General features: G+C 44.8%; 1 long non-coding RNA gene across 2 annotated transcripts; it reads right to left on the minus strand.

Moving 5' to 3' along the window:
- Window positions 1–32,883: 32,883 nt before the first annotated feature.
- Window positions 32,884–39,581, minus strand: LOC147959364 (uncharacterized). Of its 2 annotated transcripts, none has more exons than XR_015611315.1 (2): window positions 39,260–39,581; window positions 32,884–33,301 (listed from the first exon to the last, which is right to left on the minus strand). It is a non-coding gene; the product is annotated as an uncharacterized LOC147959364 (long non-coding RNA). The 2 variants fall into 2 exon arrangements; XR_015611316.1 differs by having other exon boundaries at window positions 32,884–33,308.
- Window positions 39,582–60,948: the final 21,367 nt, after the last annotated feature.

A 60,948-nucleotide genomic window follows, 5' to 3' on the forward strand; every position in this document is an offset into this window, starting at 1 on the left:
CAGCCCTGCCGTGCAAGCCACGTGTCAGGGCGTGGTTATACATGCCCTGGGGGCTCTCCGCAGTAGGGAGTCCCCTCCCACAAGCTGGCAACGGACGGGCGATCACCGCGGCGATTTGTTCCCCTCCTCGCGCTATCCTGCAGGAACTTCTTGAGGATTACAGCGGGCGGTACCGTGGACTCTCTCTTCTCCCATCTGATTTGCTTGTGCATTAAAAGGGGGGCTCCTGAGCATCGCGACTCAGGAGCTCTTACTAGCTCTCCAGCCCTCACCCTGGCCTTGACCACGGCATCGTGACCTGGCATACCAACAGCGGCTGAGCTCGCTCGAGGGCCGGGACCTGAGGATGCAGAGTACCCAAGAGAGCATGAGAAGAGGGGGAGGCTTGCACGGGCCTAACCTAGCTACCCAGCAGCGGCCGATGCCCAAGTCTGGCGCACCACGAGGAACCAGCTCCGGAATGCCAAGATAAGTCTTGTACCCGGACCGACCCAGCGCTACGACATAGAATCCTCGCCTCTTCATTGCCCTGCTGCGGCAACGTCGCCTCCCTTTCCCATCCTCAGGTAGCTGCTTGCACACTAATGGGGACCTCTTGAGCATCGCGCCTCAGGAGCTCTTACTGCACCTCGGGCCGCTCACCTCCTGGCCTTGACCACGACATCGTGACCTGTCATACCAGCGATGGCTGTAGCCTGCCTGGGGACTGGCACCTGTCGGCGTAGAGCACCAAGCTGTCACGGGGTTGGAAAGGGGAGACCTAGCCTCAGGAGGACGCGCGTTCGCAAATTTTCATAATAAGGATGATATGAACAAAAGGCATTACAAACGCTTTGCACACCCCACGGAGTTCGTTTCGATTCCTCGCAGGGAACAAAAGGACAGGAATTCCTAGGAGTTCTAGCTACACGCGCCGAACATTACCGACGCCATCATCAACAGTGGGTCACGTGAGGCCGGCGCCAATCCCATCTAGATCAACGACGATGGCGGCTGGACGCCGGGGCCCTACTCTAGGCACGGCGGGAGCTCGAGGGCACGTAGCTGTCGTCGCTCATCTCCGGAGTCTCTGTGAGCTCGGGAGAATCGCTGGACCACCAGGAATCGCTGCTGTCGCTAGAGGAGCTGCAGGCGAGGCCTGCGGCAGGCCCGGCGCCCGCCGCTGTGCTGTCTTGGCGACCTCCTTCAGGGCAGCACTCCAACCGGCGACCTTCCTCGTCGAAGACCTTGAAGAAGTGCATGGAGGCGCCATCATACTCGAAGTGGATGGCGAGGGCGCCGTTCGCACGGCAGGCTCAGGAGATCTCGCCCCAGCCACGAGTCATGAAGATCCTCCCGGAGGTGACAACCTCAACTTCCGCTCCAGTCACCGGGGCGTCGCAGTCCGTGTGCTGCATCCAAAGCTCGAGAGGGCCTCTCGACGGAGAAGAACCGCAGAAGGCAAATCCAAGTGCTTGGGGACATCACCGCCCACAGCACGAACTCGCGCGAGGAGTCTGCAGCGTGGACCCCTGGGCGACGGCGTGCGCCACCGCGGCACGACGGCCACGGTGCTCATTGCTCCTCCCTCCGGAATCATCAACGTGAGCATACAAGGGCAACGGGTACCCAGGAGGCGGCCTTTCGTACCATGGCCGCGACACCACTGGCCTTACGACCATCTCGGGACGATGGGGCCTCCTCTTCTTCGGTGGGAGCAACTCGGGCTCGTAGAGGGGAGCCTTGCCCTTCTCCACGACCGAGAATCTCCGAATCGGCGCCATGACTACACCAGCTTGGAGTGGAGCAAGAAGGAGAAGAAGGAGGAGAGGCAGAGGAGAGACAGATGATGGGGGCTCCGCCCCCACCTCCCACTTATAGCCAAGGGGAGGCCAACCGCCGGCCTCCATGATCTAAGGTAATAACGATCTTTTTCCTGCATGCAGCAAGAACCCGTCAAGTCGGGCAGTTGCCGAGGCTGCGTGGGAAAGCGGAGACGCCCACGACTAATCAACCGCCACACGTCGACCAAGGCCGCAGGCTATTGGGGCCCGCGGCGCTCTGCACTTGCCCTTTGGCTTCACCTCAAAGCCAAGCCCAAGCGTGCCTTGGGCCCGGGGGCTACTATCGGCTTTCTGGGAATGGGGGTCCCCAGACATGCCTACCTGCGGCCCACGGCGTGGATCTGCGAGCGGGCCCGTATGGCCCATCTTCACCAACAAGCATTCAAGACCGTCACAAGGGGCCAAGCCTTGCGAGGAAGACAACACAAGACCTCCTCAGGAGCGGCCTCACCAGGCTGGCTCGCGAGGGGCAGAGAGATCAAGGCGAGGCAAACCTCGCAAGGTTCCAATGACGTGAGCCATGATGATCGAGATCAGGCAGGTGCCAGCGCGCATAGTGTCCTTATTTCCACTTTGGTGCTAAGGAGGCAAGCGTAGACGAAGAGTACCGAGACCAGCAGGACGGAGGTCATTGTGGAGCCCAAGACAACATCATCACCAGAGCCTTTGGCTGGCGAAGACTACTTTTGTCAGGATAAGCTGTACTAGCTGTCCCCTTTCAAATTGGACGTTGTTGGCTCCCTTCCCGCTCAATATTTGGGGAGAGGACCAGGGCCTCTATAAATAGGACTAGCCAACATAGTAGGAAGGGCAACTAATCAGAGAGAGAGATCCATCATCACAACCACAAGTTCACCAAGCACAAGAATACCTCTCCTCAGGAGGCTGTTCTTCCCCTTATACTGTTCATCCTCAGCCCAAGAGGCAATCCACCACCACCACACTGGAGTAGGGTATTACACCACAGCGGTGGCCCGAACTAGTATAAATCTTGTGTCTCGTGTGTTGTGAGTTCGTGTGCCTAGCCTAGAAATCGCGAAGTATGTGAGGGCATGATCGGTGAGGGAGAGATCTTCGCGCGCACCCCAGTGTTCAAACTTTAAGGGTTTTGCCGGAACCCGAAATCCGACAAGTTCTACCTTTTTTAAAAGAAATACCCAACGGAGGTATACTTGTTTTCTCAGCCCTGTCGGGCTGCAAATCTTTTAAGGTGAGAGCGATGTATTCGCCTGCCTAGAAAATGAAGTAGTAAGAAATGGGATGTAAATTTAAAAAACATAGCAAACCGGCAATTAGTTTCAAATATCTTTTTTAAGATTTCGAGATTTCGAATTTAATTGTTTTTTGCGGGGAGAATTATGTTGGATTTTACATTGATATAAATTTATTATTTTTAAATTAGTTTGAACGTGATTCAAAATTTCGGGATTAACAATAGTTCAGACCGCACCGAAATATGAAAAATTGGTTGAATTTTTAACCGTGGCAAGAATATGGTCTGTAATGATACAAAAAGAATATGGGCTTCAAAAAAATTCTTAGGAATTAGCCAATGGGTTGTACATTTTTTACCAATAATGACAGATGGGTTGTATGCTATTTTCCACATATTTGAGGCTAACTTGTGGGTTCCTAAAAAAGGTTGACGCGCACGCAAGGCCATGTCAACTTAGTTAACACACGAGAACAGTGACATTTGGATGTCCATCCAACAGTCATGGTGCTTCTTCAATCTCTGCTCTTCCTGCTCCAGCCACTCAAACTAGCGCCAGCGAGAGTGCCTGCTCCCTCCTGTCATGGCCGGCTCTACTGCCTCGCAGGCCTCACCGCCCACCATACTCCCATCGCTGGCGTGGCCAAATGGCCATCCCTCTACTCACCCACACCTATTGTTATTCTTCAACAATGATAGACAAACCAGTAAACCCTCGTACCCCCTCCGCGTGTGATACGCCTCCAACGTATCTATAATTTATGAAGTATTCATGCCAATATATTATCATTCTTGGATGTTTTACAATCATTTTATAGCAACATTATATCATTTTTTGGGACTAACCTATTGACCCAGTGCCTAGTGCTAGTTGTTGTTTTGCTTGTTTTTTACATCGCAGGAAATCTATATCAAACGGAGTCCAAACACCGCGAAACTTTTTGTGGATTTTTTATGGACCAGAAGTCATCCAATGGGCCAGAGCAGCACCTGGGGGGTTCCCCGAGGGGGGCACAAGGCACCAGGGCGCGCCTGGGGGCCCAGGCGAGCCCAGGTGGGTTGTGCCCACCTCGGTGGCCTCCCGTACCCCCTCTTCGCCCTATAAATCATCAAACATTCCCAAAACCTTCGGGGTAACCCTAGATCAGAAGTTCCGTCGCTGCAAGCCTCTGTATCCAGGAGGAACCAATTTAGACCCCGTTCCGGCACCCTGCCGGAGGGGGAAATCATCACTGGTGGCCATCCTCATCATCCCGGCGGCCACCACGATGAGGAGGGAGTAGTCCACCCTCGGGGCTGAGGGTTTGTACCAGTAGTTATGTGTTTAATCTCTCTCTCTCTCTCTCGTGTTCTTGAGATGTCACGATCTTGATGTATCGCGGGCTTTGTTAATATAGTTGGATCATATGGTGTTTCCCCTTGATAACCCACAAGTATAGGGGATCGCAACAGTTTTCGAGGGTAAAGTATTAAACCCAAATTTATTGATTCAACACAAGGGGAGCCAAAGAATATTCTCAAGTATTAGCAGCTGAGTTGTCAATTCAACCACACCTAGAAACTTAGTATCTGCAGCAAAGTACTTAGTAGCAAAGTAATATGATAGTAGTGGTAACGGTAGCAAAAGGTAATAGTAGTAAAAGTAATGTTTTTGGTATTTTGTAGTGATGATAGCAATAGCAACGGAAAAGTAAATAAGCGAAGAACAATATATGGAAAGCTCGTAGGCAATGGATCAGTGATGGAGAATTATGTCGGATGCGGTTCATCATGTAACAGTCATAACCTAGGGTGACACAAAACTAGCTCCAATTCATCAATGTAATGTAGGCATGTAATCTGAATATAGTCATACATGCTTATGGAAAAGAACTTGCATGACATATTTTGTCCTACCCTCCCGTGGCAGCGGGGTCCTTACGGAAACTAAGGGATATTAAGGCCTCCTTTTAATAGAGTACCGGAACAAAGCATCAACACATAGTGAATACATGAACTCCTCAAACTACGGTCATCACCGGTAAGTATCCCGATTATTGTCACTTCGGGGTTAACGGATCATAACACATAATAGGTGACTATAGACTTGCAAGATAGGATCAAGAACTCTCATATATTGATGAAAACATAATAGGTTCAGATCTGAAATCATGGCACTCGGGCCCTAGTGACAAGCATTAAGCATAGCAAAGTCATAGCAACATCAATCTCAGAACATAGTGGATACTAGGGATCAAGCCCAAACAAAACTAACTCGATTACATGATAGATCCCGTCGAACCCATAACCGTCCAGCAAGCTTATGATGGCATTACTCACGCTCGTTGGTGAGCATCATGAAATTGGTGATGGAGGATGGTTGATGATGATGATGGCGACAGATTCCCCTCTCCGGAGCCCCGAACGGACTCTAGATCAGCCCTCCCGAGAGGTTTTAGGGCTTGGAGGCGGCTCCGTATCATAAAACGCGATGAATCCTTCTCTCTGATTTTTTTTCTCCCCGAAACCAAATATATAGAGTTGGAGTCGGAGGAGCTCCAGGGGGCCCACGAGGTAGGGGGGCATGCCCTAGGGGGGCAGGCGCGCCCCCACCCTCATGGACAGGTGGTGGGCCCCCTGGCCTTCATCTTTTGCAAGGATTTTTATATTTTCTGAAAAATTGTTCCGTTAAGTTTCAGGTCATTCCGAGAACTTTTGTTTCTGCACATAAATAACACCATGGTAATTCTACTAAAAACAGCATTAGTCCGGGTTAGTTCCATTCAAATCATGCAAGTTAGAGTCCAAAACAAGGGCGAAAGTGTTTGGCAAAGTAGATACGACGGAGACGTATCAACTCCCCCATGCTTAAACCCTTGATTGTCCTCAAGCAATTCAGTTGACAAACTGGAAGTGATAACGAAAAACTTTTACAAACTCTGTTTGCTCTTGTTGTTGTAAATATGTAAAGCTAGCATTCAAGTTTTCAGCAAAGATTATAACTAACCACATTCACAATAACGCTTAGGTCTCAAGTTTACTCATATCAATGGCATAATCAACTAGCGAGCAATAATAATAAATCTCGGATGACAACACTTTCTCAAAACAATCATAATATGATATAACAAGATGGTATCTCGCTAGCCCTTTCTGAGACTGCAAAACATAAATGCAGAGCACCTTTAAAGATCAAGGACTGACTAGACATTGTAAGTCATGGTAAAAGAGATCCAGTCAAGTCATACCCAATGTAAACTAACAATAATGAATGCAAATGACAACAATGCTCTCCAACTGGTGCTTTTTAATAAGAAGATGATGACTCAACATGAAAGTAAATAGATAGGCCCTTCGCAGAGGAAGCAGGTATTTGTAGAGGTGCCAGAGCTCGGTTTTGAAATAGAGGTGAATAATATTTTGAGCGGTATACTTTCATTGTCAACATAACAACCAAGAGATGGCAATATCTTCCATGCTACACACATTATAGGCTGTCCCAAACAGAATGGTAAAGTTTATACTCCCCCTTCCACCAACAAGCATCAATCCATGGCTTGCTCGAAACAACAAGTGCCTGCAACTAACAAGAGTCCTAGGGGGAGTTTTGTTTGCAATTATTTTGATTTATTTTGCATAAAGCATGGGACTGGGCATCCCGGTGACCAGCCATTTTCTCGTGAGTGAGGAGCGGAGTCCACTCCTCTTGAGAATAACCCGCCTAACATGGATGGTACATACAACCCTAGTTGATACATGAGCAATTCGAGCATACAAAACATGATATTTATTTGAAGGTTTAGAGTTTGGCACATACAAATTTACTTGGAACGACAAGTAGATACCGTATATGGGTAGGTATGGTGGACTCATATGGAATAACTTTGGGGTTTAAGGGATTGGGTGCACAAGAAGTATTCCCGCTTAGTACAGGTGAAGGCTAGCAAAAGACTGGGAAGCGACCAGCTAGAGAGCGACAACAGTCATGAACATGCATTAAAATTAATCAACACCGAATGCAAGCATGAGTAGGATATAATCCACCATGAACATAAATATCGTGAAGGCTATGTTGATTTTGTTTCAACTACATGCGTGAACATGTGCCAAGTCAAGTCACTTAAATCATTCAGAGGAGGATACCACCCTATCATACCACATCACAACCATTTTAATAGCATGTCGACACGCAAGGTAAACCATTATAAGCTCCTAGCTAATCAAGCATGACACAAGACCTATGATCTCTAGTTGTCATTGCAAGCATGTTTATTCATATTACGCTGAATCAGGAATGATGAACTAATCATATTACAAAAACAAAAGAGGTCGAGTTCATACCAGCCTTTCCCATCTCAGTCAGTCCATCATATATCGTCATAATTGCCTTTCACTTGCACGACCGAACGATGTGAATACTAATAATAGTGCGCGTGCATTGGACTAAGTTGGAATCTGCAAGCATTCAATAAACAGGAGAAGACAAGGCAATATGGGCTCTTTTGTCAGATCATCAATAATGCATATAAGAGCCACTTCAACAATTTAATTATGGTCTTCTCCTATCAACCCCCAAAGAAAAGAAAAGAAATAAAACTATTTACACGGGAAAGCTCCCAACAAGTAAAAGAAGAACAGGAAATATTTTTGGGTTTTCTTTTTAATTACTACTACAAGCATGTAAAGTAAACTAATTAAAAGCTACAACTAATTTTTTTGGTTTTTTCTTAAGGTTTATTAAACACACAAGAAGAAAGCATAAAAATGAAATAACCTAGCATGGATGATACAATGAAAAAGTATGAGCGCCGACATCTAGCAATTTGTGTGTGAACATAAATGTAATGTCGTTGGGAAATACGTACTCCCCCAAGCTTAGGCTTTTGGCCTAAGTTGGTCTATGGCCACGGCTGGCCTGGCGGATATCCATAATAGTAGTTGGGGTCGTACTGAGATGCAGCGGCTATCGCCTGCTGAGCTGCAACATGGTGACAAGCGGCCTCCACTCTCCTCTCGTACTCATCTGCCTCCTCTCTGATAATAACATATCTTCCTTTTGCTGATGATCAAAGAAGGCAGGAGCAGGGAGAGTAATACAGACAACATGTCGTCTGTCAAAGATTAGTCGATACTGGAGAGGTGATTCATTCCTCTTGACAAACTGGTGGTGAACCATAGCATTAAAATTTAAATAAGCAAGGGGCAACTCAATATCATCCTCGCGTATGGTTATACCAAGAAAATTAGCAATGCGGGTTGCATAAATTCCACCAAAAAAATCTCCATTAAATCTATTATGATGCAACCTATGTGCAACAATGGCTCCAAAATTATAAGATTTGTCTCCTAACACAGAGTCCTAAGAATACTGAGGTCAGGAACACACATATGACATGCTTCATCTTTACCATTAATGCATCTACCTATGAAGATAGCAAAATAATGTATAGCAGGAAAATGAATGCTCCCTATGGTAGCTTGTGTTATATCTCTAGATTCCCCCACAGTTATACTAGAAAGAAAATCTCTAAATTTAGATTTGTGAGGATCCCTGATACTACCCCATTATGGAAGTTTGCAAGCAGTGGTAAAATCCTCTAAGTCCATAGTGTAAGAATTTTCATAAAGATCAAACAGGATAGTGGGAGAATTACGTGAAGATGAAAGTTGAAACCTCCTCACAAAGGAACTAGTGAGCTGGTGATACTGGATGCACTTCTCTTCCTCAAAGCTCACAAGATCGGCGTTATGCAAATATGCGTTAAACTCTTCCTTAATTCCCACTCGATCCATAAAATTTTCCAAAGGCCATTCACAAGGACGCACTAGAGCGTCTCTTGTTGGCTCTTCATCAGCATCACGGATTGCAAGCCTGGGTCCTTGCTTCCTTGAAGAACCACCTTGGAACATTTTCCTAAGCATATTTCTTCCTCTGAAAAATTCTGAAATTGTTTAGTAACTTCAAAATAGAAGTAAACCAAACTCGATAATATTGATAGCAACTACTCCTACAAGTGCCTAGAGCCTATATCATGCATCAAAACTACTTGGAACTATATAAATTTGGCATGCAAGCTCAAGAACATGGTCACCTAGGCAGCACAAATTTGCAATGAATAAAGCACTAGAACAAAAACTAATTGGACCAATGGAGGAGTCACATACCAAGGAACAATCTCCCCAAGCAGTTTTGTGAGAGGTGCTTTGAGCAAGGAGATCGAAAATGGCAGCAAAACGAGCTTGGACTCGGGTTTGAGCTGGTTATTTGTGTTTGGGGGAGGAAGAAGGAGTGTGTGGGTGAAAGGATAAGTGGAGGAGGGCCACCGTGGGCCCACGAGGCAGGGGGCGCGCCCAGGAGGGTAGGGCGCGCCCTCCACCCTCGTGGGCAGGTGGGTGACCCCCCTGTTGTGTTTTCAGTGCCAAATATTCTAAAATATTCTAGAAAAAAATCATATTTAAATTTCAGGGCATTTGGAGAACTTTTATTTTCGGGGTATTTTATATTGCACGGATAATCAGATAACAGACAGAAAAATACTATTTTTATTTTATTTAATATAAATAACAGAAAGTAAAAGGAGGGTACAATAGGTTGTGCCTACTAGTTTCATCCATCTCATGCTCATCAAAAGGAATCCACTAACAAGGTTGATCAAGTCTTATTAACGAACTCATTCCGAATAACATGGAACCGAAGAATTTCGAATAACACTATGTTACCTCAACGGGGATATGCACATCCCCAATAATAAGAATATCATATTTCTTCTTGACAGCAGGAAGAGGAAATTCAAAACTTCCAAATATAATCGATGGAATTTTTCCAATAGAGTTTGTACTATGAACTTGAGCTTGTTTCATCGGAAAGTGTACCCTATGCTCATTACCATTAACATGAAAAGTGACATTGCCTTTGGTGCAATCAATAACAGCCCCTGCAGTATTCAAAAAGGGTCTTCCAAGAAGAATAGACATACTATCATCCTCGGGAATATCGAGAATGACAAAGTTCGTTAAAATAGTAATGTTTGCAACTACAACAGGCACATCCTCACAGATACTGACATGTATAGCAGTTAATTTATCAGCCATTTCCAAAGATATTCCAGTAGGTGTCAACTTATTCAAATCAAGTCTACGATATAAAGAGAGAGGCATAACACTAACACCGACTCCAAGATCACATAAAGCAGTTTTAACATAGTTTCTTTTAATGGAGCATGGTATAGTGGGTACTCTTGGATCTCCAAGTTTCTTTGGTATTCCACCCTCAGAAGTATAATTAGCAAGCATGGTCGAAATTTCAGCTTCCGGTATCTTCCTTTTATTTGTAACAATATCTTTCATATACTTAGCATAAGGATTCATTTCGAGCATATCAGTTAATCACATACGCAAAAAGACAGGTCTAATCATTTCAGCAAACTGCTCAAAATCCTCATCATCCTTTTTCTTGGATGGTTTGGGAGGAAAAGGCATGGGTTTCTGAACCCATGGTTCTCTTTCTTTACCGTGTTTCCTAGCAACAAAGTCTTTCTTATCATAACGTTGATTCTTTGATTGTGGGTTATCAAGATCAACAGCAGGTTCAATTTCTATATCATTATCATTACTAGGTTGAGCATCATCATGAACATTATCGTTAACATTATCACTAGTTTCAGGTTCATTACCAGATTGTGTTTCAACATCAGAAATAGAAATATCATTTGGATTCTCAAGTGTTTCATTAATAGGTTCACTAGAAGCATGCAAAGTCCTATCATTTTTCTTTTTCTTCCTTTTAGAAGGACTAGGTGCATCTATATTATTTCTCTGAGAATCTTGCTCAATTCTCTTAGGGTGGCCTTCAGGATACAAAGGTTCCTGAGTCATTTTACCACCTCTAGTCATAACTCTAACCGCATCATCATTATTCTTACTATTCAATTCATTGAGCAAATCATTCTGAGCTTTAAGTACTTGTTCTACTTGAGTGGTAACCATAGAAGCATGTTTACTAATAAGTTTAAGTTCACCTTTAACATTAGCCATATAATCACCCAAGTGTTAAAGCATATTTGAATTGTATTTCAATTGTCTACCAAAATAAGCATTAAAATCTTCTTGCTTAGCCATAAATTTATCAAACTCATCTAAGCATGGGCTAGCAAACTTAGTAAATGGGATTTCAGCTTTATCATATCTATAGAGAGAATTTACCTTTACTACCTGTGTCGGGTTATCAAGACCACAAGTTTCTTCAATAAGTGATGGATCAATATAATATGTTTCTACAATAGGAGGTAAATTCTTAACATCTTCAGCTTTAATACCTTTTTCTTTCATAGATTTCTTTGCCTCTTGCATATCTTCAGGACTGAGAAATAGAATACCCCTCTTCTTCGGAGATGGTTTAGGAATAGGCTCAAGAATTGGCTCCAGAGGTGTCCAATTATTTTCATTTGTCAACATATTATTCAATAGAATTTCAGCTTCATCCGGTGTTCTTTCCCTGAAAACAGAACCAGCACAACTATCCAGGTAATCTCTGGAAGCATCGGCTAGTCCATTATAAAAGATATCAAGTATTTCATTTTTCTTAAGAGGATGATCAGGCAAAGCATTAAGTAACTTGAGAAGCCTCCCCCAAGCTTGTGGGAGACTCTCTTCTTCAATTTGCACAAAATTATATATATCCCTTAAAGCAGCTTGTTTCTTATGAGCAGGGAAATATTTAGCAAAGAAGTAATAAATCATATCCTGGGGATTACGCACACAACCAGGGTCAAGATAATTAAACCATATCTTAGCATCACCCTTTAATGAGAACGGAAATATTCTAAGGATATAAAAGTAACGAGTACTCTCATCAGTAGTGAACAGGGTGGCTATATCATTTAATTTAGTAAGATGTGCCACAACAGTTTTAGATTCATAGCCATGAAAAGGATCAGATTCAACCAAAGTAATTATATCAGGATCAACAGAGAATTCATAATCCTTATCAGTAACACAGATAGGTGAAGTAGCAAAAGCAGGGTCAGGTTTCATCCTAGCATTTAGAGATTGCTTATTCCATTTAGCTAATAACCTCTTGAGTTCGTGTCTATCTTTGCAAGCTAAAATAGCTAAAGAAGCTTCTTTATCAAAAACATAACCCTCAGGAATAATAGGCAAGTCTTCATCATCAATTTCATCAGTATTATCAGATTCAATATTTTCATTCTCTATAGCCCTAGCAAGTTGTTCATCAAGAAATTCACCAAGTGGCACAGTAGTATCAAGCATAGAAGTAGTTTCATCCTAAGTATCATGCATAGCAGAAGTAGCATCATCAATAACATGCGAAATATTAGAACAAATAGTAGAAGAAGGTTTAGGTGTCGCAAGCTTACTCATAACAGAAGGTGAATCAAGTGCAGAGTTAGATGGCAGTTCCTTACCTCCCATCGTAGTTGTGGGATAAATCTTGGTTTTTGGATCTCTCAAGTTCTTCATAATGATAAGCAGATATAAATCCCAAGTGACTCAAAGAATAGAGCTATGCTCCCCGGCAACGGCGCCAGAAAATAGTCTTGATAACCCACAAGTATAGCGGATCGCAACAGTTTTTGAGGGTCGAGTATTAAACCCAAATTTATTGATTCAACACAAGGGGAGCCAAAGAATATTCTCAAGTATTAGCAGCTGAGTTGTTAATTCAACCACACTTGGAAACTTAGTATATGCAACAAAGTACTTAGTAGCAAAGTAATATGATAGTAGTGGTAACGGTAGCAAAAGGTAACATTAGTAAAAGTAATGTTTTTGGTATTTTGTAGTGATGATAGCAATAGCAACGGAAAAGTAAATAAGCGAAGAACAATATATGGAAAGCTCGTAGGCAATGGATCAGTGCTGGAGAATTATGCAAGATGCGGTTCATCATGTAACAGTCATAACCTAGGGTGACACAGAACTAGCTCCAATTCATCAATGTAATGTAGGCATGTATTCCGTATATAGTCATACATGCTTATGGAAAAGAACTTGCATGACATCTTTTGTCCTACCCTCCCGTGGTAGCAGGGTCCTTACGGAAACTAAGGGATATTAAGGCCTCCTTTTAATAGAGTACCGGAACAAAGTATTAACACATAGTGAATACATGAACTCCTCAAACTACGGTCATCACCGGTAAATATCTCGATTATTGTCACTTTGGGGCTAACGGATCATAACACATAATAGGTGACTATAGACTTGCAATATAGGATCAAGAACTCTCATATATTGATGAAAACATAATAGGTTCAGATCTGAAATCATGGCACTCGAGCCCTAGTGACAAGCATTAAGCATAGCAAAGTCATAGAAACATTAATCTTAGAACATAGTGGATACTAGGGATCAAACCCTAACAAAACTAACTCGATTACATGATAGATCCCATCCAACCCATCACCGTCCAGCAAGCCTACGATGGAATTACTCACGCACGGCGGTGAGCATCATGAAATTGGTGATGGAGGATGGTTGATGATGACGATGGCGACGGATTCCCCTCTCCGGAGCCCCGAACGGACTCCAGATCAGCCCTCCCGAGAGGTTTTAGGGCTTGGCGGCGGCTCCGTATCGTAAAACGCGATGAATCCTTCTTTCTGATTTTTTCTCCCCGAAACCAAATATATAGAGTTGGAGTTGGAGTCGGAGGAGCTCCAGGGGGCCCACGAGGTAGGGGGCGCGCCCCCACCCTCGTGGACAGGTGGTGGCCCCCCTGGCCTTCATCTTTTGCAAGGATTTTTTATATTTACTGAAAAATTATTTCGTGAAGTTTCAGGTCATCCCGAGAACTTTTGTTTCTGCACATAAATAACACCATGGTAATTCTGCTGAAAACAACGTCAGTCCGGGTTAGTTCCATTCAAATCATGCAAGTTAGAGTCCAAAACAAGGGCAAAAGTGTTTGGAAAAGTAGATACGACGGAGACGTATCACCCCTCTCTATCTTGTTGTGATGAGTTGAGTTTTTCCCTTTGAGATTTCGTTGTTATCGGATTGAATACTTTTATGGATTTGAGAGCGCTTGATATATGTCTTGCATATGAATACTCATGGTGACAACGGGGTATCATATTGATTCACTTGATATGTGTTTTGGCACTCAACTCCCAGATTCCCGTGGTGACATTGGGGTAATCTATGCATAGGGGTTGATGCACGTTCTCGTCTTTTGTTTCTCCGATTGAAATCTTGGGGCACTCTTTGAGGTTCTTTGTGTTAGATTGAGTATCATGAGTCTGAAATGATTTGGTGTTATTTTAGTACGAACGCTTGGATAGATCGATCGGAAAGAATACCTTCGAGGTGGTTTCGTACCCTACAAATGATTTCTTCGTATGTTCTCCGCTAGATAGGAACTTTGGAGTGATTCTTTGTTTCACGTTGAGGGATGGTTATATGATCCAATTATGTTAGCATTGTTGAGAGATTGCACTAGCGAAAGTACGAACCCTAGGCCTCTTTTTTCAAGCATTGCAATACCGTTTTATGCCCGTTTACTATTTGCTACCTTGCTGTTTTTTTATTCAGATTATAAAAATATATTTCTACCATCCATATTACACTTTTATCACCATCTCTTTGCTGAACTAGTGCACCTATACAATTTGACATTGTATTAGGTGTGTTGGGGACACAAGAGACTTTTTATTATTTGGTTGCAAGGTTGTTTGAGAGAGACCATCTTCATCCTACGCCTCCCACGGATTGATAAACTTTAGGTCATCCACTTGAGGGGAAATTGCTACTGTCCTACAAAACTCCATGCTTGGAGGCCCAACACCTGTCTACAAGAATAAAATTGCGTAGTAGACATCAAGCTCTTTTCTGGCACCGTGCCGGGGAGGTGAGTGCTTGAAGGTATATCTTTAGATCTTGCAATCGAATATTTTAGTTTCTTGTTTATCACTAGTTTGGTTTATAAAAGAAAACTACAAAAAATGGAATTGAGGTTGCATCATATTATTGATCATCTTTATAATATCTTTCTTGAAAATGATGGTCCGAATTTTTTTGCTCAATTGTTAGAAGAAGAAGTCAATAAAATGTTTGGCACAAAATATTTGAATGATGAGCTTGATTGCAATGTTGTTAGTATGAATTCTTTCAATATCCAAAATGCTAATGATGATTGCACAAGTCATGACAAAAATGTTTCTTATAAGCATGTCATTTTTTGTGGAGTGCATAAAGTTTGTGAAGACGTGCCTTATAGGGAAGATAGATTTTCCAAGAAGCATAAGCATGATAGAAAAAATTCTTTGCTCAAAGTGATAGATTAATTTTCTACAAAATTATGTTCTCTTTGTCCTATTACTTGTGAACTTTGCAATAAGGTTGGTCACCTTAATTTTCAATGCAAACTTTTTCATGATCGAATCATGGCCAAATATTGTAATAATTTGATCACCCTTGAACTTTATAATGAGCTTTGTCTATTTTTTGGGAGTGAAGAATTGACAAATAAAAATAGTTGGTTTGAAGTATTCATTCTCACAGACGACACTGAAACTAAACTAAAAATATCCATATGTTTTGCATGGTAAATTGCAATGAGAATGCTTATATTGCCAACTATAGAAAGATGGGAAAACCAATAGAATATAAAAGGAATACTAATGAAAGGGTAAATATTTCCACGTTCCCTCCTATTGTCTCTCATGGTGAAATAGGTGACGAGGAGGAGCTCCCTATTCAACCAATCTCATCAATAAGAAGCTTGAAAAATTAATTAAACCCACACATGATGTGGTGAAGAAGAAGAAAAGAAGAAGAAATAATAGATTTAAAAAGGTATCTCTCCCAAATAGTGTTGATCCTATTATTGTTGTGCCTCATGAAAATGAATCAAAAATAATTGTGGAGGATGATGCACTTGATGATGATATTGCTTCTATGTTTTATGGCACAATGTTCGAGAGCACTATTGATGATGATTTTTTTATGCCTATTACTTGTCGTGATGATTATGATTGGGAATATAATGATACTTCTTATAATCTTGGAAATCTTTTTGGCACCAACTTGGGAAATTATGATGATAGCAATTGTTATACCATTGGTGCTATTCATACTACTAATGATGAGAGTGATTATGCTTATGATATGCCAAGCCACAAGCTTGGGGATGCTATGTTTGATGATAATGACATGTTTGAGAATTTATTTACTACAATTAATGTTTGTCCCAAGCTTGGGGATGCTATGCTTATTGAATATGATCTTTTTAGTCCCCTTACTTTGAACGATCAAATTTTCTATGATGATTGCATGCCTCCCACTTATGATGATTATTGTGATGATACTTATGTTATAAAAAGTAGTGATAATTATTTTCATAATTTTGAATATTATTTTACTGAACATTACTCTTTTAATGTGGGAACAATTTATAGTATTCAAGTTTCCTATGATACTCCCACTATTATGAATGAGAATAAAATTGCTTATATGGAGAGTAATAATTTTTCTATGCTTTTGGATCATGAAAATAAAGCTTTATGTGATGGTTATATTGATGAATCTATTCATGATTCTACTGAAAATTATTATGAGAGAGGAACTTATGACTCATCATGCTCTTGTTATGTTTCAATCCTTATCTTCTATGCGAGCATCATTGAACTCATCATGCCTAGCTTAAAAGGCATAAAAGAAAAGCGCTCGTTGGAAGACAAACCAACACTTTTACCTACTATTATTATGTGTTCACATTATTAGGCTACTTTATTAATCATGTTTTATTGCTTTTGTTTCAATAAAGTTTGAAGTAAAGCCTTTGGGATGGTCTATGGTGATAGTTGATTTGATCTTGCTGAAAAACAGAAGCTTTTGCGCTCAGGAAAATAATTCTCATTTTTAATAGAAGCATGATAAAATACTGATTCTTTTTATAAGATTAATAGACGAATTTCCCAGGTTGCCCTAATTTTACAGAATTTTTGGAGTAGCAGAAATATGGTTGGAGTACAGATTACTATAGACTGTTCTGTTTTTGACAGATTCCGTTTTCAACGCGTAGTTTGCTTGTTTTCTAGTTTTCTATAGCTTAAATTGCTCAATATAAATTGGTGAAATGATATGCTACAGTAGGCATTGTGTGATAATAATTATGAATATTGTCTTTGACAGTACCAAAGTGAAATGGTTTGCTCTTTATCATACTAACCTATCTCACGAAGTTCCGCTAAGTTTTGTGTGATTGAAGTTTTCAAGTTTTGGGTGAGATATCGATATGAGGAGAATAAGGAATGACAATACCCTAATATTGGGGATTCCCAAGGCACGTCAAGTTAGTATTCAAGGAAGATCCAAGCAACTAAGCTTGGGGATGCACCGGAAGGCATCCCCTCTTTCGTCTCCAACATTATCGGTAACCTCACGTGGAGCTATATTTTCATTCATCACATGATATGTGTTTTGCTTGGAGTGTCATTTTCATTTGCTAGTATTTTCTTGCTATTCTTTATAATAATGTTTTGCATCTTCTATTTCAATAAAAATGTCAAGTATAGCCTTTGCCATGCCTATTTTAAAAGTCTATATGTTGTTGTTTCAAAACAGAAAGTTTATCGCTGTTGCAAAAATTCCCTAGGAAAGTCAAAATTTGATAAAATATTTAAACTTGTTGCAAAATAAGCTATGATAAATTTTCTACAGTTTGGTAATTTTTTATAATTGTTGGAGTTACATAAGTATGATTGGTCTTGCATTCTTTACAGACTATACTATTTTGGCAGATTGCTGTTATGGTTGCATTGTTTGCATGTGTTTGCTTGTTTAATGATTCTATTTGCGGATAGGAGTATTAAACACACAGAGGAATTTAGTATGCGATGTTGAATAATAATTTTAGTGATTTTCTACATTAGATAATGATAAGTTTATTGCATTGATTTATCCTAACTTATCTTACGAGTTCTTGTTGAGTTTTGTGTGGATGAAGGTTTTAAGAATTAGGGAAACCGTGTTATGAGAAGGATGAAGAAGACACAAGATCCCAAGCTTGGGGATGCCCAAGGCACCCCAAGTTAATATTTCAAGAAGTCTCAAGCATCTAAGCTTGGGGATGCCCCGGTAGACATCCCACATTTCTGCTTCAACAATTATCAGTTAGTATTGGTTGAGCGTAAGTTTTTGCTTCTTCACATGATGTGTGCTATTCTTGGAATGTCATTTTGTTTTGTTTTGCTTGCTGTGTTAATAAAATACTTAGATATGAAAGTTTTTAAATAAGAGAGAGTCCTCAAATAGCAACCCATTTACATAACTACTCACTTGATCTTCACTTATATCTTTTTGGAGTAGCTTGTCATTTACTGTTGTGCTTCACTTATATCCTATGAGTAAATTTTTGAATGAATTGAATATAATGAATTTGAAATTATATCATGCCTAGTGGTAGCTTCACATTGGGTTTATAAAGTGAAATCTTTTGAAGCTGGACAATCACAATATTGGTCATACAAGCAATTCCTGAATGATTAGTATAAGGAAGAGAACTTTCACATGCAAATACACTATCTTTGAAATATTTTGTGATTGTGTGCCCCCATCAAAATATTATATGCCAAAATTGTTGACGTTGGACAAGGAAGACAACGTAATGTTTTATGTTTGTTCATATTCACATAGAAGTTATATTGTCATAGATCCTTCAGCATGTGGTGCTTGCCCCCCCATCCTTGCTAGCCGAAAATCCCGCACCAAGTAGAGATACTAGTTGTGCATCCAAAAACCCATAAACCCAAATCTCATTTTCAAGAGTCCACCATACCTACCTAAGGATTGAGCAAGATCCTTCAAGTAAGTTGTCATCGGTGCAATAAGGCAATAGAAATTGCTTCTAAAAGTGTTAGATAATTTAGTGTAAGAGAACATTGAGCGTTGCACGAATTTTTATGGCAAAGAATAAAAGCGACATATTGCATAATAAAGGTTGCTATCATAAGGGGCAGTATAACATGACATTCTTTTTCACTAAGGGGTTGAGCATACAAACAAATAAGCGCATGTCAACCTCTGCTTCCCTCCGCGAAGGGCCTACCTTTTACTTTTATGTATTTACTTTCATGCAAGAGTCAAAGTTTTTCTCTCTATTCCTTTTTATTTTTTCGCTTTTGGCAAGCATCATATGGTGAGGAAATATTAAGGGACATATATCCAGTTGGATATGGGTAGCATGAGTTATTATTGTTGGCATCACCCTTGGGGTGAATACGTTGGGAGGCGAAATTATAAGCCCCTATCTTTCTATGTGTCCGGTTGAAAAGTTTTGCTCATGTGTATGCGGTGAGTGTTAGCAATCATAGAAGACTATATGATGGTTGAGTATGTGGAGCTCTTACTTAAACTCTGTTGAATAAGTTGAATTGCAATTGCTTGGTGACCGAGAATATAGGTTGTTGAGTTTCAAGAGAATTTATCGTTTGAACCTTAACATGTGAATTGGTTGCTACTTTAACATTAGAAGTTTTATAAGAAAGAATTACTATTATGATGCTAGGAAAGGTGATTGAAATTTTCATTGATCAAACTTGTGCACTTTGCTAGCATTCACACTTCATAAATTATTTCTTTTATCATTTACCTACTCGAGGACGAGTAGGAATTAAGCTTGGGGATGCTGATACGTCTCCAACGTATCTATAATTTATGAAGTATTGATGCCAATATATTATCATTCTTGGATGTTTTACAATCATTTTATAGCAATTTTATATCATTTTTTGGGACTAACCTATTGACCCAGTGCCAGTTGCTGTTTTTTATTTGTTTTTTACATCGCAGGAAATCAATATCAAACGGAGTCCAAACACCGTGAAACTTTTTGTGGATTTTTATGGACTAGAAGACATCCACTGGGCGAGAGCAGCACCTGGGGCCCAGGTGGGTTGTGCCCACCTCGGCGGCCTCCCATACCCCCTCTTCGCCCTATAAATCATCACATATTCAAAAAAAAACCTCGGGGTAACCCTAGATCGGAAGTTCTGCCACCGCAAGCCTCTGTATCCACGAGAAACCAATCTAGACCTCATTCTGGCACCCTGCCAGAGGGGGAAATCATCACTAGTTTCCATCTTCATCATCCCAGTGTCCACCTCGATGAGGAGGGTGTATTCCACCATCGGGGCTGAGGGTTTGTACCAGTAGCTATGTGTTTAATCTCTCTCTCTCTCTCTCGTGTTCTTGAGATGTCATGATCTTGATGTATCGCGGGCTTTGTTAATATAGTTGGATCATATGTTGTTTTCCCCTCTCTATCTTGTTATGATGAATTGAGTTTTTCCCTTTGGGATTTCGTTGTTATCAGATTGAATACTTTTATGGATTTGAGAGCGCTTGATATATGTCTTGCATATGAATACTCGTGGTGACAATGGGGTATCATATCGATTCACTTGATATGTGTTTTGGCAGTCAACTCCCGGATTGCCGTGGTGACATTGGGTTAATCTATGCATAGGGGTTGATGCACGTTCTCATCTTTTGTTTCTCCGGTTGAAATCTTGGGGCACTCTTTAACGTTCTTTGTGTTGGATTGAGTATGATGAATCTGAAATTATTTGTTGTTATTTTAGTACGAACGCATGGATAGATCGATCGGAAAAAATAGCTTCAAGGTGGTTTCGTACCCTACAAATGATTTCTTTGTATGTTCTCCGCTAGATAGGAACTTTGGAGTGATTCTTCGTTGCACGTTGAGGGATGGTTATATGATCCAATTATGTTAGCATTGTTGAGAGATTGCACTAGCGAAAGTACGGACCCTAGGCCTCTTTTTCAAGCATCGCAATACCGTTTTTGTGCCCATTTACTATTTGCTACCTTGTTGATTTTATTTATTCAAATTATAAAAATATATTTCTACCATCCATATTACACTTTTATCACCATATCTTTGCCGAACTAGTGCACCTATAAAATTTGCCATTGTATTAGGTGTGTTGGGGACACAAGAGACTTTTTATTATTTGGTTGCAGGGTTGTTTGAGAGAGACCATCTTCATCCTTCTCCTCCCATGGATTGATAAACCTTAGGTCATCCACTTTAGGTGAAATTGCTACTGTCCTACAAAATTCTGCACTTCGAGGCCCGACACCTGTCTACAAGAGTAAAGTTCCGTAGTAGACATCAGCATGGGAAACAACTTCCGAGCCTTCCCTGGCTCCGTGTCGTTCCCTTCCTAGGCCTCGTTGTCATCCACCGCCCTGGTGCTCTCGACGCGGCGTGGTCAACGTGGTCAACGAATGACATCCATTGGAAGAGGACTGTATGTGGAGAGACTAACAACTGGGTCCACAGCCGCACGCAAGGAAGTGCCTCCTTATTCCTCCACCTGACAGCGGCGAGCCACTGTGAGGGCCTCTGTCTTTCGCAAAAAATGTTCCGCCCACTGACAGCTCGGACCCACCAGCTATATCTTCGCACGCAAGGAAGTTTCTCCTTATTACGCACAAAAAAATGAATACTCCGCCTGCTACACTACAAAAAAAGACACATCCGTGACACTTTGGGCCAAACGATTTTTTTCTGTCATGCTTATGACACTTCTATGATGATAATTGTGACAAAACCTGGTATCATCATAGATGTGATGAGCTCCTACTTCTATGACAAAATATCATGACAGAAAGTGGGCTTTTCGTCCTAGGCGGGCCGGAGGCGCAGCTGCATGACATTCTTTGGGCCGTCCATGATGGAAAAACCATGGTAGAAGCGAGAGCGAGGAAAATATCGGGGTGTTCCCGGTTACGGTGGGTGGTCGGGGCCGAGCGATGCATGGAGGTTTGCGCATTTCTCTCGTACACGTACGCGCGTGTGTGCGAGGCGTTGCACTCTAACTGAACCCGAGCGAGGCGTTCGTCTACTTAAGTCGAGCGATTGCACTGCAGGCTACATGTTACTGAACCCGAGAGATCGATCCCTGGTTGTTAACTGAACCTGATCGAGCGATTCCTTCGCTACTGCTGCTAACTGAAGCCGATCGAACCTACTGCCTCTTGATGAACAGTGAGCGTTGTTGGGGGGGGGTGGATGAACAGTTCCCGGTGGGGGGCTGGATGAACAGGACCCCGTGGTAGTAGAGGCCGTTGCCGCTGGATGAACAGGACCCTGATCGAGCCGGTTGGGTGTGAATGAACAGGACCCCGTGGAGGGCTGGATGAACATGACCCTGTGGAGGGCTGGTTGAACAGTAGTCGGTGGAGGGATGGATGAATAGTAGCCCATTGAGGGGTGGTTGAATAGTACCCCATGGAGATGGCTGGTTGAACAGTAGCCGGTGGAGGAGCGGTGGAGACTGGATGAACAGGAGCCCGTGGATGAACAATCACAGGTGGAGGCTAGAGGAGGTCGACGGTAGATGTACAGTAACCTGTGGAGGCTAGAGGAGGTCGATGGTGGAGATGAACAGTAGCCCGTGGAGTCCCGTTTTGCAGTAAGCCACACCCCTCCCAATAAACAGGACCCCCATTTCGACCGCAACGCTTCAACACAAGTCCGTTTCCTCCGTTTTGCGGTACACCACACCCCTCCCGATTAATAGGACACTGTTTCAGCCGTAGAAGGTCAAAGAGAAGTCCATTTCCTACGTTTTGTGGTACGCCAGACCACTCCCGATGAACAGGAACCCGTTTCGACCGTGGCCGGTCGAACAGAAGGCTATTTCCTCAGTTCTGCGGTACGACAGGCCTTGTTTCGATCGGCTGTTCCATCCAAGCCGGTTGGCTCCCGATGAACACGACGACGTAGTTTCTCCATTCCGACCTAGCCGGTTGGCTGCCGATGAATAGGACGCTATTGCTGCCTCTCCATGTACACGAGCCGTGGCCGTACGTATGCGCGAGTAGGCATTCGAGACCCTGCCCGTATGTACGTACATGGCCGTATTTACTTTCTTGCACCCTAGCTGTATGTACGTGTACATTATATTAATGGGATTGGGTGACATGCTACGTGCGCGCCTCTACTACGACACATGCCCTTCCTTACTCGGCCATGGTTCATCGCTGCAGCCTACATACAGACCGATCGACCAGTATGTACGTACACGTTCACGACCAGAATGACAGCGCTACGTACGCTTCGACCAGGTGGGTCCCGGCTGTCAGGGAGGATAAGGAGGCACTTCCTTGCGTGCGAAGATGTAGCTGGTGGGTCCCAACAGTCAGGTGGGAAACGTTTTTTGCACGAAATACGGTGGCCCGTCCGATGGGTCCCCGCTGTCAGGTGGAGGAATCATTATTATCCGCATAATAAGGAGGCACTTCCTTGCTGCGGCAGTGGACCCAGCTGTCAGCCTCTCCACGTACAATACTCTTCCGATGGAATTCATTCCTTGACCACATTGACCACGCTGCGCCGAGAGCACCAAGGCAGTGGACGATGGCGAGGCCAAGGAAGGGGACGACGCAGAGCCGGGGAAGACGCGACAGTGGATGCCCACATGGAGAGGAGTACGAGGGTTCACTGGTTAGGTTACAGTGTGAGGCTGCCGTCGCCGTAGGGCCTGGCCAGCGGTGGGAGTAGTAGGGGGAGGTGAGGCCTCCGCGGTAGCACAGCCGGCCACGTGAGGCAGGAGCACGCGGCATGACCAACGCTGGTTTGGGCGGCTGGATCAAGAAGACCAGAGGTTGAAGAAGCACTACGGTCGTATGCTCACTGGAGCTAGAATCATTCATATTGACTAAGTTGACAAAGCCTTCCGTCCCCGTCAACTTAGTAGGCCAACAAGTCAGCCTCCCACTATGGTGGTTCCCAGCTAGCAGGGGGAGTATTCATTTTTCTGTGTGTTGGCCACGCCATGCCAAGCGCATCCAAGGTGGTGGATGAGGGCGAGGCCCCGGACAGCAACGAGCCGGAGATGGGAAGACGCAGGAGTGGAGTCACAGACAGAGAGGTGTATGAGGGTTAACTTGTTCTGGTGCGGTGTGGTTCGGAAGTGGGTGCAGAAGAATAGGAGGAGTGGAGGGGTGGAGGGATGGCCTAGCCGGCGGTAGGGTAGCGCTTCACAGCGAAGCGTGCTAAGCAGAGCTGCTAGCAGCAGGAGGCGGGAGCAGGTGGTCCCGGTGGCGCTGGAGGAAGAAGATGAGAGATTGAAGATGGATGCCGGTCATTGGATGTAAATTCAATGGCTAACAATGTCAGAATCATTTATTGCCTAAGTTGACAACTACTTGCGTTGGCTTCGACCTATTGGCGCACATTTCAGCCTCCAAAAATGTGGCACATATTCAACCCATTTTTTCAGAATTTACAGTCAATTTAATCTTTTTTTGAGAATTATAGTCCATTTGCTGGGCTAGGTGAACAAATAATGTAGCGTCCATGCGGCCCATTTTTCTAAAACTACAGCCCATTTTCATCTTCTCGAAATACACGAATTTGCTGGGTTGCTGAACAAATAATGTAGCGCCCATGTGGCCCATTTATTTTTTTCCTGAAAAATTACAGGCCATTTGCACTTTCTCGAAATACACGATTTTGCTGGGCTAGTTCTAATTATAATGTTGGGTTAGGTGCAGCAATGTTATGAAAAAATAGACAGGGGCTAAGCATTTTGTTATAAATATATTTAAATAATAAGTGATTTATTATTACATTGGTCCTTAAATCTTACCAAGCTTTTTTACGCAATCACAAGGATTTTCCTTGCCTTAATGTAAAAAAAATCCAGGATTTTATTGTTAAGAAATTATTTTGATAAGTTAATAAGATGTGGGATATTGTTTTCTTATATATGTAAGTATTTTTTAAATATATTATGACAATAAAAATAATATATGATAACATATAAAATAATTTAAATATATATAATATAGTTAGAAGGGAAACATAAGTTGGACCAGGCGTTCCTATTCTTATATAGAAAAATAGAACAGACCTCTATGTTTTCTTCAAAAAATATATAAGTTGGGCTGCCAATGTTTCAGGAAAAATAAAACCTCAGATGGGAGGTCCATAGGCCGGTCGATACGTGACGACCCTCAAGAAAATACAAACCGGCATGTCGTGGGCTGCGCTTGTTAAAAAAGAAAGCCTAGACGGGGCAACCGACAACCTAGCTGCTACGTGCCGCCCCACTGATAATAAATGATAACTGCTAGTTCCCCAACTCTGTTGTAAAATTATCTTCTTTAGTAACTACATTGAAGCACCTGAAAAAATGTAACCATGTTGACAAACCCATGGGCCCCAACGTTAGTATAGCATTAGGAGGAAGTATTTTTTCAATGAGACACTTGCTTGCATACGGCCATAGACCTGGTGGGTCCTGACTGTCCGCCTCTCCAGGTACAGTCCTCTCCAGATTCCTCTCGTTTGTTCAGCATGTTCACAATGGCAGACAGCAGCGCCGCGGCGAGCGCACAAAGGCGCATGACAATATCAAACCACCTGAGGCAGTGCCTTATTTCTACCGAAACTACTAAACTAGCCCAGTGGCCAAGTGACACTACCTGACCGCTGTCCTGCCAGGGTTCGATTCCACATGATGCAGGGAAAATATCTCCAAATTTATTGCCTCTGCCATTATTGATATGTGGGTCCCGGCCCATATTCATCTACGCACACCACGTCCAACACTTGCCAAAACTTCGTCCCTCGTTTTCTCTGTTTTTCGCACACTCGACATTGTGTGGGCATTTTGAAAATAGCGTATCTTTTTGACTGTGCATTATATGAAGATGTGCTATGCATGAATGTTGATCTGCATGATGTTAACTGGCTCGTAGTTCCATTTTCGACCATGAATAAAACTTCCAACATGATGTTAGCCTATTGAAAAAGGCGTGTTAATATAAATGCTCTGCCTTTGAAACTTGCATTTTCTTATCTGAAACTGAAATTGCAGTTTCTTATCTGAAATTGAAACTTGCAGTTTCTTCTCCGAGAATCACACTATCCGCACTTTTATACTCCTATGAAACTACATTTTTAAGTGCTGAAAATAGATCTCTAGAATTCATAAAGTACTTCATATGCTCAATACTGCAAATCTAAAATTCAAAAAACACTCATATATGAAAGTACTCTCAAAATACACAACACAAAACACAATTCACAACCTGCAAATACTGACAACCCTAAGCTCCTCCTGACAATTCACAACCTGCCCGACTATTAGGATGGGGGGCAGTTCCCTCCTATTCCTTGGTGGTAGACAGATGCCCCATGAGACGATTTGAACGGCGAGGGAGAGGATGGCGGGGAAGCGCCGCCGGGCCAACAACTTTTCTCCTCTTGCACTTGGGTTTGGTCGACGAAGACTCCACCGTCTTGCTCTGGCACGTCACCCACAAAAACGGCACCCTGTAGATGCTCGATCCTTCAATCTCTGGTGGATGCTCCATCTGGGATCGATACTCCCACCACCGCTGCCTCATGATCGGATTCGGTCAATCTGTTTGCTCCATGGCCCAGAGGAGCAGGTCTATGTACTCCGGCGTGACTCCCTTTGGGAGTATCGCCGCCTTTTCGCACTGCTGCAGATATTTGGCCATGGATGTCGTTGTCCCACTAGTTGGTCCTTGTTGTCAAACCAAGACAGTATCTCCAACATCCTAGCTAGATTTACTGGGATGCCATCTGCTATCCTCACATATCGATTGTACTCCTCCATCGATCTATTTCTCCACATCACCTTCACTCGCCGGAGGTGGTTTTTGAATGGAAGAGGAGAGGAGCGGCGCTGGTTTTGGATTGGAACAGGAGAGGAGGGGCGGTGGTTTTGAAATGGAAGAGGAGAGGAGCGGCGGAGGTTTAAGAGGAGAGGAGCGGCGGTGGTTTAAGAGGAGAGGAGCGGCGCTGGTCTTGGATGTATTTTTTTGTTTTGCATATTTTGGGTCAAAGTTTGACCATGTACTCTATTTGACAAGTAACATGTGAATGCATGTCACCAAAAATTGTATCATTTGGTTCGTATCTGAATGTACTTTCAAATTATATTATTTTGGCAACGTATAACATATATTTTATTTGTGAAAATCGTGGTCAATTATGACCCAGAATAAAAGGGAGACTAGTTAATGTGGGGACGCTTTCTTGATTGAAGGGTAAATTGATTTTGATTTTGATCCAGTCACAGCGCGACGGCCCTCTTGTCCAATCCTAAATCGCTGCCGCACGCTCCTCTCCCTCTTCTCCATTGCAAAACCACCCCTCTCCTCTCCATCTTCTCCATTGCAAGACCACCGTCTCGCCTCTCCCTCTTCTCTATTGCAAGACCACCGACTCTCCTCCCATCTACCAAAGCTAGGACCAGACCTCTCAGAAGGACATCTATGGAGAGGATGCAGCAGCGAATCGGGCAGATCGCCGGGGGCGACCAGGCAAAGTCAGCCAGGTTGAAGGAGATCCTTACTTGGTTTGACAATGAGTGGGAGATTTCGAGGATGGTGAGGGCCATGTGGCAATGTATGCGAAAGAGCGAGATGGCGGCGATGTACTCCTCGGCAGCAGTCACGCCGCAGTCCTTTGAGTTCATCGAGTATCTCCTCTAGATGATGGACTAGATAGATTCGCTCGAAGCAAAAGTCAGGCGGAGGTGGTGGGCGTACAGGTTGAAGGTCGAGCATCCAGAGGATAACGAATCGATCGAGTACGGTGTGCCGTTCGTGAGGGTGCAGAGCCAGCCGGAGCCACAGGAGTATTCGTTCTCCCATCGCAAGAGGAGGACGGATGGCGCGACGTTGCTTCCCCGTTGTTCTCCATGGTTCCCTCGACACTCGCCTCGTTTCAATGGCGGCGGTAGGGTTTAAGGTAAGCTTCTCACTAACCTAATCTTCCATCTGCTCATGCTTACAATCAGTGTGTCGGCTAATGAAAATCATGCTTACAATCAGTCTCCGAGTACTACGCCAATCATCCTAAAATAGCTCTGGACCTTTGGGTCAAAGTTGTGACATTGTGTACAAATGAAGAAAAATAGATTGGTGCTTCTTTCAGAAAAGAGTACTCCCTAGAAAACATCCAATATAAGCTACTATTATTTGGTTAGAGGATTTGCTGCTGAGAAAGATCCATGCATAGAGAGCGCCACACATCCCACTGGTGGTGGTGGATGCCAATGCCTGCATGGAGCATGGTTGGTGTCGGTAATTTTTACTTGGCACACCTTGCACTCTACATATATGTCAGTTCCATCCGTACATTTGTGTAGTTCCACCAAAATGCAGCTGAATAACCCTGTTTGCACAGATAATGAAAAAGCGCCATTACATTATAGTAGAACTGGTTGATGAAACATACACTAATAAATAGAAGAAAATATTGCGATAGTATCATAGTATGCCATGCTGCGAGGGCGAGATGGGCCCTACGACGCCTCATACGGTGGGCCTCATACTGAAAATCGACCAAAGACTCCCCGATACACCTTCTGCCAGTGATGAACATCAGTGTACATCGGTAGTACAAGGAGGGGAGTTGAGACATTCAATCTCTATTTTTGTGCAGATCAACTAAAATTAAGCACCCCAGTTTGCAGAAACGCTTAAACATTAACAATGGGACTAGTTGATGAAACATATACTAACAAAGAGAAGCCATTTCTTTATCTACATTGGAAATGAAATGATAGAGAGTACACTCGCTCTATTTTAACTATATTATTACTTCATTTCAGTGGCACTAGGGTCGAGCAGGTGGCAAACGAGGTGTACCGTGTGTCGCAAGGGTGGAGGCCGGAGGTGGTTAGATTGGGATGCTGAAGCTGGCTCTTTCAGTCCCTATCTTCCCCCTGATGTTTCTGTGGTAGCATTTGGGTTGTAATCCAAACTTGGTCGAGCTGGTGCTACATCCCCATACCTGCCTTGCTTATGTGGCGAACTTGTCTCCTGCTAGTACTCAGTCCGTTCTAGTAGTAGTTGCAGAGCTACCCGTTTACACTGAGATGTTGTCGGATAATGGTTCTCTATGGTTGGGTTTCTTTAATGAAATCGGAGGAAACCCCCTCTTCCAATATATATAAAAAATCAGTGGCACTGGCGATGACAAAACATTAGTCTCAAATTAATAGTGCCACTAGATTAAGGTGCAAAATAATAACATTACTGCTTTATCATGGCAGTGCCAAAACAGTAGCACAAGAGCAGACTCAACATGCACTGCAAAAAAAAGACACATCCCTGACATTTTGGGCCGAACAATTTTTTCCTGTCATGCTTATGACACTTCTATGACAATAATTGTGATAAAACTCGGTATCATCATAGATGTGGTGGGCTCCTACTTCTATGACAAAAAATCATGACAGAAAATGGGCTTTTCGTCCTGGGCGGGCTAGAGACATAGCTGCATGACATTCTTTGGGCCGTCCATGAAGGAAAACACTGTGGTAGAAGCAAGGGCGAGGAACATATCGGGGAGTTCCCGGTTACGGTGGGTGGTCGGGGCCGAGCGATGCACAGAGGTTTGCGCGTTTCTCTCGTACACGTACACACGTGTGTGTGAGGCGTTGCGCTCTAACTAAACCCAAGCGAGGCATTCACCTACTGAACCCGAGCAATTGCACTGCAGGCTACGCGTTATTGAAACCGGGCGATCGATCGATCTGGCTGTTAACTGAACCCGATCAAGAGATTCCTTCGCTACTGCTGCTAACTGAAGCCGATCGAACCTACTGCCTCTTGATGAACACTAAGCATTGTTGGGGGGGGGGGGGTTGGATGAACAGTTCCCGGTGGGGGGTTGGATGAACAGGAACCCGTGGTAGTAGAGGCCGTTGCCGCTGGATGAACATGACCCCGATCGAGACGGTTGGGGATGGATGAACAGGACCCCGTGGAGGGCTGCATGAACAAGACCCTATGGAGGGCTGGTTGAACAGTAGTCGGTGGAGGGCTGGATGACCAGTAGCCCATGGAGGGGTGGTTGAACAGGACCCCGTGGAGAGGGCTAGTTGAATAGTAACCGGTGGAGGAGCTATGGAGGCTAGATGAATAGGAGCCCGCGGATGAACAGTCACAGGTGGAGGCTGGAGGAGGTCAACATTGGATGAACAGTAGCTCGTGGAGGCGGGAGGAGGTCGATGGTGGAGATGAACAGTAGCCCATGGAGTCCTGTTTTGCGGTACGCCACACCCCTCCTGATGAACATGACCCTATTTCGACCGTAGCGACCCAACACAAGTCCGTTTCCTCCATTTTGTGGTACGCCACACCCCTCCCGATCAATAGGACTCCGTTTTGACCATAGGAGGTCCAAGAGAAGTCTGTTTCCTCCGTTTTGCATTACGCCAGACCCCTCCCGATGAACAGGATCCCATTTCGACCATGGCCGGTCGAACACAAGGCCGTTTCCTCCATTCTGCGGTATGCCAGGCCCCGTTTCGATCGACTGTTCCGTCTAAGCTGGTTAGCTCCTGATGAACACGACACATTCCGACCCAGTCGGTTGCCCCCCGATGAACATGGCGTTGTTTCTCCATTCCGACCCAGCCGTTTCGCTGCCCGATGAATAGGATGTCATTGCAGCCGTCCGTTGCCTCTCCATGTACACAAGCCCTGGCCATCCGTATATATGCACGAGTACGCGCTTGAGACCCCGCCTGTATGTACGTATGTGGCCGTATTTTTTGTCCTATGGTTGTACATACATGTACATGACATAGACAGAACCGCATGAACTGCTATGTCGGGTGCTCTACAACGACACGTGCCGCTACTTACTCGACCACGGTTCATACTTGCAGAGAGACCGATCGACCAGTATGTACGTACACGTTCCTGACCAGATAGACAACGCTACGTATGCTTTAACCGGGTGGGTCACAGCGGTTAGGGAGGATAAGGACACACTTCCTTGCGTGCGAAGATATAGCTGGTCGGTCCTAGCTGTCAGGGGGAGGAATCGTTTTTATTTTGCGAGTAATAAGGAGGCACTTCCTTGTGTTCGAACATGTAGCTGGTGGGTCCAGTTTTCAGCCTCACCGCCTAAAGTCCTCTTCCAATGGTTGTCCTTTGTTGAACACGTTGACCACGCCGCGCCGAGAGCACCAAGGAAGTGGACGACGGCGAGGCCTAGGAAGGGAACGGCCCGGAGCTGGGGAAGACGTGACAGTGGATGCCCACGCAGAGGGGAGCATGTGGGTTGACTGCTTCGGCTGTGGTGTGATGCTGCCGTCGCTGGAGAATAACAGGAGGTGTGGGTGAGTATAGAGGGATTGCATGGCCAACGGTGGCAGCACAACCGGACACAGGAGGCAGGAGCAGGCGGCACAACCGACCCTAGTTTGGGCGGCTGGAGCAAGAAGACCAGAGGTTGAATAAGCATGAAGACCATTGGATGGACATCGTATGATCACTGTAGCTAGAATCGTTTATATTGACTAAGTTGATGAAGCCCTTGGTATGCATCAACTTAGTAGGCCCATAGGTCAACCTCCGAAACGATGCGCCCCAGATGTCAGGGGGAGGAATCATTTTTTGGGCGGCTGAAGCAAGGATATCCGTGATTGAAGAAGAAGCATGCATCCGTTGGATGGACATCCAACGGCCACTGCTGCTAGAACCGTGTGTTGACTATAAGTTGACAAAGCCTTGCATACGCATCAACTTAGTTTTTTTAGGGGATACATCAACTTAGTAGGCCCACAAGTGTGTGGCAGAGAACATATAGCCCACTTGCTATTTGTAAGAATGTACAACCCATTTATGAATTCTAATGGAATTTGCGACAACCCATTTCCAGTTTGTTAAAAGTACAACCCATTTTCTAGTTACGACAATGATTAATAATTTCAACTAACCGCTCAAAACAGAATTCAATAAAAATTCCCACATTTTGATGGGATCCGAACTATTTTTATCCCAAAATTTCTAGTGAGATTAAATATAATTTCAAAATAAATTTGTATTACGTAAAAATCCAATGAAATACTGCGCGCGTAACAAGTAATGAAATTAAAATTTTCAAAATCCAATAATAATAATTTTTTAAAACTAATTACGTGTTTGGTGCTTTTTATATAGTTACTGCACAGTGTTTATAATTACATCCCATTTATTATATCTTAAAGCCCATTTTATTGTTAAGCCTAGTGCATCCCTCCTAGGAAAGATTGGAAGCCCAGTAGGGCGGATAATAACAAGTTAACCCGGATATTGTGTCCAACAGTAGGCCTAGTTGCATTGCTGATGTTCAAAAAAAGGCCTGTGCAGTACAGTACAACTTTACATGGCTACTTAGCCCACATTCAGCGATGCCGGAAAGCCCCAAACAAGGCTTCTGTACAACTTTTTGAAGTCACTAAGCTCAATTAACAACTTAAGAAAAAAATAGATTACAGTGGAACCTAATTAAAAGTTGTCACGAGCGAAGAAATAATTCAACGGGCCCCACTTGTGTGTGTTTGTGTGCGTGTGTGTTTGTGAGAGAGAGAGACACATCGGTCGATGCTTGAAAATACATCTTTCAGCCATATGCATTGCTAATGCTCAGTAAACACTACTAGGAAAAGGCTAATTAGTGGTGCACCTGTTTTGGCCATTAATGGCGCACTAGAGGTGCGCCACTATCATCACACCACTAGTAACAATTACTAATGGCGCACCCCTGGTACGCCATTAGTATACCAGAAAATAGTGGCGCACCAGGCAGTGCGCCATTAGTATGTCAAACGGTGCGCCATTACTATGCCTCCCAGGGGCCGTATTTACCTTGTGCTCTGGGTTACTAATGGCGCACTACCAGATAATGCACCACTAGTGTGTTTATTGCAGTGCGCCACTAAAGTGCAGTGTGGTGCGCCACTAGTTTGAATATTAGGAATTTTTTCTTTTTCTTTTCTGATATTTGCACACGTTACAAAATATTTTACTGCACGGAATATAGACAACACAACATATAAATAGCAGATTCATCGAATGCAATAGAAGATTAGTCTCCGAATACAATTCATCATATTAGTCTCCGAATTCAAAAGACCGAACAAAGTTAGAACATTACAATTCTCGAGACCACGAGTAGCGAGTTTGTCTTCACATTACAAGTCGATGTCGATCATCTAAACTACCATCACATAGAAGAGAGCTGCGGTCATCACGATGAGCATCATTGCGATGAAACTGGTCTTCATCCGGTTCCTCCTCCGCTCCCTCCTCTCTCCCGCTAGATAGCGCGCGTATCTAGCTTCCACCTCCGCCCTAGTGGTGTACCCTTTGTAACTGTTACCGCGGGAATGGTGAACCTATCTCCGACACTCCTCCCAGTCGTCGTAGACTCCGGGAACCTTACCCTTGTACATGACATACGACGGCATCTCTATGCACTAGCCAAACAAAATGTTAGTAGCAATTCACAGACAATACATAAGCAATATATAAGTATGCAACAAAAGGATCGGAAGAGAAAAGCAACACATTAATAGCACGATTCATGGTCCTACTAATAAATAGCATCGATTACATATAAGTTGAACGACTGTCCAAACCAAAGAGACATACAAGTTCATTAAAGTTTAATTACAACATGAACTAATCGATATTTCAGAACTACATAGCATCACTACTTTCGACTCGACTCAGGGACCGGACCATGGATGAAGCTGTCGTCTGTCGTGATGGTCATGAAATCGCGGGCGTTGTCAGCCTGCATTCGTAGCGTTGTTTCTATCTCACTGTTGGACGGTTGATATCTGAGGTAGAACTGCCCCGAGGTACGAAGGACATCTTGATGGATGATTTCTGCAAACTCCGACTGGATGCAAAAGAATTCTTGTCTGATGTCCGCGTCCTGGATTGCCGACAAGCTTGCGGCCCAATCTTTGAGATTATTTGGTAGCAGGAGGTGATTATGGTCCCGTACGATCGCCCGCATGTGATGGAGGGAGTAGTAGGCATCCTTCTGACCGCCAGGCGGCTGCTTGACGCAGGGGAACATCGTATTGTGGGTGAACACGTGCTTGCCGTACCTACGAATTGGCCTGCTGAAGGTGCCTCTAGATCTAGCGTAGCCGGGGAGAACATCATCAAGAACTTTCTTGATATTTGTGTAGTCTTTCTTCGACTGACGGTCTGAGTCCAAATACATGGCCATGTAATATTTCGGGCTTAAGAGGATGAGTGTGCAATGTGTGTCAATGCACAAAACACAGAATGTTATAAAAAAAGAACGATCGAAATCTAAGAAATCATATGTTATTGGGCGGTGAGGGGATGACTTACTCGGGAAAGCAAGGCACGAGGAAGTTATCCTTATCTGGGTTTGCCAGAATGATGCCTTCGAGGTATGAACTCATGACTTGTCGGTCCCCAGCCCTGCCCAAGATCTTGGCACGCATGTAGAATGGGTCGACTGTCACGATGTATGGGGTCTTGTCTCTAATGATCCGCATCTCCATACTCAACAAAATAGCCGAACGAAGGTGTAGTGCAGCAGACGAAGGGTAAGCATAGCGAAGATGTCATCAAACCGCAGGACGATCATACCCCCGATGGCGCTATCCACAAAGCCCTTGCCCTCTGGCACCTTGGCCATGAAAACCGGGTATGCCACATCATTCTCTCAGAGACACCGCTTCTCCAAAGAAAGAACACTGTCATGCAGACTCCGCATAACACCGATTGCAGCATTGAGAAGATTAGTCGGTAGCATCGGCCTACCCGCCACATGCACCCTCCTCAAGATATCCTTAGGTGAAGGTGGCCCGTCCTGAGCACGGATTGTACTCGGTGCCGGCTGGCTCGCACCCTTGTTACTCTTTCTTTTCCGTCCCTTCTTCTTCTGCTGTAATGGGATCGAGTTCTGCTCACAGACAGCCTTCTTGAGTGTGTTGGGGCTGATAATATTTCACACCTCAGCTATCTGAGGCTCGGTGAAGGCGGCAGCTGGAGGCGTCTCCTGAGAACTGAACGCCAGACGACACCTGTTGCAACCGAGTTTCTCCGCGGTACCAGCTAGATCGTCTTTTGCAGGGTTGGGTTCTTGAGAAGGAGGCCCCAAGAATTCGTCACCGTACCCATGTTCGTTGAAGTACTTACCGACCCTGGTAAATGTACCGTCGTCACCGTCCGGATCCTGTACCATATGCATGTCTGGATCCTGTGCTATATGCATGTCCGGCATGTCCGGTAGGGTTGCGGGGGTCTTTCCATGGCTTGGCGCCGGCACGACTGGCGGTGTTGTCTGTGGGGTGGTGTCCTCCGCCCCCAAACGAATCTGGCTCTTCGGCCAAAGCATGGGCCAGCTTATGCAGGCGCTGAGGGTCATCACATCATCTTCGTCGGCCCATGGGGTCGATATGGAGGTAATATGTCGTCGAAGCCCGGCAGCACCCGAACCAGTTGAACCCTATAAACGGTGGGTGGCATCTGATTACCGTGGAACACGCGGCTGCCCGGTTGAACGATTCTTCCCTTGGCGACATCGACCAACTCGTCGTTCACGAAGTGCAGGAGAGTGCACGGAACGTCGGCGGCGCCCTGCGAAAACATGTAGGGCGTCAGGGATGCCTAGTCAAAGGCAAGGAGATGAAGTCATCGGCCGAGAGGCTTAATTATTTACCATGATGGCGTCGAGCTCGGCTAATGTCAAGGCACCGCCAACGGCGGGCGCGCAAGTGACAGAGGGGCCACTTGCTGCCGAGGTGACGGCCGGCGTATTCTTCCCACTCCCGGGTGCATTAATCTGCAATGCCGGCACCGCCGCGGGATATACCAATGGCGCCTCCGCCGGAGACACCAATGGCGCTGCCAGCGCGTTGCACGAGTTGCTGCCCGTGAAGCTGGGAATCGGGGGCGGCCCCTGTTGGCCGCCCGCAATCCACGCCTGCAGCCCAGAAACCAAGGTAGGCATAATGGCGGTGATCGTCGCTCCCAGTTGGTCTCGCACTTGCTCTTCGACGATCTCCGGAATCCGCGCCACTTGTTCCTTGAGTTGTTGAACATCACGCTCCTAGCTTTCCGAGCTGGTCTTTCTCTCCTTTCGCCCAGCGGTATAGTACTTCGACCATTTCGTGGACAAGCCTTTGCCGGCCACACGACCAGCTGATGACGGCTTACTGAGCTTATCCTTGTTTTTCATTACGTTAAACGCCCTATTTAAAGGGGTGTCAAAACGGGAGCTCTGAGACGACCCCGCGCTACTGCTTTTAGTGTCCTGCGGAAGGAACGTGAACCATTTAGAAAATTGGCTTCATTAATTAGAATGCAACCATACAGAGCTAATTACGTGGGGGTGTATTCCTTACCAGAACACGCTCAAGCGCCTTGGTCTTCGGATCCGTGGTAAGCTCCTTGGTTACCGGGTCCACCTTGTACCGGGCCCTGACATAGTTCCTGGTCTGCTTGTCACGGTATTTCTCGAAGAGGGGCGGTAGGCCTTGGTCGGCACGCTCCGCATCCTCCTTGTCCCATATAGGTTCCGCCACTCTGTAACCGCCGGAACCGAGTTTGTGGGCCCCTAAGTTCAAGTCCTGCATCTCTTTCCTCCACTAACTTGATTCCACGGTTGCGTCGCTCTCACACTTGATATTGAACTCCAGGTAGTCATCTTCGCTGATCGAAGGAGGTTTCTCCTTGATCTTCTCATAGCTATCACCTTTTCAATCATTCTCTTCACCGCGGCTCTCCAAGTAGCCAGGGTCGTGCTCATCTTTGTGAGGGCAGCACTGTTCACTTTATTCCATGCGAGGCTTGTGTTTGCGAAGTCACCGGGGAACTTGTATCGTTCGTGCAGCTTCGTGAAGAGGAGGTTGCGCAAATTCCCTCAGTCATGATGCCTTAGGTTCTCGGTGTTGATCGAGACGGTGCTTTGGGGAATGCACCCGAGGTGTCCCCTGTACCCCTTGACTATTTCTTTGGGCGCCGTTGGATGCCCCTCGGAGGACACTTCAGTAAATTCCTCCTTGACGGTGCCAAGCACGTTCGGGCGCCGGTCCTTCCGCTGCCTCTTCAGTTGGCTGCCATCTGTGCATGCGCTGCCATCATCAGTGGTGTCATCCTCGGTGGCACCATCAGTGGTGTCTTCCCCGACGCCACTAGGGGTTGTGTACTCAGGATCGGTGTCTTCCGCGGCGTCCTCATAGCGGTGAGGTTCTTCCTCCATCTCCTGGGACAGCTCCCAGAATGCCTTGCCCGAACCGCCAGCCTCATCGTTGTGGGCCATGTTTCACTCTAAATAGGGAAAAAGTTTGGTCAAAAAGTTGGTTATTGTCAAGGAACAAGATCATGGTCTCATCATTTAGGGTTTGTCGACACCGAGGCATCCTAAAAGCTAAGCTTTTATCATTTAGGGTTTTCGACGCCGAGGCACCCTAAAAGCCTAAGCTTTCATCATTTTGGTTTTATCGACACCGAGGCACCCTAAAAGCCAAGGTTTTATCATTTAGGGTTTTTCGATGCTATGGCCCCTGAATGCTAAGTTAAGTTTTCATCATTTAGGGTTTATCGATGCTGAGGCACCCTAGGTTGACTGATATATATGGGTATCTTCTAATAATATACCCTATCAAGAAAAGGGAAGGAGAATTCTAAGTTGGGCCTAATCCCTTGGCTCTATTGCCACCCATGTGTTTAATGCACCAAGAATAAAGGGGCAGTTGATTCTACTTAATTAAGTACTAAGATACCCCGGGCCATGCATTAGTCGCAAGTACCCCATATGTCCTATTTTTAGCAAAGCCATGCTAAAATTCACAAAAAATTTTAGCATGACCTTTGCTGAAAATAGGACAAATGGAGTACCCGAATTTGTCGGAACAGAAGTTAATTGACATTCCAGCAAACTCAAGGGCCTCTCGGGGTACCTGCAAAATCATTATCCCAGGTGGACAAGGCAATGTGCTACTCGCTTAAATCTCTGTCCAATGCTCTTTACAAGACAAACAACAGGTTGCAAAGCCCAGTGTTAAAAAAAGGCCTCCATCACAACATGGAAAATACGTTGGCCTGTGAAGAGGTGAAACAATATATGCATCTCCAGGTAGTATCATTCAACATTTTGGACAAACCACTACAAGCAATACTGTATCAGATACAAACAGTTGGCACTCACATGCGTATACCACAGCTGCAAAGAGATCACAAAAAATGTGGAGCAGCCACTTCTTTTAGTGATGGCCTTGTTTGATTTGGTACTACTGCTACTATGAAATGGCACCCGTTCTTAACACGAGTAGTGAATGAGCAGCAAAAATAAAGCACGGGCGCCTCGTAAAAAAAGAGAAATGTGCTCCCAGTAGAGACTTCGAATTCTAGCAAGTGTAAGTTGCACAAAGTGCTGTCTACACACTTAATTGACAAAGCATCAAGTTCAGTGCGCTGCCTACACTAATAATAATAATAAGCAATCACTTGACTCATAGCAAGTTGCGAAATTTGATAGTCGCAAAACTAAACGGAACGTAGATGAAAAATCAATGCAGATGTGAGCGTCGAGAGACGCAAGTAGTCTCCTTGTGGTTTTAAGTGATTTGAGAAGGTGCTATCTGCAGCATATATAGTTGTACACAATCTGCAGCAGAGCAGAGGGGGTGCAGTGCAGATCAAGAGCTACCTCCTACTGATCAAACGGTTTTACTTCTTGGAACATGCACAATCTAATGGATGAAATCCTTGCAGCTACAGACACTAGTGTCCAAGCCTGTAAGGATAGTTTGCCTCCCGCCCAAAAAAGAGAAGAACAACACAAGTGATCAACAGACGAAATTTAGTGCATATTCTTTGTACCTGTATATAGAACTGCAAACCCAAACTCGGCATCTATGTATGCATCCAGTTCTTTCTCCAAACCAGAGGAGTAGATAGACAAAAAGAAAAAGTTTTGATTGATTCATTCTGACCTCACCTATCCCTACTCATCATCATCATATTTTTATGTACCGCATCGGCCCTATGCTACCCACAGGGCCACAAACTCAACTAGATTATAGGCAGACTAGACCAAACCCCACAACAAGGAAAAAAAGAAACACCAGCACCAACGAGAGTCACCAAATAGAATACACAGGGAGGGAGGGAGGGCACGCTTCCCGTGCATTTTTCGAACTTTTTGCCTCGGAAGAAGAAGAAAAACTGCTCCACGAACCAACCGTCAAAATCGCAGTACTTTGATTCAGCAAAAATACGTCCTACTCTACAAGGCTGGTCCGCGAGGAGCGCCGCGGGAGCGGCAGGGTGGACGCGGCCAGCGTGGGCGGTACGCGAAGGCGAGCGGGTGAGCGAGGGGTCTACAGCGCTAGGGACAAGGGGAAACAGAAGAGAGGAAGCGAGGGGAGCTCACCATGGAGGCACACGAAGGCCCGGTAGTGGATTAGGAGCAGCAGGCCGGCCGGACTTGAAGGAGAGGCGGCGGAATCCAAGGTGGAAGAAGGGATCGGTGGCGGGTTCGCGGTGCTCCTCGGCTCGGCTCCGATCCGGTTCGTCGACGTATCCGACAGAGATGACGTAGACGCTTGTGCTGGACTTCTCCGGCCTGCTTCGGTGCTCGACGGCGTTGAGATGGAGACGCGTCGGGGTGGGGTCGGAGGGGGAGGAAGGGGAGGATGGGGAGGGAGGCGGCGGGGGTGCGGGGGCGACGGCGCAGTGGATCGGGGCAGCGACGCGCAGTGGGGGGGCTGAGAGAGATGTGAGATTGGGGATCGGGGATTCGGGATTTTAGTGGGGGGAGGGATAGCAATGGCGCGCCACCTAGCAGTGCGCCATTAGTAAAAAAAATTTGGATAGCAATGGCGCACCACCTAGCGGTGCGCCATTAGTAATTTTTTTCTAATATTTTGCTATTTTAATATTTTCCCTCTCTTCTTCTAATGTGTTGGTCTTTTTTTTCTAATATCTTGCTATTTATATATTTGAGGGGTTACAAGTACGGTTCAATGTCAGTCTTTTTCCTAATATTTTGCTATTTTAATTTTTTTCCTCTTTTGTTCTAGTGTGTCGGCCTTTTTTTCCTAATATTTTGCTATTGGGGGGGGGGGGGCAAAAGTATGGTGTGATGTCGGTATTTTTTCCCTAATATTTGACTACTTCATATTTTTTGCCTCTTTTGTTCTAATATGTCAGTTTTTTTCTAATATTTTGCTATTTATATTTTTTCCTTCTTCTTTCCTAATATTTGCTATATTATATTATTTTCCTATTTTGTTCTAATATCATCAAATTTGAAAAAATATTCATGAATTCAAAAAGTGCCTATGAAATTTACAAGAATAAATATAAATAAAAATTTGTATATCAATGGCGCACCTCATTCGGGTGCGCCATAAATACCTTCATAGCAATGGCGCACCCTCCCCTGGTGCGCCATTACTAACTGTTTTTTGGATTTTTAGTTGCATGTAATAATTTTTTAGAAAATGACGATCAAATTTGAAAACACCATTTATGAATGTGGAAAAATATCATCAGATTTCAAAACATTTATGAAAAAAAATATGAATATGAAAGCATTTATGAATATGAAAAAATATCCTCAAATTTGTTATTTGAATTTTTTTGGATTTTTAGTTCATCTAATAATTTTTTAGAAAACATTTATGAATATGAAAAAATATCATCAGATTTCAAAATATTCAGGAATTCAAAAAGTGCCGCCCATTTCCATAGGTCGAAATACAATCGAGAAATGAAGACTATGATTTAAATACAATCGATCTTAGCTAGCTATATTTTCACAATCTTCTTGCCCTTCTTTTTCGCAAATGGAGTTCTTCTGTTGAATGGACGTCCTTTAGGTATGGTGGTCCTGCTTCTTCTTGTGGTGTATGGCACTTCATCGTTGCCGTCATGTTCCATCTTCGGGTCGCCGTACTTGTCGAAGTCTTGCTCATTGGCGACTCCATCCATTCCGATGATCTTCCTTTTGCCTCTCCTCACGACAACACGACTGGGCTTTGACGGGTCGGTAATGAAGAAGCATTGGTCCACTTGGGAAGCCAGTACCCATGGCTCATTTTCCGCGGTGATGTTTGCGCCCGTGGTCTTGGATTTGGCTTCGGGTATAACCATGGTGGTGAAATACCGGTCTTCTTTTATGACGCTCTTGGCCCATCTGACACGGAACATCAGGACCTTCTCTCCAGCATAGCTCAGCTCCCAGATCTCCTCGATCATTCCGTAGTATCTGTCCTTGTCATTACCGGTGTAGGATTCCATCGTTACCCCGAAGTTCTGATAACCATCGCTCTTCATGTCCTCTCTCTCGGTGTAGAATGTGTAGCCGTAGATATCGTACGCCTCATAGGTCATCAGGTTGTGCTTGATGCCCTATGACAAGGCGAATATGTGTTTTTATTCCACGGAAGAATCCTCATGTAAAGGGTACAACAGAAGCTTCTCCTTGAACCAACGCGTGAAACATGAGTTGTGCTCTTTGATTATATCTCCGTCTGTCCTCTGTTGGCCTCGGTCATTGTACGTCTTCTCAATAAAGGTTTTGTGCTCTACCACCCAAGGATCGACCACGTCTATGTGTTGCAGGGCGACTAGCTTTGCTCTTTCAAATTTGGCGAGTCAACCCTCGAAGTCGACATGCATTTTGCGGCGACCATCGTGGTGACCCCATCTAGCGAGCCTACCGAGGTGCCTGTTGACGGGCAGACCAACAGGGTTCTCGATGCCTAGATTATTCATGCAGTAGGAGATGCACTCTTCGGTCAGAAAGCCCCTGGCTATGCTTCCCTCTAGACATGACATGTTGCGAATGTATCCTTTGATGACACCATTCATCCTTTCGAACGGCATCATGATGTGCAGGAACGTCGGCCCGAGTTGGATGATATCCTCCATGATATGGACCAGTAGATGCACCATAACATCGAAGAATGCGGGCGGGAAGTACATCTCAAGCTCGGATAGTATCACCACGATCTCTTCCTGTAGCCTTCTGAGTTGCCTCATGCCAACCGACTTCTGAGAGATGACATCGAAAAAGTTGCATAGGCCAAATAACGTTTCACGGACGTGCGCGTCCATGATCCCACGGATTGCAACTGGAAGTATCTGCGTCATCAACACATCACAGTCATGAGACTTCATCCCGCTGAACTTCTGCTTCGCTGAGTCTAGGTATCTGTTTATCTTCCCCGCGTAACCGTAAGGAAGTTTTACTCCTACGAGGCAGGTGAAAAACTGCTCGATCTCCTCCTGACTTAGAGTGAAGCACGCGGGAGGGTAGTCATTTCCGGTCTTCTTGGCCTTTTTGGCTTTGCGACGACTTTCCGTGTCCTCCTTCGCCTCATCATCATCATCATTAGCGTGAAGCTCCTCCCTGATGCCCATTGATTTCAAGTCTGCCCTTGCTTTCGACCCATCTTTGGTCCTCTGTGGCATGTTGAGCAGGGTACCAAGTAGACTCTCGCACACGTTCTTCGTGATATGCATGACATCAAGGCTATGAGGCACACGATGGATCTTCCAATACGACAAGTTCCAGAAAACAGACCTCGTTTTCCATACCTTCAGCAACGGTTCTGGCGCCTTTCGCTTCTTTCCCGGCTCTGGGCACTCTTTCCAATTTTTCAACAGCTCGTCTATTTCCTCGCCACTCCTCGTACGCGGACATCTTCGGGGTTCGGTTTCACCATCGAACAGATCCTTGCGTTTTCTCCATGGGTCATCCTCGTGAAGCCACCTTCGATGTCCCATGAACACGGTTTTCGAAGATCCGGGATCTCTATCTAGCTGGCGATACGTTGTGTCATCCATGCACCTGACGCATCCAGAAAATCCGTGGACCACCTGCCTCGCGAGATATCCGTAACCGAGATAGTCGTGCACCGTCGTGAGCAGTGCGGCTCTCATAGGGAAATATTCTTTCTCTTCGGCATCCCACGTATTGGTTGGCGTTTTCCACAGCGTGTCTAGCTCCTCTTTCAGCAGCCCTAGATACAGATTGATGTCGTTCCCTGGTTGTTTTAGCCCTTCAATTAGCATACTCATGTGAATGTACTTCCTCTTCATGTACAACCAGGGGGGGAAGTTGTACATCCACACAAACACTGGCCAGGTGCTATGTGTGCTTCTTTGGCTGCGAAACGGATTGACTCCATCGGTGCACGCGCCCAGCACGATGTTCCTTGGATCGTCCCCAAATTCTGGGTGTTCGAAGTTCAACGCTTGCCACTGGCTCGCATCCTTAGGGTGACTCAGCATCTTGTCTTTTTTATTTATCTCCGGATCATTTCCGTCATCTTCTCACTTCTTCTCCTCCCTATCCGCGTGTCAATGTAGGAGCTTTGCTAGCTTAGGCTCTGCGAAATACCGCTGCATACGAGGAGTGATCGGAAAGTACCAAACCACTTTTTGAGGAGCTTTCTTCCTCTTCTTGTATCGAGTGACGCTGCACACCGGCCATATGGTAGACTCCGCGTGCTCGTACCGATAAATGATGCAATTGTTCATGCACACATGGTATTTCACGTGCGTTAAATCCAGAGGACACAGGATTTTCTTCGCCTCCTCGAAACTGGTCGGTCACTTGTTCCCCTTGGGAAGACGTTCGTGCCAGAATGACATGTTCTCGTCGAAGCATGCGTCGGTCATTTTGTGTTTTACCTTCATCTCCAGAGCCATGAGCGTTACTTTCAGGTGGGTATCCTCGGGCCTACATCCTTCATACAATGCAGTAACTGCGTCTATCTCCAATTGATCTAGCTTGGTTTTCTCTCGGGCGGCAGCTCTTGCGTTATCCATCTGCTTGAGAAGCAGCTCTTGAATATGAGGGTCCTGTACCCAGCCCATCAATGGTCCATCGTCGTCTGCCCCGACAACTTCATCTTCATGATCATGCCCTTCGTCTTGATCTTCCTCATCATCATGTCCGGCATCTTCTACATGATGATTGTGTACAGCATCACCGTCGTGATCATCTCCTGGAGATTCTTCGTCTTCTCGCCCGCCCTTGCCGCGGTGGTTGTCTTGCTGCCCTTCCTCATTTCTTGCCCGGCCCCCATGGACGACTTCATAGTCATATTCATCACCTTGCCACCGATAGCCATCCATGAAACCATGCAAGAGCAGGTGGTCCCGCACCTATCCGGAATCCGAGTCCGTAATAAGGCTCTTCAGCTTGCATCTTCGACACAAACATCTTATCTCCGTCTCGTTCTTTTGAAGCATCTTGGCCTTCGCGGAGCTCAAAAACCTATTCACGATGCCTTCGGTCATCGAGCGGACCATGGTCGCCTGCGGGGTAGAGCAAAATGATATTTTAGAACCAAGAAAAAATTTGGCATGACTTTGCCTAAAAATAGGACCAAAAAGAATGCATAGTGCCAAATTCTCGCCGAAACGGAAATGAATCAACATTCCGGCAAAATATTGGCAACTATCGCATTTCAAATACCGGTACATGCAAACACAAACATATATGCAACACCGCAAACATATGCAACACCACAAACATACGTAGATCTAGCTAGGCCATAAAAAGTGCATGTGCACGTTGTTGGAGGGAGAAAAAAGTAGATCTACAACATAAAGAAAGCTTTCCCCTTACTTACCTATCAAAAAAGGTAATTTAACCACTTAATTTGGGTGAATCTATGGTGCAAATGAGGTGAGGAGGAGGAGGCAGCCGGGACAAGCTTGGAGGAGGAGGTGGAGAGAATGAAGTGGGGAAAGTGAGTGAGGTAGGTGGCAGTCCAAAATATCTAGCTGGTCTCGGGTTACTAATGGCGCACCACCTAAAAATGCGCCATTAGTAACCCTGGTTACTAATGGCGCACCTGTAACGTGGTGCGCCATTACTAGTTTTGCAAAAAAAATATAATTGTTAGTAGTGGTGCACCGTGGTTGTCGTGCGCCATTACTAGTTTGAATTAGTAATGGCGCACTGTATCCAGGTGCGCCATTACTAGTTTTGAAAAAAAATTAAAAAAAATGTTAGTAGTGGCGCACAGAGTGTGTGGTGCGCCATTACTAGTTAAAACTAGTAATGGCGCACTGAGCCCTGGTGCGCCATTAATAGTTTTGGAAAAATAAAAAAAAATAAAATTTGTTAGTAATGGAGCACCGTGTGCCTGGTGCGCCATTAGTAATGAGGACACTAATGGCGCACCTGTATCTGGTGCACCACTGCTATATAGCAGTGGCGCACCACATACATGGTGCGCCATTAATGTCCATATTAGCTACAACCCTTTTCCTAGTAGTGAAAAACTTATATAGTTGACACAATCATATAGAACATCATAGCACACCGAACTTGCATACAAAAATTTCACGCAAGCGGCACAATCAGGGTGGAAGCAGTGGATCACTACGGGTAGTGCTATGTTGAAACCAACGAACTCGTACATAATGGTTCATCATCTTTATCAATGACGGGGAAATGTCTTGAATGTTGTGCAAAGAAAACAAACAAACAACACAATAAGTTCTGCTAGCACATTAAGTTGACGTACAACCCTTTCTAAAAAAAGTTCAGGTACAAAAATAGAACAGGTCATAAACAAATATACTGGCAGATCAGTGCTTCACACCCATAGCTCGGATTTAACTAGTATCTGACAAGATTCAGTTGTTACCTCAAGTTAAAGCACATCCAAGCAGCCAGTCCTGCCTCTTCTCCCAATGAAGCAGTGGCCTCCGCCGCGCGATGGAGTTGGCCATGTGCCATCCATCATTCCGAGCAACACGGGGGAAGTCTGATGTTGAATCCAGTAATGGACATTGTCGACAGACCTTGGCACTAGCGGCAGCGGCAGGACTTCGATTGATGGATTGGCCACTTCTTTGACATGCATGGACACTCGATACAGGTACATCCCTAACCTGGTCCGTGGCGGCCTTGGTGGCGATGAATAGTACAACCCCGATTCCTGCATCGATATCTCAACACCATTCACCTTCGTTATGGTGGACGGCTTCTTCATCCATGCCATAACTGTCAGAGCCCAGCTGTCTGGAGGAACAAACATACTTAGGATCTCACCTCCAAGGTTGTTGATAAGCTCATTCATGGACTCTCTATTCCAAGATGCCGAGGCATGTCATGGAAGTTAAGCTTTGTTAAAAACTCAAGATCAGAGGGCACTGAGCCCCATCCTGGGTGCCACCGATCAAAGCTCACCAGTGTGCCATCGCAGAACAAACACCGGGAAGATTTGAACACACGACTGCAGTCAAAAGTTGTCCGGAACTTGATGAAGAAATCAGCTGGTGGCAGATGGATTTCGATGAGCAAGTCACCTATTTGGATGTCATGCGCAATGCCAAGAGCTTTGACAAGGTCGTCCAGCGAGACGGGAGGCCGGTCGCCGTTGATGGTTACCATCAGCACTTTGCCGGCAAACTGGTCATCAAGCGCCACCATGCCAGTGTTGAGCAACAACACGCAACGCCCGAAGGTAGGACGAATCTCAGGATCTCCGGCTCGGAGATCTGTGTTGACCGGCAACATGATAGTGCGCTTGAGTAGAGGGAGTACATGAGGGGGATTTGGGGGATCTGGAGATTCCGTAGGTGGGGGAGGGACGGGAGATTGGGGATGAAAAGGTAGCATGAATTTCGAACACAAGCCAATATGCTCTCGGCGCACAAGCGCACGAAAACTCCGGTGGAGCCCACATGTCGACCTAAGAGTCCTTATTCTTTCTTTTCTTGAGAGCCCGACCATTTTTTTGAGGATGTTTTGAGTGCCCGGCCTGAGAGTTAGGTTTGACCTGTTTGGCATTGCGTTACTACTCGGCCCATATTCATCGACACCTCACTAGCCCAAACAAGTGTACATCATTGAGAAGACACTGAGCTCAAATTATAACTTGAAAAAAGGAGATATACTCTGAACACTAGAGAATGGTGATGCCCTCATTTAGCCCACCAGCAGTTCGAGAAAATAAACTGTTCGAAACAACTATATATACAACATTCAAACACTGACTAGTGACTACTACTGACATAAACAACAAGACACGATAGTTCATAAGAAGTCTTGCTACACCACCAAAACACACCCATCTGCAGCACTCAGACTCTCGTGATCCAGATGAGAATGACATTCTAAATAGAGGCAAGTATTACATAGTAAGAGTGACATAGATGAGGATGACCAAATGACAAGGAATATGCATAACAAAAGGGAGAAGTATCGATCCAGAACAAGCAGCAAAGACAAGAAGTCATTCGAAGAGGGATGATCCAACACCATCATAATTTGTAGCCCCGCTTCGTCCACCAGTAATCCAGAGACACCAGTACTCCATCCTTTCGACACAATAGCCCAATTACGTATCAACCTGAAGGCTTGAACCACATCACTGCTTGTCGGACTTGACACATCCAAGGATCAAAGTTAATCCAGATGCCTTTGTCATTCTCACCTTCTTTTGGCTGCAGGCAGTATCGTTGACAATCAGGGGAGTTTGCTCCCGAACTCCTAGGGCTCTCCATGTAGACACAGTTTTCCATAGCAAATAAAGCCTCTCTGCCATCAAGGTCCTTGCCAACGGTGATCTCCTGGTTTATCGGATAATTGAGTCCGAGAAACAGAGAGTGTGAAGCAAGGCTGTTTACCCACCTCCAACTCAATAATCCTGAAGGCCCCAACAAGCTGTTATCATGCTCGCAGACGTAACAGCCACTGTCCGGATACTCACGTATTTCACGGTCCTTGTACACAGTGGGTTTTTTTTGCAATATAACTTTTCCGGCTCATGTGTGAGAATGATCATAATTCTTTTGCCGTCGTCTGATCGAGTGATGAACCAGTTGTGCTTCCTTGTTTTTGGCAAAGGTGGTGTGATTAGAAAGGGCAGTAACTATAAGGACACTGCATTATATCAAAAAGGACAAGCATTGTTAATGTAAGATCAGCATTGTTCAGAGTATGAGTAGGATAATGCAAGAAACAACATCGATATGTCCCTGTTGGAACTGAGAGGGAAATACAGGGAAATGTATACTGGGTTCAAAAATATAAAATTGCCATGCATGGTTATACTCATGTTATCTCACAACCAATTCTTCACAGGAAACTACCATGTCATGCATGTTATGTACTCATGTTCTGTCCTAACAAATAAATTCTCAAGGAAACTAACAGACCATGCATTGTCATATACTCATGTTATGTGGGAATCTTTTTGTGAGGATATGATTCTAGCCATTGATTGCTGAAGGGCGAATATAGGTATGTACACGTGGTAAGCATTACAGGATTTCACTACTTCCAAATATAGAGTTCTCCATATGCACATTTACTTCCCTAATGTATGGTTAGATGAAACCAACAGTGTGATGCATGTTTCTACATCATGGAAATGAGGAAACTAACATGGCCATTGATATAGACTCATATTTAGTAGTATATATATTACTATAAAATAAGAAAAATATTCATATCTTCCTAACCGTTTGATTATTCAAGGGAACAAATTGGCTATAATGACATGGTCACAATCGCATGAATTAACTCATTCCAAATATAGCTGATTTACGACGTCTCTAATACATTGCCATAGTTCTAATCAAATTCTGCTCAAACAGGGATATGCCAATCATCACAAAAAGTTCAAATAGTGTCATGGCGTTATCATTAACATTAGACGAAAACAACTTACATGCGCCATCCTAGCAATACGTGGTGCCATCTGCTTTGTCGATTGCGTAGATGATGCCATTGTGTTCACTAGCATCACAGAAGTGTGTATCAGCTTTGACAATCCAATGCAAGGTGAGTTGTCTCCATCTAAAGAAGGCACCAGCGGAAAGATAGGCGAGTCCACGGTCGAACATGGCAATTAGCTTGAAGTCTGCGTAATTCCCATCTTGTGTGGGGACTTGGCAGATTACAATCTTCTGCAAAAAAAGGGTGCATCCAACTGACGACGTAATTTAGATGACTTGGACCGCCATGGTAAAACCCTATATAATACAATGTAGGAAGAATAATCTCATGGGAGGTGTGGAAGTTCACAAGCACCAAATTTTTCCGGTCTTCTCTGACGACAACCATCCAGTGGGAGTTCATGCTGACCTAGTACATACCTGCCAAGAAGTTTCGGGTGATGGCGATCAGATCGAAGTCGAGGGAAATGATGTATGGCGACCCACTACATACCCGCAAAGAAGTTTCGGCTAATGGAGGTCGGATTAAAGTCGAGGGGCACATGTACGCCTCCGTATCATGGTGAGCAAATCTCGCAAGACCAGATAGCAGCAAGCAGGGTGTCTTGAAAAAGCTTAGGCCTCGCTTTGACGATGGTCGTGTGCATGTCCCTCGAGCATGCAGCCAGTCGCACGGTGCCGAACATATCCATACACGAACAACAGAGGTCGAGGATGTCACTGGGGAGATTGCTCCAATCACTGCTCATATGGATGCTGCACGGATCATGTTCGACCATGGTGGAGTTTGGAAGGTGAGGTTTTTAGGGGCTTGATTTACGGGGGAGAAGGCTCTCGGTGCTGGAGTGACTGGCAAGGGAATAGTGGTACCGGGGGAGGTGAGGGAGGCGAGGGTACGCGGGGGCACAGTGAGATGATGAAGAGTGACCTCATGATCTCCAGCGAGATGGAGATGGAGATGGAGTGGTGCTAGGGGAGAGGCAGATGAGGCGAGGCATGCTATACAGCGGCGGTGACAGTCACTACATGTGCACAAGGTGAGGCTGACTTTGGTAACCCAACATGCCGTCTAGACTGGTGTCACCTGCTACCTCTTGAGCACTGCGTTGGTTTTCCCCGTAGAGGAAGGGATGATGCAACAAAGTAGCGTAAGTATTTCCCTCAGTTTTTGAGAACCAAGGTATCAATCCAGTAGGAGCCTATGCGTGAGTCCCTCGCACCTGCACAAAACAAATAAATCCTCGCAACCAACACGATAAGGGGTTGTCAATCCCTACACGGCCACTTACGAGAGTGAGATATGATAGATATGATAAGATAATATTTTTGGTTTTTTTGTGATAAAGATGCAAAGTAAAATAAAAGCAAAGTAAAAAGCAAAGGAAATAACTAAGTAGTAGGAGATTAATATGATGAAGATAGACCCGGGGCCATAGGTTTCACTAGTGACTTCTCTCGAGAGGATAAGTATTCTACGGTGGGTGAACAAATTAATGTTGAGCAATTGACAAAATTGAGCATAATTATGAGAATATCTAGGCATGATCATGTATATAGGCATCACGACTGAGACAAGTAGACCGACTCCTGCCTGCATCTACTACTATTACTCCACTCATCGACCGCTATCCAGCGTGCATCTAGAGTATTAAGTTAATGAAAACAGAGTAACGCCTTAAGCAAGATGACATGATGTAGAGGGATAAACTCATGCAATATTATGAAAACCCCATCTTTTTATCCTCGATGGCAACAATACAATGCGTGCCTTGCTGCCCCTCCTGTCACTGGGAAAGGACACGGCAAGATTGAACCCAAAGTTAAGCACTTCTCCCATTGCAAGAAAGATCAATCTAGTAGGAGAAACCAAACTAATAATTCGAAGAGACTTGCAAAGATAACCAATCATACATAAAAGAATTCAGAGAAGATTCAAATATTGTTCATAGATAGAATTGATCATAAACCCACAATTCGTCGGTCTCAACAAACACACCGCAAAAAGAAGATTACATCGAATAGTTCTCCACAAGAGAGGGGGATAACATTGTATTGAGATCCAAAAAGAGAGAAGAAGCCATCTAGCTACTAACTATGGACCCGTAGGTCCGAGGTGAACTACTCACAGTTCATCGGAGGGGCTATGGTGTTGATGTAGAAGCCCTCCGTGATCGATGCCCCCTCCGGCGGAGCTCCAGAACAGACCCCAAGATGGGATCTCATGGATACAGAAAGTTGCGGCGGTGCAATTAGGTTTTTGGCTCTGTATCTGATCGTTTGGGGGTACGCAGGTATATATAGGAGGAAGGAGTACATCGGTGGAGCAACAGGGGGGCCACGAGGGTGGAGGGCGCACCTGGGGGGGAGGGGGTAGGCGCGCCCCCTACCTCGTGGCCTCCTCTTTTGTGTCTTGACGTAGGGTCCAAGTCTCCTGGGTCTTGTTCGTCGAGAAAATCACGTTCCTGAAGGTTTCATTCCATTAGGACTCCGTTTGATATTCCTTTTCTTTGAAACCCTAAAACAGGCAAAAAACAACAATTCTGGGCTGGGCCTCTAGTTAATAGGTTAGTCCGAAAAATAATATAAAAGTGGATAATAAAGCCCAATAATGTCCAAAACAGTAGATAATATAGCATGGAGCAATCAAAAATTATAGATACGTTGGAGACGTATCAAGCATCCCCAAGCTTAATTCCTGCTCGTCCTCGAGTAGGTAAATGATAAAAAATAGAATTTTTGATGCAGAGTTCTACTTGGCATGATTTTAATGCAATTCTTCTTAATTGTGGTTTGAATATTCAGATCCGAAAGATTCAAGAAAAAAGTTTATATTGACATAAAAATAATAATACTTGAAGCATACTAACAAAGCAATTATGTCTTCTCAAAATAACATGGCCAAAGAAAGTTCATCCCTACAAAATCATATAGTTTAGTCATGTTTCATTTTCGTCACACAAGAGTGCTCTCATCATGCACAACCCCGATGACAAGCCAAGCAATTGTTTCATACTTTAGTAATCGCAAACCTATAAACTTTCACGCAATATATGAGCGCGAGCCATGGACATAGCACTATGGGTGGAATAGAATATAATGAGGGGGGTTATGTGGAGAAGACAAAAAAGGAGAAAGTCTCACATCAACGAGGCTAATCAATGGGCTATGGAGATGCCCACCGATTGATGTTAATGCAAGGAGTAGGGATTGCCATGCAACGGATGCACTAGATCTATAAATGTATGAAAGCTCAACAAAAGAAACTAAGTGGGTGTGCATCCAATTTGCTTGCTCACAAAGACCTAGGGCACTTGAGGAGGCCCATTGTTGGAATATACAAGCCAAGTTCTATAATGAAAATTCCCACTAGTATATGAAAGTGACAAAACAAGAGACTCTCTATCATGAAGATTATGGTGCTACTTTGAAGCACAAGTGTGGCAAAGGATAGTAACATTGTCCCTTCTCTCTTTTTCTCTCATTTTTTGGGCCTTCTCTTTTTTATGGCCTTTCTCTTCCCTTTTTTTGGGCCTTTTTTATGGCATTTCTTTTTTTGTAATTTCTTACTTGGGACAATGCTCTAGAAAATGATGATCATCACACTTCTATTTATTTACAACTCAATGATTACAACTCGATACTAGAACAAACTATGACTCTATATGAATGCCTCCGACGGTGTACCGGGATATCCAATGAACCAAGAGTGACATGTATGAAATAATTATGAATGGTGGCTTTCCCACAAATACTATGTCAACTACATGATCATGCTAAGCAATATGGCAATAATGAATGTGCCATGATAAACGGAATGGTGGAAAGTTGCATGGCAATATATCTCGGAATGGCTATGGAAATGCCATAATAGGTAGGTATGGTGGCTGTTTTGAGGAAGATATAAGGAGGTTTATGTGTGAAAGAGCGTATCATATCACGGGGTTTGGATGCACCGGCGAAGTTTGCGCCAACTCTCAATGTGACAAAGGGCAATGCACGGTACCAAAGAGGCTAGCAAGGATGGAAGGGTGAGAGTGTGTATAATCCATGGACTCAACATTAGTCATAAAAACTCACATACTTATTGCAAAAATCTACAAGTCATCAAAAACCTCGGCACTACGCGCATGCTCCTAGGGGGATAGATTGGTAGGAAAACACCATCGCTCATCCCCGACTGCCACTCATAAGGAGGACAATCAAATAACACCTCATGTTTCAAATTTGTTACATAACGTTTTCCATACGTGCATGCTACGGGACTTGCAAACTTCAACGCAAGCATTTCTCAATTTCACAACTACTCAACTAGCACGACTTTGATATTATTACCTCCATATCCCAGAACAATCATCAAGCATCAAACTTCTCTTAGTATTCAAAACACTCATAAGAAAATTTTACTAATCTTGAATACCTAGCATATTAGGATTTTAAGAAAATTACCATGCTATTTAAGACTCTCAAAATAATCTAAGTGAAGCATGAGAGATCAATAGTATCTATAAAACAAATCCACCACCTTGCTCTAAAAGATATAAGTGAAGTACAAGAGCAAAACTATATAACTCAAAAGATATAAGCGAAGCACATAGAGTATTCTAACAAATTCCAAATAATGTATGGCTCTCTAAAAAGGTGTGTACTGCAAGGATGATTGTGGTAAACTAAAAAGTAAAGACTCAAATCATACAAGACGCTCCAAGAAAACACATATCATGTGGCGAATAAAAATATAGCTCCAAGTAAAGTTACCGATAGAAGTAGACGAAAAGAGGGGATGCCTTCCGGGGCATCCCCAAGCTTTGGCTTTTAGGTGTCCTTAGATTATCTTGGGGGTGCCATGTGCATCCCCAAGCTTAGGCTCTTGCCACTCCTTGTTCCATAATCCATCAAATCTTTACTCAAAACTTGAAAACTTCACAACACAAAACTCAAAGTAGAAAATCTTGCAAGCTCCGTTAGCGAAAGAAAACAAAATGCCACTTCAAGGTACTGTAATGAACTCATTATTTATTTATATTGGTGTTAAACCTACTGTATTCCAACTTCTCTATGGTTTATAAACTATTTTACTAGCCATAGATTCATCAAAATAAGCAAACAACACACGAAAAACAGAATCTGTCAAAAATAGAACATTCTGTAGTAATCTGTAGCTAGCGCAAGATCTCGAACTCCAACAATTCTAAACTAAATTTCTGGACGTGAGGAATTTATCTATTAATCATCTGCAAAAAGAATTAACTAAATATCACTTTCCAAATAAAAATGGCAGCAGTTCTCGTAAGCGCTAAAGTTTCTGTTTTTTACAGCAAGTGTAACAAGACTTTCCCCAAGTCTTCGCAACGGTTCTACTTGGCACAAACACTAATTAAACACAGAAAAACACAACCAAAACATATCCTATATAAATTATTTATTACTAAACAGGAGCAAAAAGCAAGGAATAAAAATAAAACTGGGTTGCCTCCCAACAAGCGCTATTGTTTAACGCCCCTACCTAGGCATAACAAGCAAGGATAGATCTAGGTATTGCCATCTTTGGTTTTCAACTTTTTAGCGGAATCTAGCTCGAATCCGGGAGGTTCTTTACGTTTCCCTTCATATTCTGAAATTTTTAGATCTAATGAATACAACCGCTTATTACAAAGGGTAATCAACATATTCATGCGGTGAATATTTCCACTAATGTTCTTAAGAGGTTCAAGATACTTCTGTAAAATTTTAGTAACTTCACAAATTTTTTCAAAAACATGCGTCTCTTTCTGAGTAGGATGAGGTCCCTTTTGTTGATGTAGTGTTCCCACTATACCTTCTATAATTTCAAGCACAATATGGGGATCGATTTCAATAAAATTGCCTTTGGCAACACAATCCAAGAGTTGTGTATGAGACATATTTAATCCAACATAAAAATTGCGAAGCAAAATTCTCAGGTTTATTTCAGAGGTACAATTACGATAAGACTCCATTATTCTCAACCATGCATCTTTTAAGTTTTCTCCTAGCCTTTGTTTGAAGTGAAATATTTCGAACTCATGGGACAACGTTGAAGATAAGGGACTAGCCATAACGACAAGCAAACGAACTAACGCACAAGCGAACAAAAAGCAAGCGGGCAAAAAGAGGCAAATAGAGAAAGAGAGGGAGGATAGAGAGAGAGGGCGAATAAAACGGCAAGGGTAAAGTGGGGGAGAGGAAAACGAGAGGCAAATGGAAAATAATGTAATGCGGGAGATAAGGGTATGTGATGGGTACTTGGTATATTGAATTTTGCGTAGACCACCCCGGCAACGGTGCCAGAAATCTTTCTTGCTACCTCTTGAGCACTGCGTTGGTTTTCCCCGAAGAGGAAGGGATGATGCAGCAAAGTAGCGTAAGTATTTTCCTCAGTTTTTGAGAACCAAGGTATCAATCCAGTGGGAGGCTACGCGCGAGTCCCTCGCACCTACACAAAACAAATAAATCCTCGCAACCAATGCGATAAGGGGTTGTCAATCCTTACACAGCCACTTACGAGAGTGAGATCTTATAGATATGATAAGATAATATTTTTGGTATTTTTGTGATAAATATGCAAAGTAAAATAAAAGGAAAGTAAAAAAGAAAATGAAATAACTAAGCAGTAGGAGATTAATTTGACGAAGATAGACCCGGGGGCCATAGGTTTCACTAGTGGCTTCTCTCGAGAGCATAAGTATTCTACGGGGCCATTGGTTATCTTTACAAATTACTGTTGAGCAATTGACAGAATTGAGCATAATTATGAGAATATCTAGGCATGATCATGTATATAGGCATCACATCCGAGACAAGTAGACCGACTCCTGCCTGCATCTACTACTATTACTCCACTCATCGACCGCTATCCAGCATGCATCTAGAGTATTAAGTTAATGAAAACAGAGTAACGCCTTAAGCAAGATGACATGATGTAGAGGGATAAACTCATGCAATATGATGAAAACCCCATCTTGTTATCCTTGATGGCAACAATACAATACATGCCTTGCTGCCCCTACTGTCACTGGGAAAGCACACCGCAAAATTGAATCCAAAGCTAAGCACTTCTCCCATTGCAATAAATATCAATCTAGTAGGCCAAATCAAACTGATAATTCGAAGAGACTTGCAAAGATAACCAATCACACATAAAAGAATTTAGAGAAGATTCAAATATTGTTCAGAGATAGACTTGATCATAAACCCACAATTCATCGGTCTCAACAAACACACCGCAAAAAGAAGATTACATCGAATAGTTCTCCAGAAGAGAGGGGGGGGAACATTGTATTGAGATCCAAAAAGAGAGAAGAAGCCATCTAGCTACTAAGTATGGACCCGTAGGTCTGAGGTGAACTACTCACACACTACTAGGAAAAGGCCTACTAATGGCGCACCTAATTTGGCCATTAATGGCGCATTAGTGGTGCGCCATTAGTAGCACGCCATTAGTATATTTTACTAATGGCGCACCACAGGTGCGCCATTAGTATCTGGTATACTAATGGCGCACCCCAGATGCGCTATTAGTATATACAACAGTGCGCCATTAGTATGCCTCCCAGGGGGCCATGTATACCCAGGTGCTTTGGCATACTAATGGCGCACGACAGCAAGATGCGCCATTAGTAACTTCGGCATACTAATGGCGCACTCTTTAATGATGCGCCATTAGTATCCTTTGGCATACTAATGGCGCACAATGATGTGATGCGCCATTAGTATGAATATTAGGTTTTTTTATTTTTTAATTTTCTGCTTTTTGCACAGGTTACAAAATGTATAATTGGACAAAATATAGACAGCACACATCAACAACAGATTCATCGACTACAATAGAAGATTAGTCTCTGAATACAATTCATCATTTTAGTCTCCGAATACAAGTCATCATATTAGTCTCCGAATAGAAAATACCGAACAAAGATAGAACATTATATTACAAGTCTCGAGACCGCGAGTTTGTCTTCACATTACAAGTCGATATCGATCATCTAAACTACCATCACATAGAAGAGAGCTGCGGTCATCACGATGAGCATCATCATGATGAAACTCGTCTTCATCCGGTTCCTCCAACGCTCCCTCCCCTCTCCCGCTAGATAGTGGGCGTATCTAGATTTGGCCTCGGCCCTAGTGGCGTACCGTTTGTAACTGTTACCGCTGAATCGGTGAACCTGTCTCCGACACTCCTCCCAGTCGTCGTAGACTCCGGGAACCTTACCCTTGTACACGACATACCACGGCATCGCTATGCAGTAGCCAAACGAAACGTTAGTACCAATTCACAGACAATACATAAGCAATATATAAGTATGCAACAGAATGATCGGAAGAGAAAAACAAGACATTAATAGCATCGATTACATCTTAAGTTGAACGACTCTCGAAACCAAAGAGACATACTACAAGTTCATTAAAGTTTAATTACAACATGAGACTCAAGGGACCGGAGCGTGGATGAAGCCGCCGTCTATCGTGGGAGTCATGAAAGAACGGGCGTTGTCAGCCTCCATTTGTAGGATTGTGTCGATGTCACTGTTGGACGGTTGATTTCTGAGGTAGAACTGCCCTGCGGTACGAAGGACATCTTGATGGATGATTTCCGCAAACTCCGACTGGATGCGAAAGAATTCTTGTCTGATGTCCGCGTCCTGGATTGCCGAAACGCTCGCGGCCCAATCTTTGAGTCTACTCGGTAGCAGAAGTTGATGATGGTCCCGTACGATCGCCCGCATGTGATGGATGGTGTAGTAGGCACCCTTCTGACCGCCAGGCGGCTGCTTGACGCAGCAGAACGTCGTATTGTGGGAGAACACGTGCTTGCCGTACTTACGAATAGGCCTGGTGAAGGTGCCTCCAGATTTGACGTAGCCAGGGAGAACATCATCAAGAACCTTCTTAACATTTGTGTAGTCTACGTTCGACTGACGGTTTGGGTCGAAATACGTGGCCATGGAATATTTGGGGCTTAGGAGGATGAGCGTGCAACGTGTGTCACTGCAGAAAACACGGAATGTTAAAAGAAAAACGATCAAAATCTAAGAATTCATATGTTACGGGGCGGTTGAGGGGAGGACTTACTCGGGAAAGTAAGGCACGAGGAAGTTATCCTTATCTTGGTTTGCCAGAATGATGCCTTCGAGGTAAGAACTCGTGACTTGCTAGTCCCCAGCGCTGCCCAAGATCTTGGCACGCATGTAGAAGGGGTCGACTATCACGATGTCCGGGGTCTTGTCGCGAATAATCCGCATCTCCTTACTCAGCGAAAATAGCCGAACGAAGGTGTAGTGCAGCGGATGAAGGTTCAACATAGCGTGGATGTCATCAAACCGCAGGACGATCGTACCCCCGATGGAGTTATCCACAAAGCCCTTGCCCTCTGGCACCTTGGCCGCGAAAACCGGGTATGCCACATCCTTCACTCCGAGACGCCGCTTCTCCAAAGAAAGAACACTATCATGCAGACTTCGCATAGCACCGGTTGCAGCATCGAGCATATTTCTCGGTAGCATCGGCCTACCCGCCACATGCACCCTCCTCGAGATATCCTTAGGTGAAGGTGGCCCGTCCTGAGCACGGATCGTACTCGGTGCCGGCTGGCCCGCACCCTTGTTAGTCTTTCTTTTGCGTGCCTTCTTATTTCCTGTAATGGGACCGAGTTCTGCTCACAGACCGCCTTCTTGAGTGTGTTGGGGCTGATCATATTTCGCACCTCGCCTATCTGAGGCTCGATGAAGTCGGCAGCTGGAGGCGTCTCTTGAGAGCTGAACTGCAGATGACGCCTGTTGCAACTTGGCTTCTCCGCGGTACCAGCTAGATCACGCACGTCTTTTGTTGGGTTGGGTTCTTGAGAAGGAGGCCCCATGAAGTCGCCACCGTACCCATGATCGGCAATGTACTGATCGACATTGGCAAATGTATCGTCGTCGTCGTTGTTCTGATCCTGTGCCATATGCATGTTTGGATCCAGTGGCATAGGGATGTCCGGCACCGTTGCGGCGGTCTTGCCATGGGGCCGACTTGGCGCCGGCACGACTGGCGGTGTTGTCTTTGGGGTGGTGTCCCCCACCCCCAAATGAATCTGTCTCTTCGGCCAAAGCAGGGGCCAGCTCAGGCAGGCGCTGAGGGTCATCACGTCATCATCGTCGGCCCCGACGGGTCGAATCGGAGGTAACAACTCGTCGCAGCCTGGCAGCACCTGAACCAGTTGAACCCTAAACAAGTTGGGTGGCATCTGGGTACCGTGGAACAAGGGGTTGCCCGGTTGAACGATTTTTCCCTTGGCGACATCGACCAACTCGTTGTTCACGAAGTGCAGGAGAGTGCACGGAACGTCGGCGGCGCCCTGCGAAAACATGTAGGGCATCAGGGATGCGCAGTCAAAGGCAAGGAGATGAAGTCCTCGGCCGAGAGAGGCTTAATTAGTTACCGTGACGATGGCGTCGAGCTCGGCTAATGTCAAGGCACCGCCAACGGCGGGCGTGCAGTTGACGGAGGGGCCGCTTGCTGCAGAGGTGCCGGCCGATGTACACCCGGGTGCATTAAGCTCCCGTGCCGGCGTCGGAGACACCAATGCCGCCTCCGCCGGAGACACCGATGGCCCCGCCATCGCGTTCTGCGAGTTGTTGGCCGTGAAGCTAGGAATCGGGGGCGGCCCCTGTTGGCCGCCCGCAATCCACGCACTAATCCCCTGGATCAAGGTAGGCACAATGGCGGTGATCGTCGCTCCGAGTTGTTGTTGCACTTGCTCTTGGACAATCTCCGGAATCCGCGCCACCTGTGCCCTGAGTTTTTGAACCTCGCGCGCCTGGCTTTCCGAGATGGTCTTTTTCTCCTTTCGCCCACCAGTGTTATAGTATGACGACCATTTTGTCGACAAGCCTTTGCCGGCCACACGACCAGCTGACGTCGGCTTACTGAGCTTATCCTTGTTCTTCATTACATTCATCGCCCTATTTAGAGTGGTGTCCCAAGGGTTGCTCTTAGTCGACCCCGCGCTACTGCTTTCAGTCGCCTGCGGAAGGAATGTGAACCATTTAGAAATTTGGCTTCATTAATTAGAATGCAACCATATGGAGCTAATTACGCGGGGGTGTATTCCTTACCAGAACAAGCTCAAGCGCCCTGGTCTTCGGATCCGTGGTAAGCTCCTTTGTTTTCGGGTCCTTCTTGTACCGGGCCCTGACAAAGTTCCTGGTCTGCTTGTCACCGTATTTATCGAAGAGGGCCGGTAGGCCTTGCTCGGCACGGTCCGCCTCCTCCTTGTCCCATATAGGCTCCGCCACTCTGTAACCGCCGGGACTGAGTGTGTGTTCCCCTAAGTTCGGCTCCCGCATTTCTTTCCCCCACTTACTTGATTCGGAGCTTGTGGTGCTCGAGCAATTGATCTTGAAGTCGTTGTAGTCATCTTCGGTGATTGAAGGATTTTTCTCCTTGATCTTCTCATAACTCTCACCTTTCTCGATCATTCTCTTCACTTTGCTTTTCCATGTAGACAGGGCCGTGCTCATCTTCGTGAGGGCAGCATTGTTCACTTTATTCCCTTTGAGGCTTGTGTTTTCAAATTCATCGGGGAACTTGTATCGTTCGTGCAGCTTCATGAAGAGGAGGTTGCGCAAATTCCCTCGGTCAGGATGCCTGAGGTTCTCGGTGTTGATCGAGACGGTGCTCCGAAGAATGCACCCGAGCTGAAGCGAGTACCCCTTGACTATTCATTCGGGCGCCGTTGGATTCCCGTTGGAGTCCACTTCAGTAACTTCCTCCTTGAGGGTGCGGAGCACGGTCGGGCGCCGGTCCTTCCGTTGCCTCTTCGGTTGGCTGCCATCTGTGCGTGCGCCGCCATCATCAGTGGTGGCATCCTTGGCGGCACCATCAGTGGTGGCATTAGTGGGGTCATCCTCGGCGGTACCATCAGTGGTCTCAGGATCGGTGGGGAAGGCGGCGTCCTCATATAAGTGAGGTTGTTCCTCCATCTCCTGGGACAGCTCCCAGAATGCCTTGACGCCCGAACCCCCGGCCTCATCATTGTTGGCCATGTTTCTCTCTAAATAGGAACAAAGTTTGGTCAAAACGTTGGTTATTGTCAAGGAACAAGATCTCTAAGTTGACCAAATAACCTAATTCTCGAGGAATGTCGCCAAAAAGTTGGTTATTGTCAAGGAACAATTGAGAGATGTTTGTGATATTGCCTAGGTGTTTTGGGATAGAACCTGTTAGTGTGTTGTTGCTAAGGTCCAAGTCCACGTTCTCAGGGTAACCTAGTTCTTGAGGGGTGTGTCTAGAAAGTTGGTTGCTGCAAAGATACAAGGTTGTGAGTTTGGTCAAATTGCCTATGATGTTTGTGATATTGCCTTGGATCTTGAAGGCACTGTTGCATGATTCAGTGGTACAGCCAGC

Source organism: Triticum urartu, chromosome 7A (genome assembly GCF_056163025.1).
Source record: "Triticum urartu cultivar PI428250 chromosome 7A, HENAU_Tu73, whole genome shotgun sequence".
In the NCBI taxonomy this organism is placed as follows: Eukaryota; Viridiplantae; Streptophyta; class Magnoliopsida; order Poales; family Poaceae; genus Triticum; species Triticum urartu.